Below are 59,467 nucleotides of genomic sequence, written 5' to 3' on the forward strand. Positions count from 1 at the left end.
TATAACAACAGACATTTCCAGCCCCCGGCGAGCTCACAGACGATCACTCTCCACCACCTTCAAAGCCTTATTTAAGGCACATCTCCAACAAGAAGCCTTCCCCAACTAGGCCCTCATTTCCTTTTTCCCTCACGCCCTTCTGCGTCACCAACATGTTCCCTTTATTCACCCCACCCCTGAGCCCCACAGCAATTATGTACATATCCGTATTTTATTTATTTACATTAATGTCTGTCTTCCCCTCTAGACTCTAGAGAAGGAGACTCTAGAGACTCTAGACTCTAGAGAAGGAGTGTGGCTCAGTGGAAAAAGCCTGGGCTTTGGAGTCAGAGGTCATGGGTTCGACTCCCGGCTCTGCCACTTGTCAGCTGTGTGACTGTGAGCAAGTCACTTAACTTCTCTGTGCTTCAGTTACCTCATCTGTAAAATGGGGATTAACTGTGAGCCTCACGTGGGATGACCTGATTACCCTGTATCTCCCCCAGCACTTAGAACAGTGCTCTGCACATAGTAAGCGCTTAACAAATACCAACATTATTATTATTATTAGACCATAAGCTCATTGTGGGAAGGGAATATAACTGTTATATTCTTCTTTTGTACTCTCCCAAGTGCATAATACAGTAAGAGCTCCATAAATAGGCTGGATTGATTGATCTCCTCCAAGAAGTCCTCCCTGACTAACCCATAGCCTCTCAATCAATCGATCAGCTGGTATCTATTGAGCGCTGACTCTGTGCAGAGCACGATACTAAGTGCTTGGGAGAGAACGATACAATACAGTTTCACCCACGGCAAATGGGATGGCCGACATCCGTCCACTGCAGGCTACGAAGCCACGGGAAAGACGCGATGCCTTCCTTTCACCTCAGAAAACGTTCAGTTCCGCTCCTCCCCTCCACATCCAAAGAGCAGACGAACTGGTATCAGCCTGTCCGAGGTAGGCCTCTCTGCGGCCACTGCCAATTAGGCAAGCATCAGTTCTCAAGCGAGAGAGTCCCTGTTTCCTCGAAGGGATTGCCCTTTGCCCTCTTCCTATCCACCACGAGGGCCCCCTCACCCTCACTAACCCTGTTTACGATTAGCGTACTGGGCTGTTGGGGCTGCTGGAGACGCAATTATCTCGGCGGCTCTCGCTGCTACCCCCGATAAATCATGTTGCAAAGACCTCGCCTCCATCTCTGGAGAATTCACCGTGACCTTTCTCAGGAGGCTCTCGCGGCTGTAATTTATAGTTCTCAGAGTGCATGTCTGCTGGAGTCTTGGGTACCACTTGCTGTTGATTTCTGTTTCCAACCCCATTTTTCCCAGCTGGATCCCTGGTTTCCGGGTCGAGGAGGAAGTGACCACAAAGATACTTTCCTCCCGTTGGGAGGAAAGGTGGGAGTAAGTACACTTCCTGCCAGAGGCTTGGTGTAAATTACAATAATAATAACAACGGTTTGGGTATTTGTTGGGCGCTTGCAAGGTGCCAGGCACTGTACTAAGCACTGGGGTAGATACAAGAGAATCAAGTCAGACATAATCCCTTTCCCACATGGGGTTCACAGTCTGAGGGTGGGGCGGGGGACAACAGGTATTGAGAAGCAGCACAATCTAGTGGATAGAGTACGGCCTGAGAGTCAGAAGGACCTGGGTTCTAATCCTGACTCTGCCACTTGTCTGCTGAGTGACTTTGGGCAAGTCACTTCACTTCTCTGTGCCTCGGTTACCTCATCTTTAAAATGGAGATTGAGACCGTGAACTCTATGTGGGGCATGGACTGTGTCCAACCTGATTAGGTTTTCTCTGTCCCAGCTCTTAGAATAGTGTGTGGCACATACTTAGCACTTAACAAATACCATTTAAAAATATCCCATTTTATAGCTGGTACCATTAAAAAAATCCCATTTTACAGATGAGGAAACTGAGGCAAAGAGAAGTTAAGCCAGTTGCCCAAGGTCACACAGCAGAAAAGGTGAAGCAAGATTAGAATCCATGTTCTCTGACTCCCAGACATTTGTTCTTTCCACTAGGCTGTGCTGCTTCTCAATTATTATTATCATCGTTATCCTGAAAATAAGGATCCTTTTTAACCGATACAGTAATGAAAAAGTATTCCTTCTTCTGTCCACTTCAGGCATAATAACACTGTGCCAGAAACTTTCCATAGACATGAAAATCGACCCATGAGAGCCACGGAGAAAATGAACAACAGAGTTCCCAAAGGCGGTGAATTAAGTCTTTATAGAAACAACCAGCTGGGGGGAGGTTAGTATATTCACCAGACAGGAGACAAGGCACTTGGGCGATTCTGATGCGACTTGGCCAGTGTGAAAGTCATAAGGGTTAACACACCCTGAAGTCCAGCGAAAACAGTAGGAAAACACAGAATCTGTTAGGCCGTGAAAGGTAAAGAGCTGTTTTTAAATCGGGGGCTGGAGCAGGGAAAGTCCTTGCTCGCATCCGATCTATTTCTAGGAAGAGAGAGATTGGGTCTGGGGCATCGGAGTCGACCTCCGGCAACAGAGTACTTTCAGGAATGCCTTCCGGAAGTGCTTGTGACAAAGGGGATACAGGAAGGGGTTGACGGAGGAATTGAGCCACATGAGCCAAAATGCCAGATTGTACCAAGGGTCGTCATCCTCCTTTCCAGAGGCCGCCCGGATGATGGTGAACAAGGAATAGGGAGCCCAGCAGATGGCGAAGACAATCAAGATGATGGAGAGGGACTTGGCCATTTTCCTGTCCCTGAGCAGTTTGAAACGGGATTTGCTCTCCAAGCTGGAAGGCGTGAGGGAGTGGATTCTGACAGGGTTGAGGCCGCTTTCATCCGCCTGGGTTACTGTGGACAATTGCGAGGTGGCCTTCCTCTCCTCTGAGTCCAAGTAAAGGGCGGGCGATCCCCACAGCTGGCCGGGGAGGCACATCCTCCAGAGGAGCCCGAGTCTCGATGGGGGGGGTCCGGCCAGGGGAAGAGGAGGAGGAGTTCTGGCTGGTGGGGAGCGCGGCGACCCATTGGCTTCTCGCACGGATGCTCCAGTAGATGTGCAGGTTGAAGTAAGCCACGGCGAGGATGGGGATGAGAAACTCCAGCACGGAGGCGCAGACCAGAAAGCGCCACTGGGAACTGAACTCCACCTTACAGGTCCCGTTGGAGAAGTTGCTCCTTCCCTTCACGTGTTCCCAGAAGACTATGGCGGGGCCGTACACCAGGAAGGCCAGGACCCACACGGCCACCATTTGGGCCGTGGCTCGGGTGGTGAGGCCCTGGTGAATTCGATACAACACCTGCAGGGGTAGGGAGGATACATAAACGTGGGAGGATCCACAGACTCTAATCTCCTTGGTGGGGGGGGGGGGGGGGTGGAATGGTAGTAGTGAATGGTAGTACAAGAAGCAGTATGGCTCAGTGGAAAGAGCCCGGGCTGAAGAGTCAGAGATCATGGGTTCTAATCCCGGCTCTGCCACCTGTCAGCTGGGTGACTTTGGTCAAGTCAACTTCAATTCTCCGTGCCTCAGTTCCCTCATCTGTAAAATGGGGATGAAAACTGGGAGCCTCATGTGGGACAACCTGATTACTCTGTATCTACCCCAGCGCTTAGAACAGTGCTCGGCACATAGCAAGCACTTAACAAATACCAACATTATCAGTAGTAATAGTGACAGTATTAATAATGGTGTTGGTGGTAGTAATAGAATTAATAGTAGTATTAGTAATAATAGATGGTGGTGGTAGTAATATTAGCAGTCAATCATATTTATTGATCGCTTACTGTCTGCAGAGCACTGTAAGTACTACGCACTTGGAAGAGTAAAAGCAGCGCCACTCAGTGGCAAGCGCCCAGGCTTGGAAGTCAGAGGTCATGGGTTCTATTCCTGGCTCCGCCACTTATCAGCTGTGTGACTTTGGGCAAGTCACTTCACTTCTCTGTGCCTCAGTTCCCTCATCTGTCAAATGGGGATGAAGACTGGGAGCCCCATATGGGACAACCTGATTACCTTGTACCTACCCAGCACTTAGAACAGTGCTTGGCACATAGTAAGCGCTTAACAAATACCAAAATTATTATTATTAAAAAATAACAATACAACAGATCTGTCCCCTGCCCACATCGAGCTTACAGTCTAGCAGCTATAGTAGTTTGGTAGTAGTAATAATAATAATAAAAATTACAGTACTTGTTAAGTGCCTACTGTGTGCCAAGCACTGGTCTAAGCCCTGTGGTGGATACAAGTTAATCAGGTCAGGCACGGTTCCCATCCCACATTGGGTTCACAATCTTATTCCCCATTTTTCACAGATGAAGTCACTGAGGAACAGAGAAGTTAAGTGACTTGCCCAGTGTCACCCAGGAGGCAAGTGGCATGGTTGGGATTAGAACCCAGGTCCTTCTGACTCCCAGGCTCAAGCTCTATCCACTAAACCAAGCTGCTTCTCAGAAGCAGTAATAGTATTAATAATAGTAGGAATGCTTGTAAACTCTGTTGTATTGAACTCCCCCAAGTGCTTACTTAGCACAGGGCTCTGCACACGGTAAGTGCTCAATAAATACTACTGATCAACGTTACTAGTAGTAATAGTAGATTGCTCTGCCCATAGTAAGCACTCAAACACCATTGATAATAATAATAATGATGATGATGGTATTTGTTAAGCACTTAACTATGTGTCAGGCTCTGTACTAAGCGCTGGGGTTGATACAAGCAAATCGGGTTGGACACAGTCCAACAGTGATAAACCACTGATAGTAGTAATAGCTCTCATAGTATGAATTAATGTGAATTATTTATTTATTCATATTAATGTCTGTCTCCCCTTCTGGACTGCAAGCTCATTTTGGGCAGGGAACGTGTCTGCTATTTTCTGTTATGTGGTACCACTATTATCATTATTATTATAATTAATAATGCTACTAATAATAGTAATAGCATTTACTGAGCACCAACTTGAATGTAGCATATTGGGCACTGGGGAAGTACAGAATAACAAAGTAACAGATTCCCTGCCCATAAAGAGACCTTTATGGTCTAACTAAAGGAACAAACTAAAAAATATTTTTACAACGTGAGGTGTTGATGTTTTTGAAAAATAAGAAACAACACAGACATCTAGGCATGAATGAAAGGGGGAATGTTAGTAAATGGATAAGTGCTAGAATTACACATTTGGTTGGTTAGAATATGTCTTTGTGCTTTTTTCTTCCAATAGATGTTGGTTCAATGTCCTGCATTAAGGAAGCTCTCAGAAAATGCCACTGATTGGCTGACTGAGAGAAAGCCAAGATATATGCCACTGATTTGACTACTCCATCAGTGCTGAGCACTTAATACAGTGCTCTGCATACAGTAATCACTCAGTAAATATGATTGATTGAACAGCCTCCTCACTGACCCCCCTGCCTCCTTGTCTTTCCCCACTCCAGTCCATACTTCACTCTGCTGCTATCCAGATAATTTTTCTAAATAAAGTTCAGTCCACAACTCCCCATTCCTCCAGAGGTTGCCCACCATCTCTACATCAAACAAACTCCTTACCATTGACTTTAAATCACTCTATCACCTCGTACCTTCCTATGTTACATCTCATCTCCTCAAATGCCCGGCCCACACACCCCACTCCTCTAGTGCCAGCTTGCTTACTGTGCCATGATCTCACTGCTGACCCCTGTCCCACATCTTCCTCCCGGCCTGGAACTCTCTCCCCATCCATGTACGCCAGACCACCACTCTCACGAGTTTCAAATCCTTAATAAGATTACATCTCCTCCAAGAAGGCTTCCCTGATTAAGCCCCCTTTCCCCGACTCCCTCTCCCCTCGGCGTCATCTACGCCCTTGGGTCTGTACCCTTTGGGAACTTGGCATTTGCCCCACAGCAAGTATGTGCGTCCCCAATTTATGTATTTATATGAATGTCCGAGCTCCCCTCTAAATGGTAAGCTCACTGTGGGCAGGAAACGCGACTAACCGACTCTGTTCTACTCTCCCGAGCGTTCAGTACAGTGCTCATCAAACAGTAAACACCGTTGATTGACCGGAGGGCTGAGCTAAGAGAATGGCTGAGCTTTTTCTCACTGGGTACTTCCACCAACTAATGAGGAACTTGGCTCCCATACAACCATGAATTCCTAACCACTTCCCAGAAAACAGCACCTTCTAGAAACAGAAACCTAAAGAGAAGGAGCCGGCAGAACTCACGCAACAGGAGAATCGGTAGCCATATTATTGGTGCTCGAAAACATCTTGGGTCCCAAGAAAGTAATTATCAAAGCCCACGAGCCTTTTCTCTAAGATTCAGCACATGGTCCCCTTCAATTCTGTAAAAAGGGAAGATATCACTTGTAACATCAGTGAAAAAGCACCTGGAAGAGAATGCTTCGACATCCACTGACCCCGTTGCTTCCACCTACTCCTCCACCTGCAAAGGCTGGAAAAATCAACTAGTGGGTGGGGAAAAACGGGAAATATTTACCATGCTCCTTATGGGAGTGTAACTGCTCTGCTATGCCGTCAAATGCAGCTCTCACAGAAATAAGACCAGGCCTGCTTTGCTTTTCTTACCAGTGGCCAAAGGAAGAAGAGGAGATTACCAGTTTCACCTGAAAATGCTAGCCATTTTCAATGGGCTTCCAGCCAGCTGAGACTCAGCCCTGAGGGTCTGGGAACTGTAGTTCTTAAAGTCCCACACACACACACACACACACACACACGCGATCTTCCCCCCATTCCTGTTGAACCCTGGCAGTAGGATGGTCACTGATTCATTCAGTCATATTTATTGAGCACTTACTGTGTGCAGAGCACTGTAGTAAGTGCTTGGAAAGTACAACTCAGCAATAGAGACAATCCCTGCCCACACTGGGTATATAGTCTAGAAGGGGGAACTTGGAGGACTGAGCTACAAGACACAGTTGGGGGATGTTGCCCCTAGAACAGATGTGGAGCATAAAAACAACAATAATAATAATAGTGGTATTTGTTAAGTCCTTATTATGTGTCAGGCACTGTACTAAGCACTGGGGTGGACAGAAGCAAATCAGGTTGGACAAAGTCCTTATCCCATTTGGAATCACAATCTCAATCCCCATTTTACAGATGAGGTAACTGAGGCCCAGAGATGTGAAGCAACTCATCTAAGGTCACACATCCGTTGGGTGGCAGAGTCAGGATTAGGACCCATGACCCTCTGTCTCCCAGGCCTGTGCTGTATCCACTAACCCGTGCTGCTTGACCCTTCCAGCCAGCACTCTGGCAAAGTGTATGCATTGTTTCCCCCCCAAAATAAATCCCCTCTTAACTGACTCACCCACGTCAAACCCTACATGGTTTGTTGCCCTTTTCCTTTATGTCAGACTCATCCTCATTTTCTCCGAGATCTTCTCACCCTTCCCTGCAACAGGTCTTCATTTTATCATCTCCTGAAGAATTATCCACTGATTTCTAATTAATCTTCCCCTCATATCCTCCTCCTTCCTTCCCCCCTCACCTGCATCAACACATGCACTCTAAGTACTAGTGATAAGAACCTAACTCTAAGTCATGTGATGGTCAGTGACTAACTACCACCTCTTCAAATCAGCTCTTAGAATCAATAGATCAATCGTATTTATTCGGTGCTTACTGTGTGCAGAGCCCTGTATTAAGCGCTTGAGAGAGTACTATATAATAGAGATGGTAGACACATTCCCTGCCCACAGTGAGCTTACAGTCTAGAAGATTTAAGACAGGGTTGGGATTCTTTTATTGCTGCCCGGTTCCTTCTTATTCCCAAATGTATGTACAGCATGTCTGCACAGAGTAGGTGCTCAATAAATTATATCAATGAAAATTACAGTCTTCTAAACCTATAAGCTCCTTTTGGGCAGGGAATGTGTCCTACCAACTCATACTGTACTCTCCAAGTGCTTAATAGAGTGTTCTGTACACAGTGAGCACTCAATAAATACCACTGATTGACTGATTACAAGCAAGGAAGGTTTAACAGCATGCCTTCGCCTTTCATTTTTGCTTTGATTTTTATGGTATTTGTTAAGCACTTACCATGTCCCAAGCCAGATACAAGTTCATCAAGGCCAGATACAGTCCCTGTCCCATACTGGGGCTCACAGAGGGAGAACAGTTATTGAATCCCCATTTTAAAATAGAGGAAACTGAGTCACAGAGAATTTAAGTGACTTGTCAGAAGTCACACAGCAGGTAAAGGGCAGAGCCAGGATTAGAATGCAAGTCCTTTGGCTCCAGGACCTGTGTTTTATCCCCTAGGCCATGCTCCTTCCTTCCTGACCATGAGCTCAATTCCTCATAGATTCGCCCTCTTACTCTGAGGACCTCACCCTTCTTGTCTCACCTAGTCTATCACCTCCATCATGGCCTAGTGGATAGAGCACGGGCCTGGGAGTCAGAAGGACCTGGGTTCTAATCCCGGCTTCATCACTTGTCTGCTGTGTGACCTTGGACAAATCACTTAACTTCCCTACGCTTCAGCTCCCTCATCTCTAAAATGTGGATTAAGACTGTGAGTCCTAGTTGGGACAGAGACTGTGTCTAAACTCATTATCTTGTATCCTCCCCAGCACTTAGAATAGAGTCTGCCACAGAGTAAGTGCTTAACAAACACTATAACTATTATTATGATTATGATTATTATTAATAATAGTAATAATAATAACTTTGAAATAGACTTGGGACTTCTTAACTTCTGCAAGGTTTCCCAAAACTGGAAAAAGGGATCTGGAAAAGTGAACATTCCCAGGATCTACTTACAGCATTATAGACTGACTGGTAGCGGTCATAGCTGATGAGGACGATGTTAAAAGCAGAAGCCGTGCAACTGAGATAGTCGATAACCAGCCAGAATTTACAGACACCTCTTCCAAACGGCCATCTGTTTGTCAGGGCATATGGAATATATAAAGGGATGCAGATGGCACCTATGGAAAGAAATGTCAGAATAATTATTCCAAAAGGCACTTTGGATTGTTCTAATGATTTCTCCCAATGATACAGGTGTGAATCCAATAAAACCATCTAATAGCAATGGAGTCATTCAACTTCCCATCTATCTTGGCACAGAGTACTGATAGAACTTATTTAGACCCGAATTCTGGCCACCACTGAATTACCAAGTCATTTTAACAATAACACTCAACATTCTGGTATATGGACAAAGTTTAGCAATATTTCACCTGCTGAAAAACAGGAGAAGCAGCATGGCTTTAGTGGCTAGAGCACAGCCCCGGGAATCAGAAGACCTCAGTCTAATCCCAATCTCTGTCACTTGCTCGCTTGTGTGATCTTGGGCAAATCACTTACCTTCTCTGTGCTTCAGTTTCCACGGCTGTAAAATGGGGATTAAAGTCTGTGAGCCCATGTGGGACAGGGACTGTGTCTGAACCGATTATCTTTTATCTACCTCAGTGCTTAGTACAGGTGTCTGGCATGTGGTAAGTGCTTAACAAATACCATATTGGAAACAGAACTCAATTCTGCTCCCTTTTTTTTGTTAACTTACAGTACAGGTTTTTAAGTGCGATGGAATATTCAGTGAGGAAATCTTGACAGCTGATATATTTTTTGTCCATGGAGAGGAGATTTTGATGAACGTCTGAATTTCATGACAAGCACTTCTCCCTGTCAAAACGTCCTTGGTGTTATCATACTATTTCACTTAGCCAGAACCCCTCAAATGCAGAATGGGTAGCAATGTGGCCTAGCAGAGAGAACATGGGCCTGGGAGTTGAAGGACCTGGCTTCTAATCCTGGCTCTGCAGCGGGACCGTGCGCAAATCACTTCTCTGTGCCTCGGTTTCCTTAACTGTAAAATGGGGATACCTGTTGTCCCTCTTTCTTCGACTGTGTACCCTATGTGGGATAGGGACTGTGTCCAACCTGATTAGCTTGTATCTGTCTCAGCGCTCAGTACAGTGACTGGCACATAGTAAGCACTTAAGAAATACCATATAAAACAAGGAGATAGCTGCAGTAACAGCCGCAGAGAGCAAATCAGCAACAGCCAAAGGGAACCCCACATCTACAGCCCCAGAGACCACTGCGGCTGCTGCCATGGCAACCACTGCGACTTCAGCCACAGCGACCACTGAGACTTCAGCCACAGAGACCTCAGCAGCTACTCTCACAGAGACCACCTCTCCCACTGCCACAAACTGGAATGTCAGTCAATCGATCGATCAGGGGTTTTTAGCGGGCACTTAATACATGCAGAGCACTGTACTAAGCATTCAGGAGAATAGAGTACAACAGAGTTGGTGGACCAGTCCCTCCCCCAAAAGGAGCTGTCCAGTATAAAATAAACAAAAGTCCCTCTGTAGCTTTGGCTCCACACTGACTCATCTGGAGATTCTCCAATTTCCTTGCATTACGGTCCATAGGATTTCTTCGAGTCAGCCAGACTTTTCACGCAGCCCCTCAGTCTTACCTAACCATTTCACCCCTAGTACTCACAGGCACCCGTTAAAACTTGCATCCAGGCGCCCAAAAAGTTTAGCCTTTGAACAGTAGTTTATTCTTCAGGTGGCTTCTTTGACAAAAAGAATTCGCATTACATGGAAAAGACCTTTGAAATTTAGCCTTCTACTAAACACTTACGAAATACATTGAACGAGCGACCGCCTCATTTTCTCTTACAGAAATCTGATAGTGCAAAAATGAAATGAGTAAATATGAACAAAATTTAATCTCTACAAATCTACATGCATGAGAAAGCAGACCTGCAAAAACAAAACCATTAACCCCAGGCAAACATATTTTGAAATCATTCAGATAGGTTATCTATGTTCAACAGACAAAAAATAAGCACATTTTCAGACATTCATTCATTCTGAGAAGCATCTTTAAAAAGACTCCGTTGTGACAACCATAGGCATTTGTTTGTCATTAATGATTCTGATTCGCAGAAGGTTTCTTGAAATATTTCAAGTTACCCTCAAGAAATGCCAAGTCAAACAATTAGAAAACATAAGGGTCGTCAAATGATGAGTTGTAACTTACCAACTAGGAAGTCTGAAATTGCCAGGTTAAGAAAGAAATAATTACTCCGAAGTCTAAGATTTTTGTCCCCTATAAAAGCCACGATAACTAAGGCATTTCCGAGCACTGTAACGAGAGCTAACAGAATCATGAGGAATTGTAGGAAATTGAAAATTGGTGGTGAAAAACTAATAGTCTCCACTGTGAAGGATGAATTTATGAAGCCAAGTGTTCTCTCCTCACACAAATCCCCCGTGCTGTTGTCGCACATATTTGGAATCTGATGCAGATGGCTCGGCGAAGCGGAAACTCTGAGCTGTAAATGAATCGAGCGTGTCAGTTCTGGCAAAAGTATGTCTTCCAACTGGGTGTGAAAAGCCTTTTCAGATTGCTTTCATCTTTAAAAGTGTCCCATCAACCTCTAGTAACACTATCTTTTCATCAGAACTTCCTGATTCTCAAAAAAGATGAACCTGTGGTGGGTTTCCCTTCAACGGAAGCTGAAGAATTTGTGGCCGATCAACAGGGGGCCGAATTTTCACTGGCATATTTTTAGGATCATTATCCAAGCCCAACCTGTTATTCTGGGTGACCTTATTTGCTGTCATAAATCAAGTCTTGGTATGCCCAACTCTATTTCCTTCCACAAAGACTGGGGTTTGGGTAAATGCGCTTTTTTAAAAAAACTATTCACACCTTCTCCTCTCTACCACCTTATCATTGCTTTCTTTAACATTTATTTTTAAACCACTTTGGTTTTAAACCACTAGGCCCCACTTCCCTTCTCTATAATGTCTCTCTGAGAGAAAAATAATAAATGGCCTAGTCCATTAACCACTCTGCCTCTCAGTTTCCCCATCGGTAAAATGGAGATTCCATACCTGTTCTCTTTCCCCACTCTAGTGTGAGCGTCATGTGAGTTCTGCATCTGACCTGATAATTTTGTATCTACTCCACCACTCAGAACATTGCTTGTCACATGGTAAGTGCTTAACAAATACCACAATTCTTCTCCTTCTGCAAAACTGCCAGATCAATCAGAACCTGAGGCCTACGCCAATCATCCCTGATCATCTCCACTTGACTTTATCCAAGTCCTTAAATCCAAAAACTTTTTTTATGGTATTTGTTAAGTGCTTACTATGCACCAGGCACTTGCACTAAACATGGGGTAGATACAAACTAATCACATGGGACGCAGTCCATGTCCCACATGGGGCTCACCGTCTTCACCCCAACTTTACCGATGAGGTAACTGAGGCAAAGAGAAGTGAGGTGACTTGCCCACGGTCACCCAGCAGACAAGTGGTGGAGCCAGAATTCGAGTACAGTTGCTTCTGACTCCCAGGCCTGTGCTCTATCCACTAGGCCATGCCGCTTCCCAAATTCTGTGACTTCAAAAATATTCTGTGGCTTCAAAAATGTGCTTGTGAAGGTCCAGGCTACTGCTAGCAGAGTGATGGCTAAAGGGGCCATGTTGTGGAATGGATTGGATTCCCAGTCTGGCTCTCGGTGGCCATCCTCTACTGGGGAATCCATCCGCCTGTCTGTGGACAATCCTTACCCTCCATCCCACCCACCCATCAGGAACTTCGAGGGGGATCTGACTGAGGTAAGCCCGGCGCATGATGGCGATGGAAGGACATCAGTGTCTAAGGTGGCATGCTGGGACAGAGAGGAGAAGCCAGGTATTCTGGAGCCTGAAGAAGAGCTTATTGGTGTTCAGTATCCTGTAGGGCATGGGGAGGGGACCGGCTCACTACCACTTTCTGAACCACCCAAAGAAGTCCCAGAATCCTCCAAGTGGCCCTGGGGCCCTGCCCCACCTTAGCAGCCAACTCCATCCCCCAGATCCTCTTCCCTCAGGCCCCAGCCTCTGAAAGGTCAGGCCTGTGGAGTGCCTTTAGACTGTGACCTCCTTGAGGGCAGGGAATGTGTCTGTTTATTGTTATAGTGTACTCTCCCAAGTGCTTAGTACAGTGCCATGCACACAGTAAGCCTCAATAAATACAACTGAATAAAGGAATTAATCTGTTGGATAAGGATCCTCACCTCCGCATCAAACAGAAGCTTCTTACCATTGTCTTTAAAGCACTCGATCTCCATGTCCCCTCCTATCTTACCACAGTGATTTCCTACTACATCCCAGCCTGCACACTCCACTCCTCTAATACTAACCTTCTCACTGTACCTCGGTCTCCTCTATCTGGCCATCTTGGCATTGCCCACATCCTGCCGCTGGCCTGTAACTCGCTCCCCCTCATATCTGATAGATGATCACTCTCCCCATCTTCAAAGCCTAAGTGAAAGCACAACTTCTCCAAGAGGCCTTCTCTGACTAAGCCCCCATTTCCTTCCACTCCTTTCTGCATCACACTTGAACTTGAATTTCCACCCTTTATTCATCCCTCAGCCTCACATATTTGTACAAAATGGTATATATATTTATTTATACCAATGCCTGTCTCCCACTCTAGACTATAAGCTTGTTAGGGGAAGGGAATGTGTCTGTTAATTTTGTTGTTTTAGTGCCTTTACTCCCAAGGCACTTGTGGCTTAGTGGCAAGAGCCCGGGCTTGGGAATCAGAGGTCGTGGGTTCTAATCCGTCTCTGCCACTTATCGGCTGTGTGACTTTGGGCAAGTCACTTCACTTCTCTGTGCCTCAGTTACCTCATCTGTAAAATGAAGATGAAGACTGTGAGCCCCACTTGGGACAACCTAATTATCTTGTATCTGCCCCAGCACTTAGAACAGTGCTTGGCACATAGTAAGCCCTTAAGAAATACCATCATTATTATTTTCTAGTCTGTGAGTCTGTTGTTGGGTAGGGAGTGTCTCTATTTCTTGCCAAATTGTACTTTTCAAGCGCTTAGTACAGTGCTCTGCACATAGTAAGAGCTCAATAAATATGATTGAATGAATGAAGAGCTTAGTACAGTGCTCTGCACAAAGCAAGCACTCAATAAATACCACTGATTGATTGATTGAGGGGACGAGGTAGGTGAGGCGGTGGGTTGAATAGGGAGAAGCAGCTTGGCCGAGTGGAGAGGGCACGGGCCTGGGAGTCAGAAGGACCGGGGTTCTAATTCCAGTTCTACTACTTGTCTGTTGTGTGACCTTGGGGAAGTCACTATGCTTCTCTGAGCCTCAGTTCCCTCACCTGCAAAACAGGAATTAAGACTGTGAGCCCTACATGGGACAGGGATCTTGTATTTACCTCATTGCCTGGTACACTGCCTGGAACATAGTTAGCGCTTAACAAATACCACAGTAATTACCGTCATCATCATTGTTATTATTATAACTAAGGGACTGGGTGGGCTCCAGAGACAACAGATAGGGTGGGGTCATTAGGGCCGGACTGGGTAGGGGGACTGGTTAGACAGGTATAGAAGACAATGGTTGTGGTAGAATGGAAAGGAGGAATTGGGTTAATGAGTGAAGGGTTTGGGAAAACAAGTGGTCAGCAGGAAGCCACAGGAAGGTAAACAAAATCTGATTTCCTAAAATCAAGCTCTAAGAGACAGAGAATAGTGATTTTTCGCAACAGTGCACTAAAACTTCCTTCTCCTTTCCTACCCAGGCAGAGCTTTCTTAACCTAATTCGCAAAATGATTATCAAGAACCATGAAGAGCTCTCTTCCTTTCCCTCTGGAATCTCCCTTGGTGTCAGTTACTCACCTCTGTAAGCACTCTTCTTGGAAGAGTGGTTAAGTAATAATCCTGGTATTTGTTAAAAACTGTGGTATTCATTAAGCGCTTCTTGTGGGCCAGACACTGAACTAAATACTGGGGTAGATACTACATAATTGGTTTGGATTCAGTCCCTGTTCCACACGGGGCTCACAGTCTTAATCCCCATTTTACAGATGAGGGAACCGAGGCCCAGAGCAGTGAGGTGACCTGCCCAAGGTCACACAAGCAGACAAGTGGAGGAGCCGGGATTAGAACCCAGGTCCTCTGACTCCTAGGCCCGTGTTCTTTCCACTAGGCCAGGCTGTTAAGTGCTTACTCTTTGCCAAGCACTGTTGTAGAGACAATATAATAAGATAGAACATGATCCCCAAACCATATGGTGCTCAAAGTCTAAATAACAGCAGCAGCAGCAGTGGTAATTATTAAGCTCTTACTGCATGCGGAGCACTGTACTTAGCGGTTGGGAGAGTTACAATACAATAGAGTTGGCAGACAGAGTCCCTGCCTATCAACAAGCTTCAAGCCTAGAGGAGGAGACAGACATTAATATAAATAAGCGATTTACACTATATACTTTAAAGAGATTTGTCTACAGTGAAGGGAAAGAACCAAGGGGGACAAGGTTTGGGTGGAAGATTAGGAGTTCTATTTCAGATATGGTCAGTTTGAGGTGTCTGTGGGACATCCAGGTCAAGATGTCCTGAAGGCAAGAGAAAATGTGAGACTGCCGAGATGGAGAAAGGTCAAGGCTGGAGATGGAAATTTGGGAATCATCTGCATAGAGATGGTAGTTGGATCCTGGGAGCGATGGGGAAGGGGAACAGATATCTTATCCCCATTTATACAGATGAGAAAATGGAGGCACAGGAAAGTGAAGTGATTTGGCCATTATCACACAGCTGACAAGGGCAGTGTGGAGATTCACACCCAGATCTCCTGACTCCAGGCCTGTGCTCTTTCCACCAGGCCATGCCAATTCTCTGGCTAAGTCTGTCCTTGATGAGGCCAGCTTCCCATCCCCCTTCCCAGCCTCTCATCCTGGCCTCTGGTTATCAGTCATTCAGTCAATCAATTCTTTGGGCAGAGAACTATACTAAGCACTCAGGAGAGGACATTACAGCAGAATTAGCAGACACATCCCCTGCCCATAAGGAGCTTACAGTCTAGAGACCATGACACCCAGGGCAATAGCAGTATTTATAACTGGTATTTATTGAGTGCTTACTATGCATTGACCACTGTACTAAGTGCTTGGGCGAGTATGTGGCCTAATGGATAGAGCATGTGTTTGGGAGTCAGAAGGATTTGGGTTCTATTCCCAGCTCCGGCACTTGCCTGCAGCATGATTTTGAGCAAGTCACTTGACCTCTCTGAACCTCACTTAGCTCATCTATCCAATGGGGATTAAGATTGTGAGCCCCATGTGGGACAGGGACTTTGCCCCACCTGATTAGTTTGTGTCTACCCTGGCACTTAAGACAGTGCTTGACACAAAGTAAGTGCTTAACAAATATCATCATCACTATTCCTACTATTATTATTATTATTAATATGACAGACCTGGTAGACACGTTCCCTGCCCACAAGGAGCTTAGGGTTAAAGGAAGAGGGTCAGACCCAGATCAGAAGATTCGGGTACTGTCAAGAAGGAACGGCGTCCTTGCTCTCTTCACTAAGCCCTACTATCGAGCCAAAGGCAGATTTTCCTTGTGTCCGTTCTTCATTCATTCACTCAGCAGTATTTATTGAGTGCTTACCATGTGCAGAGCACTGTACTAAGCGTTTGGGAGAATACAATAGAACAATAAACAGACTCATTCCCTGCCCACAATGAGCTTATGGTCTAGAGGTGAAGAAAGGTGGGGGACATTGGGCAAAGAGGAGGATCTGTCTGTCATCATGTGTCTCCCCAAGGAGGTTGCCTCCTTCTCTGCAGGAGGAGGAGGTGAAGGAGTCATCTGTAGTCGCAGGAGTTAAGAAATGACCAATGTGGAGATAATTTAAAGACGCAACCCCAAGTACCCATCAGACATGTTAGAGGAAGAGCGTTCAAGGGATGGTGTCTGTTTCCGCTTTTTGGAAGTTTTTGGGAACCTCCAACCACAACCCTGAGTTCCTGAAGCTGAGCCGACGCTCCAGGAAGTGATCTTTGCCATTCCCCAGCCCTGCTGGACTGCTTGGATCAGCTTTCTGCTGGCTTCTTGGAACCATCAGGGCAAAGGAAGCTCTGTTATCTGCCTCTCCGTTTCTCAATCTCATCGTCTCTACTTGAAACGCTTCCTGATGGGTGTTTTGTGCCAAGCACTGTTCTCAGCACTGGGGTAGACACAAAGTAATCAGGTTAGACATTGTCCCTATCCCACATGGGACTACTCACAGTCCATGTAGGAGGGAGAACAGCTTTTGCATCCTCAATTTACAGATGAGGAAACTGAGCCAGAGAGAAGTTAAATGACTTGCACAAGGTCACACAGCAAGCAAGGGGCAGGGCTGGGACTAGAACCCAGGTCTTCCAACACCCAGTCCTGTGTTCTTCTCACTAAGCCCCACTGCCTCCCTTTAACCTTCTATCTACTTCCTTGATCCCTTTTCTATTGTCTTTTCCCCATTCTTCTCCTTTCTAATGAAATAATGTGGTCCATATCTCTGTTCTGCCATCTAATAATTACGGTATTTGTTAACTGCCTACTATGTGCTAAGCACAACTAAGTGCTGGGGTAGATAGAAGATATTCAGGTTGGACATGCTCCTGTCCCACATGGGGCTCGCAGTCCAAGTAGGAGGGAGAACAGGTATTGAATCCCCAATTTACAGATGAGGAAACAGAGGCACCGAGAAGTTAAATGTCCTGCCCGAGGTCACAGATCAGACAAGTGGCAGAGCTGGAATTAGAAGCAAATTGGCCTAATGGATAGAGCACTGGGAATTAGAAGGACCTGGGTCCTAATCCTGGCTCCACCACTTGTCTACTGGGTAAATTTGGGCAAGTCGTTTCCCTTCTCTGTGCCTCAGTTACCTCATCAGTAAAATGGAGATTAAGACTGTGTGCCCCAGGTTAGTCAGAGACTGGGTCCAATCAGATTAGCTTGTATCTACCCCAGTGCTAAGAACAGTGCCTGGTATATAGTAAGCGCTTAACAAATACCATAAAAAAAATCAGGACTCAGGTCCTCTGACTCCCGGGCCCATGTTCTTTCAACTAGGCCAAGCTGCTTCCCCATTTGCTCATTTGGGGAGCAAACTGATCAATCAATCAATCAATCAATCAATGGCATTTATTGAGCCCTTACTGTGCACAGAGAACTGAACTAAGCACTTGGAAAAGTACAATACAACAGAGATGGTTCTACATAATCCCTGCCCAGAATGAGCTTATAACTTAATGAAAGTGCTGGGTGTTTGTAAAGGTAGGGGAGCTGCTTATGCTCGATCAATCAACAAAGGCATTTTGTCGGTCAGTTGTACTTATTGAGCAATTACTGTGTGCAGAGCACTGTGCTAAGCTCTTGGGAGAGTCAATATAACAATAACCGGGTACATTCCCTGCCCACGACAAACTTAGAATAGTCATCATGGGGAGACAGGCACAAAGATATATAAATCAGTGACAGGTATGTAAGTGCTGTGGGACTGGGATGGGGGATGAATAAAGGGAACAAGTTAGGGTGACGCAGAAGGGAGTGGGAGAAAAAGAGGGATAAGTCAGGGAAGACCTCTTGGAGGAGATGTGCCTTCAATAAAGTTTTGAAAAGGTGGAGAGTCATTATTTGTCGGATATGAGGAGGGAGGGCGTTTCAGGCCAGAGGCAGGATGTGGGTGATAGGTCAGCAGTTAGACAAGATCAAGGTACAGTGAGAAGATTAGCATTAGAGGAGAGTAGTGAGGTGAGGTAGGAGGGGGCCAGATGACAAAGTGTTTTAAAACCAATGGTGAGGACTTTTTGTTTTATGAGGAGGTGGATGGGCAACCACCGGAGGTTCTTGAGGAGTGGGAAAACATGACCTGAATGTTTTTGTAGAAAAATGATCTGGGCAGCAGAGAGAGGTATGGACTGGAGTGCAGAGAGACAGGAGGCTGGGCGGTCAGCAAAGAGACTGTTAAAGTAATCAAGGCGGGAAAGGATGAGTGATTGGATTAACATGGAAGCAGTTTGGACAGAGAGAGGAAAGGACAGATTTTAGCAAAATTGTGAAGGTGGAATCTACAGGATTTAGTGATGGATCGAATATGTGTGTTGAAAGAGAGAAAGGACTGAGGGATAACGCCAAGGTTATGGGTTTGTGAGATGGGAAGGATGGTGGTGCCATCTACAGTGATGGGAAAGTCAGAGGGAGGACAGGGTTCGGGTGGGAAGGTAAGAAGTTCTGTTCTAGATATGTTAAGCTTGAGGTGATAGGAGCTGTCTTGAAGGCAGGAGGAAATGCAAGGCTGCAGAGAGGGAGAGAGATCAGGGCTGGAGATGTAGCTTTGGGTATCATCCACATACAGGTGGTAGTTGAAGCCATGGGAGCAAATTAGTTCGCCAAGGGAGTAGGTGTAGATGGAGAACGGCAGGAGACACAGAGAAGCTGCATGGCTCAGTGGCAAGAGCCCAGGCTTAGGAGTCAGGGGTCATGGGCTCTAATTCTGGCTCTCCCGCCTGTCAGTTGTGTGACTTTGGGCAAGTCACTTCACTTCTCGTTGCCTCAGTTACCTCATCTGTAAAATGGGGATTAAGACTGTGACCCTCACGTGGGACAACCTGATTACCTTGTATCACCCCCCCCCCCAGTGCTTAGAACAGTGCTCAACACATAGTAAGCATTTAACAAATACCAACATTATTAAAACTGAACCTTGAGGGACTCCCACAGTCAGGGGGTGGAAGGCAGAGGAGGAGCCCACAAAAGAGGCTGAGAACAAGCAGCCACAGAGATAGGAGGAGAACCAGGAGAGGACAGTGGCAGAGAAGCCAAGGTTGGAAAATGTTTCCAGGAGAAGGGTGTGGTCAAGAGTGCTGTGTGCAGAGCACTGTACTAAGCACTTGGAAGAGTACCATGCTGTACCATCAGCCCTTTCTGTTAGAAAAAGACTCCTCTAATAATAATAATAATAATACTTATGGTATTTGTTAAGCACTTTATGCATGCCAAGCACTGTTCTAAGCACTGGGATAGATACAAGGTAATCAGGTTGTACCATGTGGGGCTCAGTCTTAATCCCCGTTTTACACATGAGGTAACTGAGGCATAGAGAAGTTAAGTGACTTGCCCAAGGTCACAGAGCAGACAGGTGACAGAGCCAGGATTAGAACCCACGTCCTCTGACTCCCAAGCCCCGGCTCTTGCCACTAGGCCATGCTGCTTTTCTAATGATGAGATTTGATCTTCGGGCGAGAGGTCAGAAGTGAGACCCACAGGCCCTTTCAAATAGTGGAATTGCAAAGCTTCCCATTGCAGGACTCAAACAGTAGTTGTTTGCAAGATCTGGGCAGTTTAATGAACGCAACGTTGTGAATAGCAATACCGAATACCCAGTCAAGCCAATGACCACAGTGCAGGCCTTCCTCCTAGCGGTCTCTGTTTCTTCATTTTACTTGTGCCATGTAATCAAGTGTTCAGTGAAGATAAATTTGGGGTTTATTGACCAGACACCTGTTTAGAGTGTTTCTGCCTCAGAGTAGACCTGAACTAAGCACTGGAAGATGACAAAGAATGAGGGGAAATGATGCGGCTGGCAATTGAAGGGGAAGGTTCGGAGAGAGACAACCAGAGAGAAAACAGGAAGTTAAAAACTTCTATAGCTCAAGGATCTAATGGCAGAAAATTCAAGGGCTGAAAATTTAACTGTTGAAAGTAGAACAGGCAGTCCGTCTTTCCACCAGGGAAGTAGTGTAGCCTAGTGTAAAGAGCGCAGGCCCGGAAAACAGAGGACCTACGTTCCAAAGTCGGCTCTGTCACTTGTCTGCTGTGTGACCTCGAACACGTCGCCTCCCTTCTCTGGGCCTTGGTTTCCTCTTCTATGAGATGGGGATTAAAAACTGCTTCTCCATCCCATTTAGAACATGGACTAATTGTCTTATATCTAAAAGTCCTTTGTAGAGTTCTTGGCATATAGTAAGTGCCATTCTCTTATGCTAGAGAAAAAGCATTACCTAGTGGAAACAGCACTTATCACAGTGCACAGCACACAGCCAGCAACAAACCGTTATTACTATGTTGACCTAAGCACCTGTACCTGACAACCAGTGGACGTCGGATTTCACCCCGTTGGTGGATTTTTTTTTAATTACATTTTTTAAGTGCTTACTATGTGCCAGGCTCTGTACTACGCACTGGAGTAAATACAAGATAATCAAGTTGGACAAAATCCATTTTCTCCATGGGGTAAAATTTCCATTTTACAGACTAGGGAACTGAAGCAAGAGAAGTTAAGTGACTTGCTCAAAATCAAAAAGCAGACCAGTAGTGAACCTGCAATTAGAACCCACATCTTCTGACTCCAAGGCCCGTGCTCTATCCACTAGCCACCCTGCTTTACTGCTTCTCTTTCCAAACTAACCTTCTAACAGTAGCTCATTCTTCATCCTTCCACTGCTGCAAAGGAAAGCTGGTCCTAGATAATAAGATGCAAAGAACACCCATCTTTTTCGAGCTGATCTAAGGATCTCTTGTTTCACCAAGATCCCACTCTAAAATATAGCTTTACTCCACAAAAGGCATATTTTATCCCAGAAATGATCCTGAACTGGAGGTGGGAGGTTAGCTAGAGGGTGTAGTGGTGTCCTGAGAAAGTTGTTTGTTTTTTTGTACATAGGGAAGTCTAAGGTGTGTTGGAAAGCAGAGGGGAAGAAACCAGTAAAGAAAAAATGGTTGAAGATGGTACCAATGGAAGAAAGTAGAATAGTGGAAGGTGTTTTTAGAGGTGAGAAGGGATGGGATGAGAGGCTCAGGTGGAGGAGGTAGACAGGTGGAGAGCTCTTAAGAGGCAGCCAAACAAATGAGTGAATGAAGATGGAATTGGAATAATAACAATAACTGTGATACTGCTAAGTGCTTACTATGTGCCAGGCACTGGGGTGAATACAAGCAAATCGCGTTGGACACAGCCCCTGTCCCACATGGGGTTCACAGTCTCAATTCCCATTTTACAGATGAGGTAACTGAAGCACCTCAGAAGTGAAGTGACTTGCCCAAGGCCATACAGCAGACAAGTGGCGGAATCGGGTTTAGAATGTATGACCTTCTAACTTGGTGACCTGCTCTCTATCCACTGGGGAGGTGAGAGGAAGACTGGAGAGATGCTTTTATTTTTGTCAGCAAAGTGTCAAGTTCATCAATCAGTGGCATTTACTGAGCACTTACTCTGTGTAGATCACTGCATTAAGCGCTTGGAATAGTAAAATGCAACAGAGTTGGAAGACAAGTTCCCTGCCTGCAAGGAGGACAGCATAGCCTGGAAGGAACAGGAGCCTGGGAGTCAGAGGAACTGTTTTCTAATTCCAGTTCCACCACTTACCTGCTGTGTGACCTTGGGCAAGTCATTTAACTTTTTGGTGCCTCAGTTCCCCCACCTGAAAAATAGAGATTCAATCCCTGTTATCGCACTTACTTAGACTGTGTGCCTCACATGAAACCTGATGGTCTTGGATGTACCCCAAAGCTTAGCACCTAGTAAATGTTTAACAAAACACACAATTTTTAAGGACCTTACAATTTAGAATTATACAATCTATAAGTGTCATCAGGGTCATATGAGGGGAGAGATGGAGCCCTAGGAGTTTCCAGAAAGATTTTCAAGTCTGTCATATTTGGAGAGGACAGATCTCGTCTCCCATGTAAGATGCCGTAGATAATTTTTTCAGGGACTACGTCTACCAATTCTGTTGTTTGGTACTCACCCAAGCACTTAGTATAGTGCTCTGCCCACAGTAAGCACTCAATAAATGACCTTGATTGATAGATTTCAATCAGAAACAACTTCACCTGCTCTGACACAGCCCAAGGAGACATACCCCTACTCGTGGACCGTTTACTGTAGTAAGATGTCCCGCATTCGAGGAGCAGATACCCAAGGCAGGACCGGGATTATACTCTGTGTACAGCGCTTGTGGCCAGTGAGGTAATAATAATAATAATGATGCTATTTGTTAAGTGCTTACTATGTGCCAAGCACTGTTCTAAGCACTGGGGGGGTACAAGGTGATCAGTTTGTCCCACAGGGGGCTCACAGTCTTAATCCCCATTTCACAGATGAGTAACTGAGGCATAGAGAAGTTAAGTAACCTCCCAAAGTCACACAGCTGACAAGTGGTGGAGCCGGGATTAGAACCCATGACCTCTGACTCCCAAACCCATGCTTTTTCCACTGAGCCATGCTGCTTCTCTATTGTCGTTCCTGAGAAAATTCTGCTTACACACTTCCAAAATTTCTATTAGGGCCACAGGCATCAGTCTCAATAGAGTTGGCTTAGTCAAGGATAACTAACATGAGTTACTTGGGAAACAGAATGGACTAGTGAAGCAACCACGGACCTGGGAGTCAGAAAGACCCGGGTTCCAATACCTGCTCTGCTGACTGCTTGCTGTATGACTTCAAGCAAGTCACTTGACAGCTCAGTGCCTCAGTTTCTTTAACTGAAAAATGAGGATACCTGTTCTGCCTCTTACTTGGACGGTGAGCCCCATGCGGGACAGAGACTGTGTCTGACCTAATTAACTTGTACCTACCCCAGTGCTGAGAACAGGGTTTGACACATAGTAAGTGCTTAACAGTACCATTAAAAAAATTTAAAAATGAGAGTCGGATGGAACTACTGTATAGCAATCCGTAATGGAAAGATTCTATAGCATGAGTCGCTTGGAGAGGAGAGAGAAAAAGAAGACAATTCGATAGGCACCATGGGGATGAAAGGTAACAGTGTCACAGCGGATAAAGGGGCAAGATATTGTCAGTTGACAGTGGTCACACTCTCACATGGTGATGAAAGCTCAGCATCACTAACATCATCTTCGAGCCCAAAAGGTCAGTTCTCTCTAGATTCAAGCACATACATACAAATTCAGGTTGTAAGGAAAAACAGTATATGAAATCATGCAGGGACTGGGGACTTCCGTGGAGTGAAGAGAAGCAGTGAGGCTTAGTGTCTAGAGCATGGGCCCAGGAGTCAAAAGGACCTGGGTTGTAATCCCAGCTCCACCACTCATCTGCCGTGGGGCCTTGGGCAAATCTCAACTTCACAGTACCTCAGGTATCTCATCTGTAAAATAGGGATCAAGACTGAGCCCCATGTAGGACACAGTCTGTGGCCAACCTGATTAGCTTGTATCTACCCCAGCATGTAGAACAGTGCCTGGTATATAGTAAGTGCTTAACAAATGCCATAAAAAAGAGGGATTTCCACAGCTCGTCAAATAACTTCCCTCCCAAATCCAGCTGACTCCTGCCTCTACTCCCATGGCCATGAGTGTGAGAGCTTTAAAGAAATAGAAAAAGGGGGAAACCTTTCCCTACTTAGTCCTTTCCGGACCTCCAGGCCTAAAATTGGCTCCATGACTTGCCCAAGGTCACCGCTCTCTGAACTTAGGTAAGTCACTTAACTTCTCTATGACTCAGTTTCCTCATCTGTAAAATGAAGGTTCAATACCTGTTGTCTCTCCTACTTAGACTGTGACCTCTATCTGGACCTGCACACCAGCTGTGGGACTTTGGGCAAGTCACTTAGCTTTTCTGTGCCTCTTGCTGATTTATCAGAATTTGTCATTCTTCCCAAAGAGGATATGCCAAGTGTGAGTTCCAAGAATACAAAGATCCTGATCATTATACCCAGTGCAACTGACTGGGTGGGTTCAGAGTATTGTTTCATAGCTTAAGAAATGGGAAGAATTAATCATAAGAAATAAATCCACTCTACCCCCTTCCCTCCAGGCATTCATCCTACCACCTTCCTGGGATAATGATGAAAGCTAATGGGAAAGAGCAATGCTAAGGACATTAAATTCTTCCTTAATAAAGCAATGAAAGAGGCCAGAATAAGAATTCACTTCTGAACTCAACGTGACATGGACAAAAAGAAATGTCCCATTCTCCTTCTCTCTTAGATTGGAAGTCTCTGGTAGGAAAGGGACCGTGTCTGATCTAATTATCCCAGCGCTTAGCACAGTGCTTGGCCCAGAGGAAGGGTTTGATAATGACCATCATCAGTGTTATTAGAGGGATCATGGTTCAGTGGAAAAAAACACAGGGCTGGGAGCCAGGAGAACTGGGTTCTAGCCCCAGCTATGGCATTGTCCTGCTGTATGATATTGTGCAAGTCAGTTAATCTCTCTGAGCTTCCTTTTCCTCATTTCTAAATGGATGTGATGACACCTGTTTAAGCTATCCCACAGGGGTGTAGTGAGGGGTGAAAGGAGATAACTGTTATGAAAGTATTGGAGATATCAAACGATGAAAGTACTATGCAAATCCAAGGTATTAATAGCTTCTGATCGTAAAATGAAGTTTAGGATTTCCTGTTTAAGATCCTCCAAAAGAATGGTCTTAACTCATGATTGACCATTTAGTAGAAGCCCTGGAATTCCTCTAGTAGGCTTGGTTATCTTAGTGCAATTCAATTCAATTCGATCATATTTATTGAGCACTTACTGTGTGCAGAGCAGTGTACTAAATGCTTGGGAGTGTACAATGCAACAGTTAACAGACACATTCCTTGCCCACAAGAAGCTTACAGCCTAGAGGGGAGGGGACAGACATGAATACAAAGAAATAAAATTACAGATATTTACAGAAGTGCTGTGGGGGTGGGAGGGGGAAAGAGCAAAGGGAACAAGTTAGGGTGATGCAAAAGGGAATGGGATAATAAAGTTGGAGCTTAGTCTAGGAAGGCTTCTTGGAAGAGATGTGCCTTCAAAAAAGCTTTGAAGGCGGGGAGATTGATTGTCTGGAGGATTTGAGGAGGGAGGGCATTCCAGACCAGAGGCAGGATGTGGCCTAGGGATAGGCAGCAAGACAAGAGAGATCAAGGCAGTGTGTGAAGGACAGCACTAGAGGAGCAAAGTGTGTAGGTTGGGTTGTAGAAGGAGAGAAGTGAGGTGAGTTAGGAGGGGGCAAGGTGATTGAATGCTTTAAAGCCAACGGTGAGGAGTTTTTGCTTGATAAGGAGGTGGATGGGCAACCAATGGAGTTTTTTGAGGCTCCAGATGACGTCCTGAATGTTTTTGTAGAAAAAAGAACTGGGCGGCAGAGTGAAGTATGGGCAGCAGACAGGTAGCAGAGCAAGTACTGAGTTACTGAGCACCTGCTAGACCATAAACTCGTTGTGGGCAGGGAATGTGTCTATCATTACAACTGTAATAATAATATTGGTATTTGTTAAGTGCTTACTATGTGCAGAGCACTGTTCTAAGCGCAGGGGTAGATACAGGGTAATCAGGTTGTCCCACGTAAGGCTCACAGTCTTCATCTCCATTTTACAGATGAGGGAACTGAGGCACAGAGAAGTGAAGTGACTATTGTACTCTCCCAAACACTTAGTACAGTGCTTTATAAACAGTAAGCATTCAATAAATACGATTGAATGAACCTACTGAGTGCTAGTACACTTCCTTATATTTTCCCGCTTCTCTTATCTGTAATTTATTTTAATATCCGTCTCCTACTTTAGATTGTAAGCTCCTCAAGGGCAGGAATCCTGGCTACCAACTCTATTGTATTGTACTCTCCCACGAAATTAGTATAGAGCTCTGTAAAGAGGAAGTACTCAATAAATACAAGCAAGCACTTAGTACATTCCTTTGCACACAGTAAGTGCTTAATAAATATGATTGAATGAATGAAATCGATTGATTGATTCATCGATCCACTAAGCAACAAGAGGAGCTTAGCAATGTGAGAAGCAGCGTGGCTCAGTGGAAAGAGTCCCGGCTTGGGAGTCAGAAGTCATGGATTCTAATCCTAGGTTTGCCACTTGTCAGCTGTGTGACTTTGGGCAAGTCACTTAACTTTTCTGTGCCTCAGTTCCCTCATCTGTAAAATGGGGATTAAGACTGTGAGCCCCACGTGGGACAACCTGATTCCCCTATGTCTACCCCAGCGCTTAGAACAGTGCTCGGCACATAGTAAGCGCTTAACAAATACCAACATTATTATTATTATTATTATTAGTGCATAAGACACAGGCCCAGGATTCAGAGGATCTGGGTTCTAATCCTGATCCTCCTCTTCAATTAATGTCATTAACTGAGCACAAATTATGTGCTTGTTTGCTGTGTGACCTTGGGCATGTCAGTAAACTTCCTCCATTACCTCATCTATAGAAGGAGGGTTAATACTGTGAGTTCCATGTGGGTTATGGACTGTGTTCAACTTTGTATCTACCCCAACGCTTAGTACAGTGCCTGGCACATGATAAGTGCTTAACAAATGCCATAATTATTTAGTATTATTATTACAGGGCCTGGTACATAGTAAGCACTTAACCAGTACCATTTTTTAAAAAGCGAAAAAAGTCAGGTTTGGTTAGAATGATGATGAGCAATGAGGAAATGAGGAGATTTACGCAGAGAAAGAGGCATATAGACAGAGACAAGAGCGACAGATGGAGACACACAGAGAGAAAGCCAAACACAGAGAGATAGGAACACAGAATCAGCATGACCTAGTGGAAAGAGCCCTGGCCTAGGAGTCAGAGAATCTGGGTTCTAATCCCAGCTTCTCCAACTGACCCTGGACAAGAAACTCAACTTCTCTACCCCTCAGTTCCCTCACTGGCAAAATGGAGTTACCTGTCTCCCCCTATTAGTCTGTAAGCCCATCGATGGGCAGGGATTGTCTCTATCTGTTGCCGAATTGTACATTCCAATTGCTTAGTACAGTGCCCTGCACATAGTAAGCGCTCAATAAATACTATTGAATACCTGCTTTCCCTGCTACTTAGACTGTAAGCTCCATGTTCTACCTACTTATCTTGTATTTGCAGCAACACTTAGGACAGGGCCTGACACATAGTAAGAGCTTAACAAATGCCATCATTATTATTAGTCAGAAAGAGACAGATAGAGAGGGAGAGGTGAAAGGTGTGAGGGTGGGAGAGAGAGACAAAGAGGCAGAGAGAGAGAAAGGAAAGAGCCAGAGAGAGACAGAGAGAGAGTTTGAAAGAGACACAGATAAGTAGAGACACCCCCACCCCCCAGAAACATGATGGTGAGATAGTTTGGAAATACGGAGAGAAAGAGATAGAGAAGCAGCATAGCCTAATGGATAGAACCTGGGCCTGGTAGTCAAAAGGATGTGGGTTCAAATTCTGGCTCCGCCACTTGTCTGCTGTGTGACCTTTGGTAAGTCACTTAACTTCTGTCCCTCAGTTATGTCATCCTTAAAATGGTGATTAAGACTGTGAGACCCATGTGGGCCAGGGACTGTGTCCAACCTGATTACCTTGTATCTACCCTAGGGCTTAGAACAGTGCCTAGCATATAATAAGCACTTAAAACAATTCCTTAAAAAAAGAAAAAGGCACAGAGAGCAATCAGGAGACAAGAAGATGGGGAAGGTGGTTGTTACAAGTGGAGAGATACTGACTGGGGATGCTGATGGTCATAGCTAGAAGAATAATAATAATAATGTTGGTATTTATTAAGTGCTTACTATGTGCAGAGCACTGTTCTAAGCGCTGGGGAAGATACAGGATAATTAGTTTGTCCCACGTGAGTCTTACAGTCTTAATTCCCATTTTACAGATGAGGGAACTGAGGCACAGAGAAGTTAAGTGACTTGCCCACAGTCACAGAGCTGACAAGTGGCAGAGCCGGAATTCGAACCCATGACCTCTGACTCCCAAGCCCATGCTCTTTCCACTGATGTGTGTTTATGTGTGTGTATGTGTGGGTGAGGGGGAGAAGTATGTGTGTGTGTTTGTGCTTCGACTGGGAGAATGTACTCAGACCAAGAAGATTTCCCACTGTACAGGCACAGAATGAGAAGATATTCTAGGACTATTTCATTTTCTGAATTTTCTGAATTTGTACAAGCCCACATACAAAAGGAAAAGGAGGGAATTGGCTGCATTTCTCAGATCAGACATAACTATCCTTTTGGGGGGGGTTGTTCTTGTTTTTTATGGTATTTGTTAAGTGCTTGTTATATGCCAGGCTCTGTACAAAGCACTGGGGTAGATACAGGCTAATCAGGTTAAATCCAGTCCACATCCTATATGGGGCTTCATCTCCATTTTACAGATGAGGTCACTGAGGCACAGAGAAGTGAAGTAACTTGACCAAGGTCACGTAGCAGGCAAGTGGCAGAGCCAGGATTAGAACCCAGGTCCTTCTGTCTACCTGGCTCATGCTGCATCCCCTAGGCCAACCTGCTTCTCATTTTGATTGCTTTCTGGAAATGGCAATTGCCCTTAGTAGTCACATGCTGTGGTTCATTTGTTTTCCAAAGGCTTCCACATTGGCTGTGTCTTCATCTATCCTTCCATCAGGTTCATGAGGTAAAAAGGGTCAGGGGTTATCATCTCGAGTTCACAGAGGAGGAAGCCAGATAGCTCACATCCCACTTACTGGAGACATTGTTAGACTTCAGTTAGAGGGAAAATGTATCATGCATCTGTTATTACAGGAAGCCATGTTAATATTAGAGATATGAAGTACAAGACTCTTGCCAAAAGCTATTTTAGTCTTAAGCAGTTTGTGAACCCTAAACAATTCAAAACTGATTTTGTCACAAGTGGATCACAGGTTGTGAGGGATTCCATTACATGGAATAATAGGACTTCACCTGACAAGAATATAAAATTTTCACTTGGAACTTCAGTTATCTTAGGACCTCTTATGATTTTACTTGCTCTGCTCAGGGTGCTTTGTAACACCTTTGTTATTATTGGTTTCATGGTGGATAAAGAACTTAGACATCGGAGTAATTATTTTTTTCTTAGTCTGGCCATTTCTGACTTCCTTGTGGGTAAGTGATATCCTATTATTTGAGAAAATCTGTTGCTAGTCATCTGTTTCCAATACCTGGGGGGTATTTTATGACATTGATTCGAGAGTCTGGTTCTCACCACAGGAAACATGAAAATGGAAAGACTGCAGTGGAAGTTTGGTAAATAATTCAGGACAAATGTCTAGTGCCTCAGGAACCTAGTGCTAAGAAGAAGTGGTGTATTGGAAAAATGGGAATTTTTTTTCTTGTGAAGAAAAAATAGAATTTGATGAATGGCTATGAAATGACTCTGCTTTACAGGCTATATTTTCATGATTTTTTTTTCCTCTGACATTGAGGTTTCATGGCAGGGACATGCATTTTTCTTTAAAATTGAGCATTTTATTGCTCCAAAAACACTGAGGAAATAATCCAATCTTGTACTTGGTTGTAAGATGTAGCATTTTTCTCTTGCTTGTTCAACTTTTTCCTTCATTTGTGAATTTTTAGTTAAACAGTAAAAATTTGCGTGGGGGGGGGGCGGTTTAAGAAAATGTAAAATTTTGAATGCCAAGATGTCTCCTGATAGTTTTTATAAATGCTCAAAATCTTATTTTTTTGTGCATGTGACTTTTTACAGGGAATTTGTAAGTAATGACCACAAAATGATGGAAAATGAAAGTGAAGTGGGACGGATGCTCAAGGGATTTTGGAAAGGGTTAGGCCTACATTTTTTACGAGCACTTAAGTCACCAGACAGACAATCAATCGACTATTCATATTTATTGAGCACTTACTGAGTGCAGAACACTGTACTAACCGCATGGAAAAATCCAATACAATAGTCTTGGTAGACATGCTCCCTGCACTCAAGAAGTTTACAGACGAGAGGGTTACTGAGGGGGTTTTGAATTCCTGGGTTTTCCCACAGTTCCCACGACAGGGCAGCCTCAGCCTGAACCCCAGTAGTGGAGTAGCCAACACTTGTGCCAGAGATTCGATCTGATCTACTTAGGCAATGAAGACCCCATAAAATCAATCTTCCGTCCCATTCTCCTGGACAGGTGAATCTGAGAAGTCCTATCTCCCCGAGGAAAAGTTGGAGAAGCATCATGGTCTAATGGATAGAGCATAGCCCTGGGAGTCAGAAGGTCATGGGTTCTAATCCTGACTCCTCCACTTGTCTGCTTTGTGACCTTGGGCAAGTCAATTCACTTCTTTGTGTCTCAGTGACCTCATCTGTAAAATGGGATTGAGACTATGAGCCCACACAATTGTATGTCCCACACAATTTGCTTGTATCTACCCCAGTGCTTAGTACAGTGCCTGGCAAATAGTAAGCACTTAACAAATACCACAATTATAATTATTACTCTCTGTGTGACTAGGAGAGAAGGAGGCTCAAATTTGATACAATCTTACTTCTTTTCAGAGACTTGAAGCCAAGAGTTAAATCTGTGGGTTAAACCATTGGCTATGGTTGAACTATCCACTTCCTTATTTCTCAGTCAAAATAATACACAATCCAAACCACTTCCTTCTTCACTTACACTTCAACCTGGATCTTCTTTAGATTGAATTTATCCTCCCTCTGGCTATTTACTGGGGATAATCATGAGTTGGTTATATGCTATACAAAGATATTTACCATAATTATGTATGATAATATAATCACAGAGATCATAAAAAGTTGCGGGTTAATTAAAAACAGGATTTATTGAGCACTCAGCCCATGGAAGAATTATTGAAATGAGTTTAAAGTGTTAGTTATTACCATGAGAGGGGTGTTAAGGTTCTGAAATGACAATTTCAGGTATTTCAGTGTCGCCATGCCGTGCTACGCATCTCCATATTTGTTGAAAACAGAATTTACCTGTTATACTGCTTTATTGTACTCTCCCAAGTGCTTAGTACAGTGTTCTGCACACAGTAAGTGCTGAATAAATATGACTGACTGAGAATGGCTACCTGTTCATCTCCACAATCAATCAGAGGTATTTATTGAGTGCTTACTTATGTGTAGAGCACTGTACTAAGTGCTTGGGAGCATACAATACAATAGAGTTGGTAGACAAGATTCCTATCCACCAGGAGCTTTCAGTCTACAGGGGGAGACAAACTTTAAAATAAATTATGGATAGAGGAAATAGCAAAATATAAAAAGATATTTTCATAATGGCTTGGAGGCTGGGTTGACTATCCAAGTGCTTTAAGAGGTATACAGTCAAGTGCAGAGCTGACACAGAGGGGAGGGTCGGTAGGGAAATAATAATAATAATAATAATAATAGTAATTGTGATGTTACTATGTGCCGAGCACTGTACTAAGCACTGGGGTGGATACAAGCAAGTCAGGGAGCAGATGTGAATTTAGGAAGGCTTTGAAGGTGGGGAGAGTGGTAGAATGTCAGCATTCCAGGCCAAAGGATTTCTGCATCAAGCAGAAACTCCAGACCACTGGCTCTCTCCCTCCTATTTATCAGTCAATCAGTGACAGGAACTTCTCGAAGGTAAGTTTGCTCAATAAAAAGTAAGGATAAATAAAATACAAGTAATGATAATATGGATACCGATACCTTGAACTTGTAGATTCTATAAGTGCTTGGAATGTACATATCAGTAACAGATACAGTCCCTGCCCTTTGACGGGCTTACAGTCTAATCGGGGGAGACGGACAGACAAGAACAATAAAGTTAAGGACAGAATAAAGTGGAACTCAAACTATCCTGGCTCAAAATTATAACTCTGACAAAAGACACAGGCCAGTGGGGGAATTAACGACCAGTGAAATAGCCTAAAGTTAGTAGTAGGAAGAGTTCAGAAGAGAAGGAAGGGCCTGACCAATCAAGGGTCGATAACCTGCCCCTGAATTGGCTGAACTCAGAATTTACTCTGTCACTTCATTTCTTTGCCATCATCTGCATCCCTAGGCCTACGTCAAGGGATGCAGATCTTTCTAAGATGTTTTCACTGCAAACGAGGGAATGCACAGATAGAAAACTTCCAAAGCCAGGATGAAGCTGCCACTATGATCATAATTTTAACATTTCAACACAATAATCATTTTACAGATGTGGGAGCTCGGACACAGAGCAGTTGAGTGACTCACCAAAGGTGACCGAAGGTCACACAATAGTCTGCACATAGTAAGCACTCAATAAATACTATTGAATGGATGAATGAATGAATTTGTACCCCGTATTCATCCCGCCCTCAGCCCCACAGCGCTTTTGTTCGTCTCTGTATTTATTTATATTAATGTCTGTCTCCCCCTTCTAGATTGGAAACTCCTTCTAGGTGGGGAACATGTCTCCCAATTTTGTTATATTGTACTCTTCCAAGTGCTTCTTGAGTGCTTACTGTGTGCAGGGCACTGTATTAGGTGCTTGGGAGAGTACAATATAACAACAAACAGACATATTTCCCACCCACAATGAGCTAATAACCCAGAGAACTTAAATCACTGTCTAATGGTGAAGTCTGCTTAATTATTTGCTCAGAATGTCTCTCATCATAAATCATCATCAGTGGTATTTATTGAGTGCCTATTGTGTGCAGGGCACTCTGCTAAAGCACTTGGTAGAGTTACCATACAACAGAGTTGGTAGACATGTTCCATTCCCACAGCCAGTTCACAGTCTAGAGGGCAAAGTCCTATATGTTACTGAGGAGATTCTTGAAGATGATGTTGTTACACAGTACCCTGAACTCTATTAGAAGGGAAAAGTAAATGGGTGTTTAAACTTCTGTGATGTTCGCAAAGGAAACAGAGAAGCAGCGTAGCCTAGTGGAAAAAGCACGGGCCTGGGAGCCAGAAGGACCTAGGTTCTAGTCCCAGTCCCGCCACTTGTCTGCTGTGTGACCTCAGGAAAGTCACTTAACTTCTAGGTGCCTCAGTTACCTCATCTGTAAAATGGAGATTAAGACTGGGAGCCCCATGTGGGACAGGGATTGTGACCATCGTAATTAGCTTGTATCTACCCCAGCACTTAGTACAGAGCCTGGCATATAATAACCCCTTAATAAATACCATTAAAAAAAAACAGGATAAGGACATGTGATTTTAATTAGGTCACCTACTTTGAAACTACAGCAGAATTGACTTATTTTAAGTTCTGTCTCTGTCCCTTTCCGTCCATTAGCACATATATTAACAAACACTAAAATGACCTCAAATGAGGTAGCAGAAAAGAGGAGGAATAAAAGACGTGAAACAGCCACAAGCTCATAATTGAGCCCTCAAAGAGCTAGACATTGCTCACAGCCAGACTTCTCTTCACCACTCCATTATTCTCCCATCCACTAAAGCAGCAACATTTATTTGTACTTGGCCTAGTCGAGACCCCAAAACACTTTGGGGCAGGAGAGATGTGTATGATAATAGCTCTTCTCCAAAAGAATGTCAGTTTCACCCAAGACCTCAGTGGAATCAAAAGTTCAAAAGTCTGGAGCATGGAGGAAAAAATGTCCACACGATAAAAACAGGTTTTGAAAACATGATAGAAATTTTGTCAGACACCTGAGCCCAAAAAAGCACAGTGGTCAAACAGGTGATAAAATCTCTGTCATTACTGAGGCAGAGTGTATGAGAATCTAGTTAGGAATTGGTTTCTATCATGATGAAAATCAAAGTCTTTTGTTTCTAGCAATTCCATTAAACCATAAGTCCCAGAAATCAGCCATTTCTCTTTCTATCATAAAATAATGTTCTAAGGCTAATATTGAGCCATGACAAATCTCTTTCTTTGGATTTAAAAGTCTGTGTAATCTGTACAAAGAGACCCTGAACTGAGTTTTTAGAGTGTGGGATTTCACGCTAATAAAGGAGGATGTAGAAATTTCCATGATTAACAGAATTCCAACAGAATCTTTGCTAAATAAATTACTGCAATCACTCGTTCATTGCAGTGAAAGAAATCTCTATTAGTTGGACACCTACGATTTATGATTTCTTCTTCAAATGTCATATCAACCAATTTGACTCTTTGCGTCTGTGATATTGATTTCCCAGGTATGGAAACTTTCCAACAAGAAAACTACCGCAATCACTGAGGGGGGAAAAAATGGCAGTAAAAGATTAGTTTGATCTTTTTTATCTTTTTGGGTGGTCAAAGACTTTTTTTGTTTGTGTATTAAGTTCTCATTATGTGTCAAGCACTGTTCTCAGCACTGAGGTAGATATGAGCTAATCATGTTGGGCACAGTGCACGTCCCACATGGGACTCACAGTCTAAGTATTGAATCCCCATTTTACAGTTAAGGAAACTGAGGCACAGAGAACTTAAGCGGCTTACCCAAGGTCACACAGCAGGCAAGTGGCAAAGGCAGGATTAGATTCAGATATCTAGGCCTGCACTCCTTACACCAGCTCATACTGCTTCTCAATATATTCCTTAAAATATATTTTGATGGCATAAAGAAGTGTCCTGTCTTTATTTAATGGCATTTGCATCAGGCACTATACATGCTGGGGTAGATATATGCTGGGGTATATATACTGGGGTAGATACAACGTAATCAAGTTGGACACAGTCCATGCCTCTCATGGGAATCACAGTCTTACTCTCCATTTTCCTGATGATGTAACTGAGGTCCAGAGAAGTGAAGCGACACAGCGGGCAGGTGGCGGAACCAGGCCTAGAACCCAGGTCTTTCTGACTCCCAAACCCGAGCTCTATCCACTAGACCATATTGCTTCTCACAGCTTCTCCACCAGCTATTTGATATTTGGTTTTTTGGCCCAAGGCTGATTTCAATGGCAAAGGAAGACCACTGCATTTTCAGGAAAAAGTGCAGAAGATTTTCCCTGTCAGAGATATTCCCTTAGATCATTGGTAGAAAGACACCCCTACCTAAGTGGGAATGAATGAGAAGAAGCCTGAAAAGTTTGAAGCACGTTTCTTTCTAGACCATAAGAGAAGCAGCGTAGATTAGTGGAAAAAGCATGGGCTTGGGAGTCAGAGGTCATGGGTTCGAATTCCAGCTCTGCCACTTGTCATTCATTCATTCATTCATTAGTATTTATTGAGCGCTTACTATGTGCAGAGCACTGTACTAAGCGCTTGGAATGTAATGAGGATTAAGACTGTGAGCCCCATGTGGGACAACCTGATTCCCCTGTGTCTCCCCCAGCGCTTAGAACAGTGCTCTGCACATAGTAAGCGCTTAACAAATACCAACATTATTACAAAGCGGCAACAGATAGAGACAGTCCCTGCCCTTTGACAGGCTTACAGTCTAATCGGAGGAGATGGACAGACAAGAACAATAGCAATAAATAGAATCACGGGGATGAACATTTCATTAAAACAATAGCAAATAAATAGAATCAAGGTGATGTATATCTCATTAACAAAATAAATAGGGTAATGAAGATATATACAGCTGAGTGGACCAGTACAGTGCTGAAGGGATGGGAAGGAAGAGGGGGAGGAGCAGAGAGAAAGGGGGGGAAAGAGGGTTTAGCTGCGGAGAGGTGAAGGGGGGTAGAGGGAGCAGAGAGAAAAGGGGAGCTCAGTCTGGGAAGGCCTCTTGGAGGAGGTGAGCTTTAAGTAAGGTTTTGAAGAGGGGAAGAGAATTAGTTTGGCAGAGGTGAGGAGGGAGGGCATTCCAGGACGGCAGGAGGACTTAGCCCAGGAGTCGACGGCGGGATAGGCGAGAACGGGGGACGGTGAGGAGGTGGGTGGCAGAGGAGCAGAGCTTGCGGGGTGGGCAGTGGAAAGAGATAAGGGAGGAGAGGTAGGAGGGGCAAGGTGATGGAGAGCCTTGAAGCCTAGAGTGAGAAGTTTTTGTTTTGTGTGGAGGTTGATAGGCAACCACTGAAGGTTTTTAAGAAGGGGAGTGACATGCCCAGAGCATTTCTGCAGGAAGATGAGCCGGGCAGCAGAGTGAAGAATAGACTGGAGCGGGGAGAGAGAGGAGGAAGGGAGATCAGAGAGCAGGCTGACACAGTAATCTAGCCAGGAAATTACGAGAGCCTGTAACAGTAAGATAGCCGTTTGGGTGGAGAGGAAAGGGCTGATCTTGGCGATATTATAAAGGTGAGCTGTGTGACTGTGGGCAAGGCACTTAACTTCTCTGTGCCTCAGTTCTCTCATCTGTAAAATGGGGATTAAGACTGTGAACCTCATGAGGGACAACCTGATTACCCTGTATCTACCCGAGCGCTTAGAACAGTGCTCTGCACACAATAAGCACTTAACAAATACCAACATTATTATTATTATAAGCTCCTTTGGGCAGGGAAACCGTTTGCTAATTCTCTTATATTGTATAGGAGAAGCAGTGTGGTGCAGTGGCTACAGCCCGGCCCTGGGAGTCAGAAGGTCTTGGGTTTTAATGCCGACTCCGCCACTTGTCTGCTCTATGACCTGCGGTAAGTCACTTCACTTCTCTGGGCCTCAGTAATCTCATCTGGAAAATGGCTATTAAGACTGTGAGCCCCACAGGGGAAAACCTGACTACCTTGAGTCTCCCCCAGAGCTTAGAACAGTGCTTGGCACATAGTAAGCGTTTAACAAATACCCTAATTATTGAGAAGGAGCGTGGCTTAGTCGAAAGAGCACGGGTTTGAGAGTGAAAGGTAAAGGGTTCTAATCCTTACTCCACCACTTGTCTGCTGTGTAACCTTGGGCAAGTCACTTTACTTCTCGCTGCCTCAGTTCCCTCATCTATAAAATGGGGATTAAGACTGTGAGCCCCACTTGAGACAACCTGACTACATTGCATCTACCTCAATGCTTAGAAAAGTCCTTGGCACATAGTAAGCATCACTATTATTATTGTTATTGCTCTCCCAAATACCATCACTATTATTATTGTTATTGCTCTCCCAAGCGCTTAGTACAGTGCTCTGCACATAGTTAAGTGCTCAATAAATTCGATTAACTGATTGGATAGGTCCAACCCTATTTGCTTGTATCCACCGCAGCGCTTCGTACAGTGCCTGGCACATAGTAAGCACTTAACAAATACTACAATTATCATTAACAGGGGAGACCATTGCCAAAATAAATTACAGGTAGAACAGAGTATAAAGAAATGTGCTTGAATGCTCTGATCAAGGATGAGTACCAAAATGGTATTTTTTGAGGGTGTGGGGTGGTTTAGTGGTATTCATTAAGCACTGTGAATCAAGCACTGTTCTGAGCAATGGGATAGAAACAACTTAAATCAATCATATTTACTGAGCACTTACTGTGTGCAGAGCACTGTACTGAGCACTTGGAAAGTACAATTAGACAACAGAAGTTCAATTCAGCAACAAAGACTTAATCAGGTTGGACACAGTCCCTGTCCTCAAAGTCTATATAGGAGGTTAGGTGGACAGGAAGTGGTGAAACTGCAGTTTAGAGGGTATGCGGGGGCGGGGGAGGCGAGCTCAGAGATAAATCAGGGAAGGAAGTTTCCTTCTTTGTTAAGCTGCTTTGATGTTTCACCATTTCATCCTTCCTGATGTGTCAGTCTCCTCTCCCTCCTCCCCACTTCTAATCTCAGATTGTGAGCCCCTGGGGGGCCAGGGAACGAGTCAAATTCCCACCTTGGTGTATTCTTTCCCACTGCTTAGTACAGTGCTCTGCCCATAGGAAGCCTCTAGTAAATATTATTCTTAAAATAACTACTATTAAATGGTGGGGCAGGTTTGGCTCAGCTTACTCCATTCTAATCCTCCTTGACCTCTCTGCTGCCTTTGACACTGTCGACCATCCCCTCCTCCTCCACACCTTATCTCACCTTGGCTTCACGGACTCCTTCCTCTCCTGGTTCTGCTCTTATCTCTCTGGCTGGTCATTCTCGGTCTCCTTCACAGGTGCCTCCTCCCCCTCCCATCCTTTAACTGTTGGAGTTCCTCAAGGGTCAGTTCTTGGCCCTCTTCTATTCTCTATTTACACTCACTCCCTTGGTGAACTCATTCGCTCTCATGGCTTTGACTACCATCTCTAAGCAGATGACACGCAGATCTAGATCTCTGCCCCTGTCCTCTCCCCCTCCTCCTGCCTCCAGGATGTCTCCACCTGGACATCGGCCCACCACCTAAAACTCAACATGAGCAAGACTGAGCTCCTCATCTTCCCTCCCAAGCCTGGTCCTCTCCCAGACTTCCCTATCACCGTGGATGGCACGACCATCCTTCCCGTCTCTCGGGCCCACGATCTCGGTGGCATCTTTGACTTGTCTCTCTCGTTCACCCCACACATCCTATCCGTTACCGAGACCTGCCAGTTTCACCTTTACAATATCGCCAAGATCCGCCCTTTCCTCTCCACCCAAACGGCTACCTTACTGCTACAGGCTCTTGTTATATCCTGGCTAGACTACTGTGTCAGCCTTCTCTCTGATCTCCCTTCCTCCTCTCTCACCCCGCTCCAGTCTATTCTTCACTCGGCTGCCTGGCTCATCTTCCTGCAGAAACAATCTGGGCATGTCACTCCCCTTCTTAAACACCTCCAATGGTTGCCTATCAACCTCCGCTCCAAACAAAAACTCCTCACTCTAGGCTTCGAGGCTCTCCATCACCTTGCTCCTTCCTACCTCTCCTCCCTTCTCTCTTTCTACTGCCCACCCCGCATGCTCCGCTCCTCTGCCACCCACCTCCTCACCGTCTTTCGTTCTCACCTATCCCGCCGTCAACCCCTGGGCCACATCCTCACGCGGTCCTGGAATGCCCTCCCTCCTCACCTCCGCCAAACTAATTCTCTTCCCCTCTTCGAAACCCTACTTAAAACTCACCTCCTCCAAGAGGCCTTCCCAGACTGAGCTCCCCTTCTCCCTCTACTCCCTCTACCGCCCCCCCTCACCTCTCCGCAGATAAACCCTCTTTTCCCCCCATCTCCCTCTGCTCCTCCCCCTCTCCCTTCCCACCCCCTCAGCACTGTACTCGTCTGCTCAACTGTATATATTTTCATTACCCTATTTATTTTGTTAATGAAATGTACATAGCCTTGATTCTATTTAGTTGCCATTGTCTTTATGAGATGTTCTTCCCCTTGACTCTATTTATTGCCATTGTTCTCGTCTGCCTGTCTCCCCCGATTAGACTGTAAGCCCGTCAAACGGCAGGGACTGTCTCTATCTGTTGCCAACTTGTTCATTCCAAGCGCTTAGTACAGTGCTCTTCATATAGTAAGCGCTCAATAAATACTATTGAATGAAAGGAGCGATTTTCAGGACCGGCGACCTCAGGGCTCCTGCCGCCACTCAAACAAGGTCAAATGCGTGCAGGTCGGCCCCGAGTTGGGTAGCCCGAAATGAGGAACGGGTAACTCTTCCTTGAAAAGAGCCAGCTCTGAGCAACACATTCACCGGAATGACAGATGGAGGCGTTTAGCCAAGTCATCCGTCTGTTGGCGACCACAGTCCGGTTGAGCCAGATTGTTTGTCTCAGGCAGACGATGACCCGTTTCCTCCATTTTCTGAGAAGCGGCAGCAGTGTGCAGGGAGGGAGAAGAGTATCTGGTGGCTTCTTCCAACTTGAGGCCTCCAGCCTTTACCTCTTCCCTACTAGATGATGATGACGCTACCATTAAGCACTTACTATGTGCCAAGCATTGTTCTGAACCCTGGGGTAATCAGGGTGTCCCTCGTGGGGCTCACAGTCTTCATCTCCATTTTACAGAGGAGGTAACTGAGGCACAGAGAAGTGAAGTGACTTGCCCAAAGTCACACAGCTGACAAGTAGCAGCAGCGGGATTAGAACTCACGACCTCTGACTCCTAAGCCTGGGCTCTTTCCACTAAGCCTCACTGCTTCTCTGCTTATTTCCTTACCAGTGGTCCAGATCAATTGATCAGTGGTATTTATTGAGGGCTTACTGTTTACAGAGCACTATACTAAACGCTTGGAAGAGTACAGTAAGTACAACAAAGCTCGTAGACACGAGTTGAACTTCTTCATTCACAAAGTCCTGGTTGGGTCTGGTGACCTTCCTCTCCCCACCCCTCCTCTTTTTAATGGCATTTGTTATGTGGTCGCTATGTGTCAAGCACTGTTTCAAGTGTTGGGGTAGGTAAGTCCAGACAGTTAGGCCGGACACAGTCCTTGTCCCTTATGGGGCCCACAGTCTAAGTAGGAGGGAGAACAAGTTTTGAATCCCTGTTTTACAGTTAAGGAAACTGAGGCACAGAGAAGTTAATAGTCTTGTCCAAGGTCACACAGCAGACAAGTGTCAGAGCTGGGATTAGAACCCAGGTCCTCTGAATCCCAGGACCGTACTCTATCCACTAGGACACACTGCATCTCAAAACAGCCTTCCCTGCCCCGCCCCCACCATGCAGTTAACTCTGTTTCCCAGGGTCCTGGGTTCTGGATTCAACTGTATCTGTGACTCATGTTTATTCAACACCCTCATCAATGGAGAGCTTCCGTTTCCCCTTTGTATGTGTTAAGGCTTAGCTAGAATGATGTTTATAGCTTCCACAGGAGGTTGTGGAATTTCCATTTCTGGGCATCTCTGTCTGGTCTGGGTGAGTTTATTCATCTATCTGGAGGCAGGGGCTAGACCAGATGACCTCTCAAGGTCCTTCCCCATCTTATGATGATGTGATTATTTTTCCATTGTACCTCAAGGTGCTCTTGTGTCGTAGTGACATCTTGAAAATCAGGAAAGGAATCATTCTTTCATCCTATCTATTTAGGTCATTCCAGTTATTAGATAGCAAAAGCACATAACTCTGTGCATGCAGACAACACGAAGGAAGCAGTGTGGCTTAGTGGATACAGCACAGGCTCAGGAGTCAGGAGGACCGGGGTTCTAATCTCAGGTCTGCCACTTGTCTAGTGTGTGACCTTGGATGAGTCACTTAACTTCTCTCTGCCTCAGTTTCCTCATCTGTAAAATGGAGATTAAGACTTTGAACCCCATGTGGGACAGGGACCATGTCCAACCTAATTATCTTGTTATCTACGCCAGAGCTTAGTACAGTCCTCCCTGGCACATAATAAGTGCTTAACAAATGCCATTAAAAAAAGCCTGGAGTGACACAACACAACCCAATCTACGTATCAGGAACAGATATGTAGAGAAGAAGCATGGCCTCTTAGGTAGAGTATGGATCTGGGAGCCAGACAACCTGATTTCTAATCTCAGCTCCACCACTTGCCGGTTGTGTGACCCCAGGCGAGTCACTTCAATCAAAAAATACTATTCATTTAGTAAGTCACTACTCTCCTACTACAACCCACCCTGCACACTTTGCTCTTCTAATGCAAGTCACTTCAATCAATAAATAGTATTTATTAAGCACTTCCAGTGTGCAGAGCACTGTGCTAAGCATTTGAGAGAGTGCAGTATAACAGAATGGGTAGACTTGCTTCCTGCCCCAAGCGACCTTACATTCTAGAAAGGGAGCTTACTTTACTTTCCCTTGCCTCATTTTCCTCAACTGTAAATGGGGAGTGAATACCTGTCAATAAGTCAAACATATTGAGTGAGCATTGTACTAAGTGCTTGGGAGGGAGGAGTGAGGGTGTTTCAGGACAAAGGCAGGATGTGGGCGAGAGGTAGACAGCGAGATAGATGAGATGGAGGCCCAGTGAGACGGTTAGCATTAGAAGAGCTAAGTGTGTGGGCTGGGTTGTAATAGGAGAGTAGTGAGGTGAGGTAGGAGGGGGCAAGATGATTAAGTGCTCTGAAGACAACAGTGAGGAGTTTCTGTTTGATGAGGAGGTGGATGGGTAACCACTGGAGGTTCTTGAGGAAGGGAAACATTTGAAAGTTTTGTAGAAAAATGATTTGGGCAGCAGAGTGAAGTATGGACTGGAGTGGGGAGAGACAAGAAGAAAGGAGGTCAGCAAGGAGGCTGGTAGAGATTACTATCTAGGCAGGATAGGATAAGTGCAGTTTGGATGGAGAGATAAAGGCAGATTTTAGTGATGTCGTGAATGTAGAACCAATAGGATTTAGTGATGCATTGATTATGTGTGTTAAATGAGAGAGAGGAGTCTTGATAATGCCAAGGTTATGGGCCTGTGAGACGGGAAAGATGATGGTACTGTCTACAATGATGGGAAAGTCAAGGGAGGACAGGGTTTGGGAGGAAAGTGAAGCCGAGGTTGGATAATGTTTCCAGGTGAAGGGGGTGGTTGACAGAGTCAAAGGCAGCTGAGAAGACGAGGAGGATTAGGATGGAGTAGACATTTGAAAGAGTGGTTTCTGTGGAGCAAAGGGGACAGAAGCCAGATTGGCAGGGGTCAAGGAAAGAACTGGATGAGAGAACTTGAGACAGCCGGTGTAAGCACCTCGCTCAAGGAGTTTGAAGAGGAATGGTAAGAGGGAGATGGGGCAATAACTGGAGGGAGTCGTGGGGTCAAAGGAGTGTTTTTATTTAGGGTAGGGGAGATATAGGCATTTTTGAAAACAGTGAGGAAGAAGCCATTGGAGAGCAAACTGTTGAAGAAGGCAGTTAGTGGGGGAAGAAGGGAGGGGGCAAGTGCTTTGATAAGGTTTGAAGGAATGGGGTCGCATGTCAGGTGGAGGGGGTGGATTTTGAGAGAAGGCAGGAGATCCTCTCTAACGAACCTTCTGGGAAAGATGGGAGAGATGAAGAAGGGGCAGGAAGGGAGAGGGACTGGAGAGGGGAAGGGGAGATTTCAGGGAGATCACGTCTGATATTTTCAATTTTCTCAATAAAATAGGTGATCAGGTCACTTGGGGGCAAGAGGTGGGGGAGGGGGGAGACAGGGGGTTTGAGGAGGGACTTGAAAGTCTGGAACAACTGGCGAGGGCGATGGGCGTGGGTGTCAATAAGGATGGAGGAATCATTTTGCCAAGAAGAGGAGAGGGCAGAGTTAAAGCATGTAAGGATAAACTTGAAGTGGACCAAGTTAGCCTGATATCTACATTTCCACCAGCAGCACTCTGCAGCTCGTTCACAGGAGCAGAGGAAGCAGACTGTGGAGGTGATCCAGGGCAGTGAGTTACTGTCGCAAGATCGATGAAGAGAAATAGTGAGTGAATGAGTTGAGTTCAGTAGAGAGGGTGGTGTTGAGAGTGTCAATTGATCATTAAGAGAAAATAGTTTGGGTATGGAGGCTAAACAGGGCATGATGACTAGAGAAAATTGGATAGGGTCAAAAGATTAGAGGTCTCTGTGGGGGAATAACACAAATTTGTGTGGGAGAGGAAGCAGGTGAGGAAGTGTGGTCAGAGGGATTTCAGAGTTGGTGAGGATAGAGACTGTGCAGTGGCTAGAAATGATGAGATCGAGTGTGTGTCCAAGTAGATGAGTGGCTGAGGTGGGGTGGAGCAAGAGGTAGATGGAGTTGAGGAGTGATAGAAAGCGGGCTGTGGAAGGGTGGTCAGGCACATCTATATGGATATAGAGATAAAGAGAAGTAGAGTGGCTTAGTGGAAAGAGCACGGACTTGGAAGTCAGAGGATGTGGGTTCCAATCCCAGCTCCCCCACTTGTCTGCTGTGTGACCTTGGGCAGGCCACTTCACTTCTCAGTGCCTCAGTTACCTCATCTCTAAAATAGTATTTAAAACTGTGAGCCCCACGTGGGACAAGCTGATTACCTTGTATCTACCCCAGTGCTTAGAACAACTCCCCTTGAGAGCTCTTGAGAGCTCACCTCCTCCAAGAGGCCTTCCCAGACTGAGCTCCCTCTTCTCCCTCTGCTCCTCCTCCACCCTCTGCTCCTCCTCCTTCCTCCTTCACCTCCTCTCAGCTGAGCCCCCTTCCCCTCTGCTCCCCACCCCCACCCCACCCTCTGCTCTTCCCCCTCTCCCCTTCCCCTCCCCTCAGCACTGTCCTCATTTGTATGTATTATTTATTACCCTATTTATTCTGTTAATGAGATGTACATCCCCTTGATCCTATTTATCGTGATAATGTTGTCTTGTTTTTGTTTTGTTCTGTTTTGCTTTGTTGTCTCCCCCGATTAGACTGTGAACCCATCATTGGGCAGAGACTGGCTCTATCTGGGGCCGAATTGTACATCCCAAGTGCTTAGTACAGTGCTCTACATATAGTAAGCACTCAATAAATACTACTGAATGAACAGGGCATGGCACATAGTAAATGCTTAACAAATACCATTATTATTATTATTATTATATTGATATATAATATAAGGATCAATGGAGGGACGGAGAGAGAAGGAGTGTGAGAAAGCAATCAAAATAGTGGAGGTGGAACCTAGGGGGCAGTAGATGACCGTTACTAGAATCTGGAGTGGGTGGTAGAAGTAGATGATATGGGCTCTGAAGGAAGGAAGGGCAAGAGAGAGATGGGGGAGGTGGACGGGTGTGAAAGTGGCACTGGGGTGTGAGAAGGAAGCCAACACCTCCTCTTAGTCTAAGGCAGTGGTTGAAGATGAGGCTCCCTCTGGAGAGAGCAGCAGGGGAGAGCGTGTTTTCTGGGGAGAACCAGATTTCAGTGATGGCGAAGAGGAGGAGTGATTGGGTCAGGAACAGGTCAATAATGAAGGGAAGCTTCGCCATGATGGAGCAGGAGTTCCATGGGCCGCACTTGGTTGAGGCTGTGGGGGGAATTATGGGAGAGGGTGGGGAGGGGTTGGATGGGAGTGAGTTGACGGGGGGCCGGTGCAGCAGAGGGGGACGAGGGGTGGCCCTGGGATAGGATGACTGGGATGGGGAACGGGGAGTGGTGGAGGAGGGGGAGAGGAAGGTGTGGTGGGAGTCGAGGACTGGGGTGGGCTGACTGGAAGAGGGGGTATTGAGAGGTCATGGTAGAGTCAGTGAGGTTTAAGCTCTGTAGGCAACGTACTCAACAGTAATAACTACTTCATCGGGTGATACCCGGAGGAGATGGTTGAATTGTGTGCAAGTCCTTGGGTCTTTGAGAGCGAGGAGGCCAGTGATTAGGAGAAAACAGGGGTTGGGTCGATGTGAAGGCAAGCAGCGGTACCTGACTTCTCTCCTACTCAAAGTGTGAACCCCCTGTGGGACAGAATCTGTATCTGGCCTGATTAACTTGTATCTATCACAGAGCTTAGAACGATGCTTGTTGCTTAGTAAGCACTTAACAAATACCATTAAAAAAAAACACTGATGGATGACAAAGATGAATTGGCATCTTTCTTTTCCAACGCATTAGCAGAAATAATATATATTTCAATAAAAAGCATCAATATTTCATTTCCTAAAGAATTATTCAGTGCTATAATTCAGAAAGTCATTACGTCTCCTTGCAGTAGACAGGGCTGGAGAGTTGAGAAGCAACCCAGTACTCTGAAGTGAATTGAGTTTGCCAAGTGAGATTAAATTTCCCTCAGGTCAATCTATCTTTAGGACGAGGTTACAGGACTGGGAGTGACAGAGTTGACCTGCTGTCTGTAGGACAGGACTTTCAGAAAAGCTTTCCGAAACTTCCTGTGGCAAAGGGGGTACAGGAAAGGATTAAGAGAAGAATTGACCCACTGGAGCCAAAACACAAACTCGTACCATGAGTCACGCAACTCATGCTTCTTTCTGGCTGCACGGATAATCGTCAACAGGGAATAGGGAGCCCAGCAGATGGCAAAAGCCACCAAAATAATGGACAGGGACCGGGCCATCTTCCTGTCCCTGAGCAGTTTACATTGGGATCTGGTGTCACACCGGGCAGTGGCCAGAGAAGGGGCTCCGAAAGAACGGGAATGGGTTTCCGGGGAATGGTGCAGGCCCTCATCTTGGCCCTTGGAGGCCAGATGAAGAGTCAGCCTCTGCTGGCCCAAAACAAGCGGGATTGACCTCAGAAAGTGAGCAAGCCTCACTGGCAACCCAAGGCAGGGGGGGGAAGAGGCAGGGAGAGGGTCGGGGTCTTCGGCTGGGATCCTTCGGCTTCTCTTGCAGATGCTCCGGTAGATCTGCATGTTGAAGTAAGCCACAGATAGGGTCGGGACTGCAAAGTCCAAAATGGAAACACACATGAGAAAATGCCAGTTGGAGGAGAATTCGGGCTTGCAGGTCCCGTTCACAATCGGGCCGACCGTTGTGACGTGGTCCCAGAACATAATGGCAGGACCGTGCACAACAAACGCTAAGATCCACACTGTGGCCACCTGGATCACGGCTCGGGCAGCTGCTCCTTGCTGATTCCGGTACGACACCTGAAGAGGGAAATTCACAGGCGTCAAAGCAGTGTGACCTAGTGGATGGGGCATGGGGCTGGGAATCCAAAAGACCTGGGTTCTGATCCCAGATCCGCCACTTGTCGGCTGGGTCACCTTGGGCGAGTTGCTTCTCGGTGCCTCGATTACCTCATCTGTAAAATGGGGTTTAAGATTTTGAGCCCCATGTGGCACAGGAACAGTGCCCAACCTGATACACTCGTATCTACCCCAGGGCTTAGTAGAGTGCCTGGCAGGTAATAAGGGCTTAAACAAGTACCGCTAAAAAAAAAAATCAAATAAATGAATCCCTAGAAATGAAGGCAGAGGTTGGATGAAAGAGACAAGGTCACAGCTGATAAGCAGTGTCACCTAGTAGAAAGAGCACAGGCCTGAGAGTCACAGGACCTGGCTTCTAATTTCTCCCGTTTCAGCCACTTGCCTACTCTGTGACTTTGGACAAGTCACTTAACTTCTTTGTACCTCAGTTTTCTCATCTGCAAACTAAGCAAATGCTACGCTGGATCAGACTAATAAACCCCATTATTTTCGGTCTTCACCAGGCACCATTTCAACAGTCTCCAAAGGATGCTGGGAACCGTTTAATAGACACCATCTTTGACATCTGTCCTTAAGATCGGGGATGTTCTAACTTTTCCTTCTAGTGAACTATCATGGCCGGCATGTTACTGGACCTTCGGAGGCTGCATAGGGAACAGGGTTTGTCATTCTTCTTGTAAAGTCTGCCTCTGTCCAGACCCAACACACAGCCTAGAGCCACCACTGTCCACTAGGTCATGGATTTGGAAGCACCACTGAGCAGAGCTCCATGATCTCTTTCCTGAAATGGAACTGTCAGCTCAGAGCTCACCATGTCTGGATTCCTTTTTCCAGCATTACTTTGCATTTGATCATGTTGAAGAATAAGAAGAAAATTATGGTACTTATTAAGTGCTTATTATGAGCCGAGCACTGTTCTAAGCACTGAGAGAGGTACAAGTTAATCACTGTGGGCCACTGTCCCTCTGCCACAGGGGGCTCACACTCTTAATCCCCATTTTCCAGATGAGGTAACTGAGGCCCAGAGAAGTGAAGTGACTTGCCCAAGGTCACACAGCACACATGGGGAGGAGCGGGGATTAGAACCCAGGTCCTCCTGACTCCCAGACCAGGCACTATCCACTAAGCCACTTTGGAATTTGGATCACTCAACTTTATAAGGTTTAGAGAAAGCAGAAGGGGCCAAATGGAAAGAGCACGAGCCTGGGAGTCAGAAGACCTGGGTTCATTCACTCATTCATTCAGTCATATTTACTGAGCATTTACTGTGTGCAAAGACTATACTAAGCATTTAGGAAAGTACAGTACAATAACAAATAGCCACATCCCCTTGACCACACAAATTCACAGTCTAGAGGGGGAATTCAAATTCTAACTCTAATTCTGATTCTAACGAGTTGTAATTCTGTATCAGCCATTTTCCTGCTGTGTAACCTTGGGCAAGTCACTTCACTTCGCTGGGTCTCACTTTCTTTCCTTATATGTAAAGTGAGGATTAAATACATGCTCATTTTCCCTCCCTCTTGGACTGTGAGGTCTAAGAAGGACAGGAACTGTGACCCACCTGATTGCCTTGTATCTCTCCCAGGGTTTAGTAATGTGTTTGGTTGGAACATGAGAAGAGTTTAACAAATACCATTATTTTTATTACCATCAGTGTAAGCTTATCCCTGATAGGATGCCATTTCATCATTCAAATGAGCTTAATATCATCCATAAACTTGAAGATTTGGCTCTGGTCTCTGGATCACCTTCCTGAAACATCTCTTGTCACCCATCTCTCCAGTTTCCCAAAACTTCCAATGGCTCCCCATTTTCCCCTCCTTCTCTTAGAAAATCATGGCCTAGTAGGTCGAGTACGAGCCTGGGTGTCAGATGGAGCTGGGTTCTAATCCCAGCTCCTCCACTTGCCTGCTGTGTGACCTCGGGCAAGTGACTTCATTTCTTTGTGCCTCAGTTCCCTCATCTGTAAAATGGGGATTAAGACTGTGAGCTCCATGTGGGCCAGGGACTGTGTCCAACCTGATTAGCTTGTACCTACCTCAGTGCTTAAAACAGTGACTGACACTTCATTCATTCATTCAGTCGTATTTATTGAGCACTTACTGTATGCAGAGCACTGTACTAAACGCTTGGAGAGTACAATACAACAGTAAACAGATGCTGCTTAATAAATACCCTGAATATCATTACCACTGACTTCAAGGCTCTCTACCAGTTCTCTCTCCTTCATCCATTAATCCCCAGCTCCAACTGTTGACTTCTCCCAAGTTCACCTCCAGTTTCTCACTCTCAACTCTGCTGGCTCTGACTTCCAGCTCACTGTCCACTCTCTCCCACCTTGGAAGGCTGGTTCCATTTTCTTTGCCCTAGCCCAAGTTTCTCCCCACGGGTCCAGTTCTCCTTTCACGCATGGCCTCCAACCTGTCTCAGCCTTCGATTAACCATCTCCGGTCCTGGACTCAGACCCTGCCTTTTAGCAGTTTATCATCATCGGTGGCATCTATTGAGTGCTTATTGTGTGCAGAGCACTGTACTAAGAGCTTGGCTCTCTACTAAAGTCCCAGAACCTGCCTTCCAACATTCTCATTCCTATGAGTCCTCCAGGGCCCTGAACTACCACCTGCCTCACGCAGGGGATTTCTTTCTCTGCTTATGCCCCCAGGTCAACCCCTGAATGTACTGACCCTTCAGTCCTGAGAAGAATCATGGCTTAGTAGAAAGATTATAGGCCTGGGAGTCAGAGGATCTGGGTTCTAATACCGGCTTCTCCACACATCTGCTGCGTGACCTTGGGCAACTCACTTCACTCTTCTCTGCCTCGTTTCCCTCATCTGTAAAATGGGGATTAAGACTAGAAGCCCCAAGCTGGACAGGGACCTGATTACTTTGCATCTTACCCAGAGCTTAAAAACAGTGCTTGGCACATAGTTAGTGCTTAACAAATAACACACATTATGAACAGATGCCATCCCCATAATCCTGCTTTCAATCACTTGGAATTTGTTGAGCCAACCAGATTTCCTTGGGTTTGAATTCCCAGGCAGGAAAAGCGAACATTCACAAATTCTACTTACAGCATTATAGACTGACTGATAGCGGTCATAGCTGATGAGGACGATGTTAAATGCTGAAGCCGTGCAACTGAGATAGTCGATAACCAGCCAGAATTTACAGACACCTCTTCCAAGCAGCCATGATTTCATCAGGGTCTCCGGGATATACAAAGGGATGCAGATGGCACCTATAGAAGGAAGAAACGGGACAATGGTTTCAGATAAGGCTAAAATTATTCTAATAAGAATACAAATGACTCTAAAAACAATGATGATAAGGTTACACTTAGTAAATTAAGCATCTAATGAAACAATTCACTTCCTTAAATAAATATGTTGCCGTAATATAATAAAACTTAAATCTCTAGACTGTAAGCTCACCGTGGGTAGGGAACATATCTACCAACTCTGTTGTACTCTCCCAAGTGCATTTTTTTAATGGTATTTTTAAAGCACTTATTATGTGCCAAGCATTGTATTAAGCACTGGGATAGTTAAAAGTTCATCAGCTTGGACACAGTCCATGTCCCACACTGGGCTCACAACTTATCCCCCCCATTTTACAAACTGAGGCACAGAGAAGTGAAGTGATTCACCCAGCAGACAAGTGGCAGAGCTAGTTTGAGAACCCAGGTCCTTCTGATTCCCAGGCCAGGGCTCTATCCACTAGACCACACTGCTCTGCATGTGGTAAGCACTCAATAAATATCACTGATTGCTTGATTAAATTTACTTCTGCAACATACTGTACTTTCAAAACTTTTTTACAATAACATTTGTCTGTAACACACTGATACCCCAACCAAACATAGCAACTTCTCTTCTGGAGAAAAATGACTGAATTCCACTCCCTCATTTTCCTAACGTTTCCCCCGTGTTTGTAATTGTGTTGACACTTGAGTCAGTTTTCCCAGGGTATGGAATGATATGGAATCATCGTCTTATTATGAGAACGTACACATGGCATCCTCAACTTGCCAAAAAGCTTGGTCTTGGTGTTTTTCCTTACCTCGACAGAGTTCCTTAGTTTTAAAATAAATTAGAGAATGAATTTACCCTGCTAATATACCCTTTTTTTCCACACTTTTTGTCTAAGCCAGCATTACGGTCTCCTGGCTTAGGGAGAGTGATGGTGTTGTCAACTAAGTTAGGAAAGTTGGCAGGGAGTGGGTTTAATCAATCGATCAATCCATCAGTCAGTCAATCGTACTTACCATGTGCAGAGTACTGTTATAAGCAGTTGAGAGAGAACAATAGAGCAAGCAAAAAATCAGATACATTTCCTGCTCACAGTGAGCTTACAGTCTAGAGGGTTTAAGGGGAAAGATGGGGGAGTTTGGTTTTTGACATGAAGAGCAGGGTGGCTTAGTGGAAAAAGCAGGGACATGGGAGACAGAGGACCCAGGTTCTAATCCTGCATCCACTACTTGTCTGCTGAAGACCCTTGGGCAACTAAACTAACTTTTCTGTGCCTTAATTTCCTCATCTGTAAAATGGGGATTCAATCCCTTTTCTCCCTCCCCTTTAGACTGTGCGCCCATGTGGGACGAGACTGTATCCAACCTGATATTCTTGAATCTATCCCAGCACTTAGAGGAGTGCTGAGATGAGAAGCAGCATGAGAAGCAGCATGGCTCAGTTTAAAAAAAACCCGGGCTTGGGAGCCAGAGGTCATGGGTTTGTATCCCGGGTCTGCCATGTGTCAGCTCTGTGACTGTGGGCAAGTCACTTAATTTCTCTGTGCTTCAGTTACCTCATCTGTAAAAATGGGGATTAACTGTGAGCCTCATATGGGACAACCTGATTACCCTGTATCTACCCCAGTGCTTAGAACAGTGCTCTACATATAGTAAGCGCTTAACAAATACCAATGTTATCATTATTATTATTATTATTAATAAGTGCTTAACAAATACCATAGAGAAGCAGTGTTGCCTAGTAGATAGATCAAGGATCTGGGAGTCAAAAAGACCTGGGTTCTACTTCCTGCTCCTCCACTTATCTGTGTGACTTTGGGCAAGTCCCTTCACTTGTCTGTAAAATGTACAGTTCCTTTATCTGTAAAATGGAGATAAAGACTGTGAGCCCCATGTGCTCACCTTTTTTCTTCCAAATGAAAATCAATCGATCAGGATCTATCAAGTGCTTAACTGAGTATCAAGCACTATAATGTTGGTATTTGTTAAGTGCTTACTATATGCAGAGCACTGTTCTAAGCGCTGGGGGAGATACAGGGTAATTAGATTGTCCCACGTGAACTTCACAGTCTTAATCCCCAATTTCCAGAATTGGGGTAACTGAGGAACAGAGAAGTGAAGTAACTTGCCCATAGTCACACAGCTGAGAAGTGGCAGAGCCGGGATTCAAACCCATGACCTCTGACTCCCAAGCCCGGGCTCTTTCCACTGAGCCACGCTGCATTTCCCTGCTGTGTGACCTTGGGGAAGTCACTTAACTTTTCTGTACCTCAGTTTTCTCATCTGTAAAATGGGGATTAAGACTGTGAGCCTCATGTAAAATGAGGATTAGGTACCCATTTGATCTCCTAGTTAGACTGTGAGGCTGCGTCTGACTTGAGTGTCTTTCATCCACCCCAGTACTTGGTACAGTGCTTGGCACATAGTAAGTGCTTAACAAATACCACCTTTATTATTATTACATGGCAAGCTGACATGCCTTCTGCAACTGCCTCCCGTGCTCTCCCACTTGCTGAACAGGAAAGTGGAAAGTACAGAGTAGGACATTAATCAACTGTTAACAATTAAATTAGCAGAACACACAGACCATATAAGAAAACAGAGGTGGAGCGAGAAGAGGGCTTTTAGTTTATTTTTATAGAGTCAGTTGATCGATCAATCAATCTAGGGTATTTATTCAGTGCTTAATATCTAGAGATCTCTAACTAATTTCTTGGGAGCTCGTTGTGGGCAGGGAATGTGTCTGTTTCTTGTTATATTGTTCTCTCTCAAGTGCTTAGTACAGTGCGTCGCACTCAGTAAGCTCTCAATAAATACAATCAAATGAATGTAAATACATTAGCAGATATGACCCTTGCCCTCTCCTTCCTACTTGAACCGTGAGCTCCATGTGGGACCTGATGATCTTGTATCTACCCCAGTGCTTTCTATAGGGCTTGGCACATAGTAAGCACTCAACAAATTATGATTATTAAAATCCTCTCTCCAGTTCTCCCCAGGTCCAGAATCTCATCCCCACCCTAGTTCAGTCTTGTAATTCAATAAATCTCTATACTCTTTTGGCATAAAATAAGGAAGCACTCATTGTAAGTAAGCTCCGCTACTTGCCTGCTGTGAGACCTTGGGCAAGACCCTTAAGTTCTCTGTGCTTCCATTTCCTCATTGGTTAAAGGGGGGTAAAACATCAGCTTTTCCTCCCTCTTAGACTGTGTCCCCCACGAGGGAAGGGAACTGTGGCCAGACTGATTTTATTTTACCTACCTTGGCTCTTTGCACAGTGCTAGTCAGATAGCAGGCACAAAAATATCAGTGAGGTTTTCCTCAAATAACAGAATGTTACTTACCCACAAGGAAGTCAGAAATTGCCAGACTAAGAAAGAAATAATTACTCCGATGCCTCAGATTTTTATCCACGACAAAAGCAATGACTACTAAAGCGTTCCCCAGCACCGTAACGAGGGCTAATAGAACGGTAACCACGAGAAGTGCCGAAGTACTCATCGAAAACTTAAAACTCTGATTGGTCGAAGGTGAATTTAAATCATGGTGGAAAGTGCTGGTGTTGTTAAACATCTTGCAGTTCCTTCTGCAGATCAGATGAGGCAGAAAGCGTGAGGCAAATTAATCCAGGATCCCCAGTTTAATTTCTGAGAGTTAGTTAAAAATGCAATGATCCCTTTAGTCTAAGAGAGCGTACTGTCAAGAGTCTAGTACACTTCTGTCTCTTATTCTCTCTACCTTCTTGATTCTTGAAAAGACAAACCTGTGAGAAACTTCCCTTTAACAGAGCAGCAGACTTACTAGTAAACAGGACGTGAAATTTCATTTACATATTTTTAAATGCAACGCCCACGCCCTCACTGATGTGGCCTAGTGTCCAGTAGTTTTATTACACTTCTGGACATTGGTAAAGCTCAGTAAAGTTCTACCCCTAAGCTTTTCTCTTTCTAGCTGGCTGTGGGCAGGGGACATGTCTGCTATCTCTGCTGCACTGTACTCTTCCAAGAGCTATAGTAAGTGCTGAATGAAGCGGAGAGGCCTAGTGGAGAGGACCCGGGCCCGAGACTCGAAGGAGCTGGGTTCTAATTTCGGCTCTCCCACTCATCTGCTGAGTGCCCTTGGGCAAGTAACTTCACTTCGCCGGGCCTCACAAACCTCAACTGTAAATTGGGCATTCAGACTGTGAGTCCTGTGTGAGACAGGGACCGTGTCCAACCTGACAACCTTTTATCCACCCCATTGCTTAGTACGGTGCTTGGCACATAATAAGTAATAATAGTAATTATTACTATTATAATGAAGGTGGAAATAATTTTGATCTACGTAGGAAAGCCTTGTGATGTGCTTGTAGAATACACATTCATTCATTCATTCAATCATATTTATTGAGCGCGTACTGTGTGCAGAGCACTGTACTAAGCACTTGGAAAGTACAGTTTGGCAACAAATAAGGGCAATCCCAACCCAACAACGGGCTCACAGTCTAGAAGATATGCCCTTCTGACAGGTGGATTTCCCCCATTCTCCTGGCACCCACATTCTTCTGATTCTGGCTCCCCCATCTCCCCAGGTCAGAAGAGTTCAGCTGTCAAAATCCTATCCCCTGGGTTTGAATGAGTGACCCATTCCATGGACTTTGGGGCAGCTGGGGCTCTGGGAGAGAACGGTCAGTGTCCCTTCTTCTTCCTCCTCAGAAAGACGGTTGGTAAGGGGGGTGGGGAGAAAAGACACTGGCAAGCAATCATAGTATTTACTGATCACTAGAATTACAGATAGGATGAAGTAATATATCACACAAGAGATTTACACGAGCCCTACTGGGGATTGTGGGTACCTGCTTAGATAGTGTGGAAGTGCTGAAATGATAATGATAGTAAGCGCTTACTGTGTGCCAGGTGCTGTACTAAGCGCTGAGATGGAAACAAGCAAATCTGTTGCCGACTTGTTCATTCCAAGCGCTTAGTACAGTGCTCTGCACATAGTAAGTGCTCAATAAATACTATTGAATGAATGAACAAGCAAATCGGGTAGGACACAGTCCCTGTCCCACATGGGGTTCACAGTCTCAATCCCCATTTTACAGATGAGGTAACTGAGGTAGAGAGAAATGAAGTGACTTGCTAAGGTCACATAGCAGACACACATGCCCTCCCTACTCCCCATAATATATATTTTGTTTTCATTTCATTTTTCATTCCCCTTTTTAATTCTCCTGGATTCTAATAGATGATAGTTCTTTGAAGAGAAATGTATTTAACTATTTAATTGGCTTCTCAAGTCTCAACCACAATAAAAGAATGGCCGATGATCCAAGCCACTATATTCAGATAGAAATTATTTGCTAATTAACCATTATTCGCTTATGAAGTCATTGTGAGGCTCTGTTTTTAAAGACCTTGATTTTCAAAAAGATAAAAATCTCTCTGTGTTCATCCATTTTCTTTTCACTCTGCACATTTATGTTTTTTTCAACACTGCTCTTCTCAGATTTTACCCATTTTGTGGCTTTTATGGGCACGAAAGGTATTAGAAAATTCCTGTTGGAAATTTAATGGCTGCTTATGTTGGGCCTGCCCCTCTCTTTCTCTCCATCTCCACATACCCCCGCTACCCTGTCCCCTTCTCTTGTTCTGTTTCCTCACTTTTCTGGCATTTGTTGAGTGCTTACTATGTGCCAGGGACTGTACTAAGTGCTAGAATAGATACAAGCTAATCAAGCTGGACACAGTCCCTATTCCATATAGGGCTTTCAGTCCTAATCCTCATTTTACAGATGAGATGACTGAAGCCCAGAGAAGTTTAGTGACTTGCCCAAGGTCACAGAGCAGATAAGTGGTGGAGCCAAGATTAGAACCCAGACCCGTGCTCTCTCCATACTCCTTCGCCATTGAAGTTCATTTATGGCTGCATGTGTAGCTGAAAAAGTCAGTGCAGAACCCATAACCCCAGAACTTCCATACAAAACTGAATGAATGAATGTTGTGCTGTTGAGTTTATTGCCTTCATTTTTGCTGCCTTATTCTCACAATCCCATCAAAGTTTCTGCTCCAAAAGGAAAAAATTTCTCTTTTCCAAATGACAATGTTAAAAGCTGGTCTTCCTTCTTCCACTGTTCCCGGATTATGAGTTCTGAGTAGGCCAGTGGCTGGGACTGATTTTTAATTTGCTCCTCTCTCAGCATTTTGTATAGAACACGGGACATAGCGAGCCCTTTGTAAATACCATTATTCATTCATTCAATAGTATTTATTGAGCGCTTACTATGTGCAGAGCACTGTACTAAGCGTTTGGACAAAGCATTACAACACAGCATCATCTATGTGACTTTACCTTACCCTCAAAACGTCTCCCAGATTCTTTTTTTTTTAGATTGTCCAATATTAGCTCAATATACTACATATATTTGGGTCTCACTGTCATCCAACATCCTCACATGGGACACCTAGCATAGATACAGTGTTCTGTCTTATGTCATGGAGTCGTTTCCGACCCATACCAACACCACGCACACATCTCTCCTAGAATGCCCCGCTCGCCTTCTGCAATCCTTCTGGTAGATAGACCCATAGAGTTTTCTTGGTAAAAATCCAGAAGTGGTTTACCACTGCCTCCTTCCGCACTGTAACCTTGAGTCTCCGCCCTCTGCTCTCTCCCAAGCCACTGCTGCTCTACATGGGTGAGTTTTGACTTGTAGCAGATGGCCTTCCCCTTGCTAGCCACTGCCGAACTAGGAATGGAATGGGTATATCCCTGCTTTACTCTCCCTCTGTAGTTGAGACTGGTAGAGAACTGGAAACCCTCCAGGTGCCACCCTGAGAGGTAGCTATAGTGAGGTGAGCATCAATCCAATTCTAAAAGACTGATTTGGTTCCAGGACTTGGTTATTCGGGACTCTGTTTCCCATTTGATGTTCATATCTGTTCATTTATTTATTATATTAATGTCTATCTCCCCCGCTAGACTCTAAGCTTGCAGTGGACTGGGAATGTGTCTGGCTGTTATACTGTACTCTCCCAAGCCCTTAGAACAGTGTTTTGCACACACTAAGCACTCAATAAATACGATTGAATGAATGAATGAATAATCCCCATTTTGCAGTTGAGGAAACTGAGGCACAGAGAAGTGAAGTGACTTGCCCTAAGTCACGTACAAACAAATGGTAGAGCCAGGATTAGAACCAACTCCCATGTCTGCTTCTTAGGTCTCCCCACACCCACCCCAGACTCAATTCGCTCCATCAATAAAGCCCTGGTTAAAATAAGCAGGCCATTTTTTGGTGGAAACTCACCAGAATGGATTTCCATAACCTGTTTACCTGTTTTGATGTCTGTCTCCCCCTTTCTAGGCTGCAAGCCCGGTGTGGGCAGGGATAGTCCCTCTTTATTGCTGAATTGTACTTTCTAAGAGCTTAGTACAGTGCTCTGCACACAGTAAGCGCTCAATAAATACCAGTGATTGATTGACAGGGAAAACCTCCACCCCGATTGTCTGGTCTGTACCCCCATGCTTAATCCAGTGTTTGGAGTATAGTTACCACTTTACAAACATCACAATTATTATTATTATTTATCCAGTTCAAGTATTACATGTTTGCAGGTAAGAAAACTCAGAGTTTTATCATTCCTTAAAATACGCAGGCAGTACTTTGGGGATTATGGCCAGATTCCACATCTTGTTCCTTTCGAAAGTCTTGTCTGGGGAAAGTATGATTATTAATGCTACTCACTCTAGATATTTTCACAAGGTGCCTCTTATCTAGAGCTTTCCAACCTTAAAGCCACTACGCCCTTTCTGGGAGGAAAGAAAAAAGATAAAAGTAAGATTCCATCATGAGAGAAAAGAAGACCGGATACTTGGGTAACATCCAAAATTCCTTAGACCGACCTTGCCGGAAGAATTAACCCAAGAGGCTATTTGAGATAATATGCATCATTTCCTAAAAGTTCAAATCAGTGGAGGTGATAGCAATTTCATTGTTAGAAGAGTTATCAGGCAACAATGCATGGAAAACCACACACAACAGATTAAACAGAAAAAGGGAACTCGGGTAAAACATATGAGTCACCTGATATTTTGATTGACAAGCAGTGTCACGGTTCAATGCATTTGTAAAATCATAGAAAACCTGTGCTGCTGTGACTACACTGTCATTTATTAGGTCCTCTCCCTAGAGAGTTGATTATGAGCTCTCACAAGAAAGTTGACAACAAGCTCTCAAGACGCAGACCTGGGAGTCCGAGGTTTACTTTCCTGCCTTCTCTCCCCTCTTCTTCCTTGTGGATCAGAGGGGACACAGATCCTTCTGGAGAATGGGCACGTTCCCTGGCTCCACATCTCCCCTCGGGATGATGGGGCAGGTTAGACTTGGCTTCCTTAGAGGAAGGAACTGTTTTCGGGAGGGACCTACAACCTCAGGGCTTCTCCCGCCATTCAAACGGGATCAAATGGGTGCAGGTGGGCTCCGAGTTGGGTAGCCCGAAATGAGGAATGCTTAGCTCTTCCTTGAAACGAGCTGGCTCTAAGCTACACACTCACTGGAATGACAGATGATGACGTTCAGCCAAGTCATCTGCTCTGTTGGCATCTACTGCCCAGTTGAATCAGATCCCTTGGGCCAGAAAGATGATGCCCTGCTTCCTCCATTTTCAGAAAAGTGACAGCAATCTGCCGCGGATGTGAAGAGCATCGGACGGCCTCTTCCAAGCATGGGCTCTCCGGCGCTTACCCCTTTCGTCCCGTAGTCTTGGTTCTGCCACTTTGCCAACAGGGAAGCAAGCTAGAAGCTAAATTTTCATGTGGGTGCGTGTGAGTGTGTGGTGCGTGTGTGTGTGTGTGTGTGTGTGTGTGTGTGTGTGGAAGTGGAAATATTGTGATGTTAATGTTTTTCACCCCTTCCCCGACCACACACACACACCTTCAGTCTCAGATGCAAGAATAAGGACGGAGTGAATCCCCCCCCCATGTCAATGAGTTTGTAAGAAGAATATTTTCTTTGTGGAAGAAAAGAATCATCGAGTTGTTAAAGAGGGATCATTGCCAAGAGTGGACCTTAGAGTGAAAAATGGCTGTTTCTTTTGGCGTTGATAAAATGACACTCTTTTGGGCTTTGACACAAAATACAATTTTATTCATGGGCTCTACAGGGAAGAAGTTAAGAATTCTCCCTTGAAGTTGTAATAAAAGGTTATTCAAGAAATGGGAAGTGAAGAGTATATTATCGGAGAAGGTGGAATATTTTTATAATCTTTCAAACAAGCCCGTTCCCATAATAGTGAAGAGTGTTTATGTCTTCATCAGAAACATTGACTAGCTGGCAAAAAAAAGTAGCACTTAGGAATTAGGCCTTTTGGGGAGGATGGAACATTTGGAGAAAATTGAGCACTGAAATCTCTAATGCAGGAGTGCTTAAATTGAAAAAACGTTTTGCAATCCCCTTGAAATATGGTGGTCCCTTTAGAAATAGAGGAATGGTAGGAATGATATGTACCTAACTTTGGTAGAATCTTGTGATGATGACTATCCCAAACGTTTTGAGAATAA

General features: G+C 44.9%; 2 protein-coding genes across 2 annotated transcripts; both read right to left on the reverse strand.

Moving 5' to 3' along the window:
• Positions 1-2,207: 2,207 nt before the first annotated feature.
• Positions 2,208-11,237, reverse strand: LOC107547444 (histamine H3 receptor-like). The gene is given in 4 exon segments (XM_029068908.1): positions 2,208-2,808; positions 2,810-3,270; positions 8,744-8,910; positions 10,988-11,237. Coding segments are annotated over 4 exon segments (1,230 nt in total). The 3' UTR covers positions 2,208-2,456.
• Positions 11,238-45,600: 34,363 nt separating this feature from the next.
• LOC114813141 (histamine H3 receptor-like) lies at positions 45,601-53,664 on the reverse strand. The gene is made up of 3 exons (XM_029068258.1): positions 53,272-53,664; positions 49,752-49,918; positions 45,601-46,614 (listed from the first exon to the last, which is right to left on the reverse strand). The coding sequence occupies exons 1-3, from the start codon at positions 53,498-53,500 to the stop codon at positions 45,811-45,813; spliced, it is 1,200 nt and encodes a 399-aa protein (XP_028924091.1). The 5' UTR covers positions 53,501-53,664; the 3' UTR covers positions 45,601-45,810.
• Positions 53,665-59,467: the final 5,803 nt, after the last annotated feature.

The sequence above is a fragment of the Ornithorhynchus anatinus genome, chromosome 7, assembly GCF_004115215.2.
Source record: "Ornithorhynchus anatinus isolate Pmale09 chromosome 7, mOrnAna1.pri.v4, whole genome shotgun sequence".
Taxonomy (NCBI): Eukaryota; Metazoa; Chordata; class Mammalia; order Monotremata; family Ornithorhynchidae; genus Ornithorhynchus; species Ornithorhynchus anatinus.

Coding starts and splice junctions, on each gene's coding strand:
- LOC114813141 (XM_029068258.1), bottom strand. CDS start 53,500: ATGTTTAACAACACCAGCACTTTCCACCATGATTTAAATTCACCTTCG. Junction 49,919..53,271: donor AATTTCTGACTTCCTTGTGG/GTAAGTAACATT, acceptor TTCCTTCTATAG/GTGCCATCTGCATCCCTTTG. Junction 46,615..49,751: donor ATCAGTCAGTCTATAATGCT/GTAAGTAGAATT, acceptor TTCCCTCTTCAG/GTGTCGTACCGGAATCAGCA.